The sequence below is a fragment of the Malus sylvestris genome, chromosome 5 (genome assembly GCF_916048215.2).
Source record: "Malus sylvestris chromosome 5, drMalSylv7.2, whole genome shotgun sequence".
Taxonomy (NCBI): Eukaryota; Viridiplantae; Streptophyta; class Magnoliopsida; order Rosales; family Rosaceae; genus Malus; species Malus sylvestris.
The window spans coordinates 25,112,248-25,184,146 of NC_062264.1; the positions used below are offsets into that span (position 1 = coordinate 25,112,248).

Below are 71,899 nucleotides of genomic sequence, written 5' to 3' on the forward strand. Positions count from 1 at the left end.
ATAACTAATGGAGTTATTAATATTGTTTATGTTAAATCAAGTAATAACTTGGCGGATCCGTTAACGAAAGCACTTTCAAGAGCTTTGGTAGTTAGTACATCTAGTGGAATGGGGCTAAAACCTTTTACTGAAAATTAGCCACCAATAATGGTAACCCGACTTTGTCTAGAACATCACTAGTTTAAAAGTTTAATGGGTAAAACAAGTTATTGTTAAGTGGTTGTGAAAGCACTGAAAATTATTATATAGCTCATTCCAGGATGATCAGTGCAAGACTGCTACGTTTAGGAGGATGAGTTTTATCTCTTAATGAGGTTATTTGTAGTTATGTCTATAGTAGCAGGGACATGGGAAGGAACCTCACCTATATAAACATAAGAAGTGGTGCCGCTTCTACCAAGAGTTGGGTTTTCTCTTGTAAATGTTTATGAAACCAGGATGAAGCACAAGGCCATAATAGTGCTTAATTAGTTCAGAAATTTCTTTAAGGAAATAAGACATAATCATGTGTGTAGTGATTCCGGTTTTAACATAAGAATAGGTGGTTTAAACTTAGGTCACCATCGCATTCGTTATAACTTTGAATTACTTACACTAATTAAAGGTTTAATTCGAAAGACACCTTTATTGTATGCATGATTATATCGGTATGCTTGTGATTAATTATAAAGAGAGAAATGTTATTATATTATTTATCATATTATTGAAATTGGGAAGGATTGTTAGAGATTTCAATAATAAATATATAAATTATTATGATATATATTATATTATATCTATACATACATACATATATATATATATATAATGACTTGGTGCTGCATTGTGCAGCGTGTGTGTATTATGAAAGGATGTTGCAGTGTGCAGCAAATGTAAGGGTGCTGCAGTACGCAGAATGTAATTAGTTGAATGGTTACAACTTTTAGTTAAAAGATATGATGCTTACTCAAATTGTATGAGTAAAATTAAAAGATATAATTAGTAAATATTTATTTTCTGAAAATTCTAAATAGAGGACATGTCTTTTAGATCAACACTTTTAAGAAGAGTTGTATATCTTCAATTAAAATGAAAGGACTCGATGAATGGGTGCCTTAATGCCTATAAATACCTATTGTGGCATAATGTTTCATACACAATTCAGAGATTTATTTCTACATTCATTTCTACATTCATTTCTCTCTACTCTCTTCATCACATTCATACAATTTCTTTCTAGTTATTTCTAAGGGAATATAATTCGGTTTTGCTAATCGAATATTCCATACTTTGTTGTATCCTGGAAGTGATTTGCCAAGAACCCTTTAGCAAACTCATTCGAGTGGGGGCAAATAACACTTTAAGGAAATGATTCAAGTCGTACCTCAAAGTCATTATTCGGATTATTCTCCATAATTCTACATTTATCTAACAACATTAACTACAAAGTCTTTGTTGTGCTAGGATAGCACCAAACCAATTGGAACCAACTCAAGCTAACCCATAGGAAATATATCAAATGAAATGCAAGAACAAAATATAAAAGACACCAAGATTTTAACGAGGTTCCTCAACAGTCAGTGTAACTGGAGTATGTCCTCGGAGCAGTAGGAGCTCATCCAATAATCCACTATCAACCAAATGGGAGTTTACAAAGTGTTGGCAATCTCACAACCCAAACCCTAATACACCAAAAAGCTCTCACTCACCAAAGAAACAAATAGAGAAAGAAATATAGTGAATAATTTTTTCTCTATACATAGCTCAAAGCTAATACACAAATGCAACTTTGATTGAGTGAGTACCAACAAAGAAAGAAAATCACCTTTCTTTCTTCTCTTCAAATGGAGGCAGCGGCACCCTTTTTCTTTTCTACTGTATTCCAAAACAAATGGCAACAACTGCTGCCTTAGTAAAACCCTAGCCACCTCACGTGGCTTGCACATGTGGGCTAAATAAAAAGACCCATTGAATGGGTTGCTGAGAAGCCCAATAGAATTTGGACACAAATCTAACAATCTCTACCTTGGCTAAATTCTGAAAGTGCAATGATGAGCCAAACCAACATAATCAATGATAAAAATAAAACCACTCCCAAATACTAGCAAGAGAAACAACTCATGCGAGCCAAATGCTCCAAAACTCCTACTGCTCAACGCCTTCTTTATATAGGCAGAATGTGAGCCAAGTTCAAGCAATGAACAAACTTGGCTAAACCAACAACCTTAGTCAACATATCAGCGGGGTTGTCTTTAGTTGGAATCTTTTGGAGAATGATATCCCCTTCACCAAAAACTTCTTGAACAAAGTGATAACGCACATCTATGTGCTTGGTCCTTGCATGATGAACCTGATACTTAACCAAATAAAGGGCACTCTGACTATCACAATGCAACTCCACCTGCTTCTGATCAATCCCCAAATATTTAATAAGTCCATGTATCCAAATGGCCTTCTTTATAGCTTCGGCAACAACCATATATTCAGCCTCTGTAGTGGACAAGGCAACAGAAGACTGCAAAATGGACCTCCAACAAAAATGGCCCTTTAGCCATAGTAAATACATAGCCTGTAGTAGACTTTCTTTTATCCAAATCACGTGCATAATCTAAATCAACATAACCAACTGCAAAGTGACCAATACCAGAGTCATCCCTCTCAAAGCATAAACCAACATCTCAAGTACCATGGAGATACCTTAATATCCACTTAGCTGCATGCCAATGCTCTTTATCAAGATTATGCATATATCGACTTATCATACCAACTGCATGAGCAATATCCAGTCTAGAGCATACCATTGCGTACATCAAACTACCAACCAAATTTGTATATAGTATATTTTTCATTTGCAGCTTCTCTTTATCAGCTTTGGGACATTGTAGAACTCAATTTAAAATGAGGAGCCAAAGGGGTACTAATCGGTTTGGTTGAATCATGAACTCCCAACTTTCGAATCAACTTCTCAAAATATTGTCTTTTATTCAAGCATACCAAATCCTTCTCTCTATCTCTAATAATCTCCATGCTAAGGATCTTCTTCGCTTCACCAAGATCCTTCATCTTGAACTCGTTCTTCATTTGTTTCTTCAATTTCTCAATCTCTTTGGCATTTTTTTAGGCAATTTGTTAATCATCAACATATATCAACAAATAAATGAAAGACCCATCTTGCAACTTCTTAGAGTACACACAATGATCATATTGACTTCTAAAATAATTTTGGCCTCTCGTAAATTTATCAAACCTCAAATACCATTGTCTTGGAGATTGCTTCAAGCCATAAAGTGATTTCTTCAACTTGCAAAACAAATTCTCTTTCCCTTTCACTTTATACACATCCGGTTGACACATATAGATCTCTTCATTCAAATCATCATGTAGGAAAGCCGTCTTCACATCAAGTTGCACAAGCTCAAGATCATATTGTGCAACAAGAGCTAACATAATATGAATTGAGGAGTGCTTCACAACCGGAGAAAAGATTTCATTGTAGTCAATGCCCTCCTTTTGTGCATACCCTTTAGCAACTAATCTTGCTGTGAATCTCACATTGCTTTTCTCATCAACACCTTCCTTCTTGACATACACCCATTTGCAACCAATAGCTTTCTTACCCTTAGGCAATTTAGCAAACTCCCAAGTCTTGTTCTTCAAGAGAGAATTTATCTCGTCATCCATGGCATTGCACCACTTCTCCTTTTCTTCACTCTCAATAGCTTCCTCAAAATTGGATGGAATCTCATTAGTGATAATAGGAAGAGCAAAAGAAACATAATCACTATACCGAGTTGGCTTGGTAATATCTCTTTTTCCTCTAATCTTGGTAATAGACTCGTGAAGTGAAACTTGCTCTTCATCTAGAATAGAATCTTTAAGTTCAACTTCTTCAACATCCTCTTGGTCTCCCACTTCTTCACTTGTAGTGGTTTCGACATTAGTAGAAATAGGATTTGAAGTACTAAAGGCAATTTTCTTAAGCTCTACCTATTGGACATTTTTCACAATCTTCTTAGAGTCTTTAAACATACTTTCTTCATCAAATGTCACATCTCTACTGATTACAAGTTTCTTCATCTCTGGGCACCACAACCTGTAACCTTTGACACCACTACTAAACCAAGAAAGATAGCCTTTTTGACTCTAGGATCAAGTTTATTTTCAGTCACATGAAAATAAGCAGGCGAACCAAAAATACAAATATAATCATAATCAGTAGAAGGTTTTCCAGTCCATACCTCCATTGGTGTTTTACCCTGAACAGCAACTAAGGGTAACCGGTTAATGATGTGACATGCAAAAGTAACACATAGACCCATGGATCCATACATCTCGATCGGAAAAGAATCAATAGAAAAGAAAGAATCGGAATTGATCGATATATTTCTCGAAACAAACGAAAAGGAAACGAAAGACGAAACATAAATCGTGGATCAACTAAGCCCTCTCGGGGACTTGTTTAAGAATAAGAAAGAGGAATCTCATGTAAATACCATGGAATAGGGTTTGATCCTATTCATGGGGATTCCGTAAAAATTCCATTCCAAAAAGAGAAAGTTCGAAAGAATTGGGATTTTTTGGAGATTGGATGCAGTTACTAATTCATGATCTGGCATGTACAGAATGAAAACTTCATTCTCGATTCTACGAGAATTTTTATGAAAGCCTTTCATTTGCTTCTCTTCGATGGAAGTTTTATTTTCCTAGAATGTATCCTAATTTTTGGCCTAATTCTTCTTCTGATGATCGATTCAACCTCTGATAAAAAAGATATACCTTGGTTATATTTCATCTCTTCAACAAGTTTAGTAATGAGCATAACGGCCCTATTGTTCCGATGGAGAGAAGAACCTACGATTAGCTTTTCGGGAAATTTCCAAACGAACAATTTCAACGAAATCTTTCAATTTCTTATTTTACTATGTTCAACTCTATGTATTGACTCATATTCCCCAAAAAGTGGATCCCGCTCTAATAGCTCCGAATAAATTAAATACATGCATTAAGATACGAAGGCTTCTTATTCCACAACAACGAAAGCACTTTTTCACTCTTTCATATACTAGGGGATTTCACTTGGAAAAGAAAATGTTCCATACTAATGGATTCGGGTCCATAACCATGGGTTCCAATGTACGAGATCTTGTAGCACTTACCAATGAGGCCCTATCGATTAGTATTACACAGAAGAAATCAATTATAGACACTAATATAATTAGATATGCTCTTCATAGACAAACTTGGGATTTGCGATCCCAAGTAAGATCGGTTCAGGATCATGGGATCCTTTTCTATCAGATAGGAAGGGCTGTTGCACAAAATGTACTTCTAAGTAATTGCTCCATAGATCCTATACCTATCTATATGAAGAAGAAATCATGTAACGAAGGGGATTCTTATTTGTACAAATGGTACTTCGAACTTGGAACGAGCATGAAGAAATTAACGATACTTCTTTATCTTTTGAGTTGTTCTGCCGGATCGGTCGCTCAAGACCTTTGGTCTCTACCCCGACCCGATGAAAAAAATGGGATCACTGCCAAAAATGACTTGCTCAAACCCGACTGAGACAACATACATCTAACATTCTCAAGCAAGGTTCCATTTAATCTTTCTGCAACTCCATTTTGTTGTGGAGTTCCCTGAACACTAAAATGCCAAACAATCCCTTCCTCTTTGCAAACTTTAAAGAAATGGTCGGATGTGTATTCACCACCATTATCCGATCTCAAAATCTTAATCTTTCTCCTAGTTTGGTTCTCAACCATTTTCTTCCAACTCAAGAAAATGCTCAACACCTCATTATTGTGCTTTATATTGTAGACCCAAGATCTTCTAGAATAATCATCAACAAATGTCACGAACCAATATCTACCACTCAAAGAGGGAATCTTTGTAAGACCCCAAACATCTGAATGCACATAATCAAGAATGCTCTTCGTCTGATGTACTGCAGTACCAAACTTCACTTTAGTTTGCTTCCCTAAGACACAATGCTTGCAAAAATCAAGCTTACAAGTCGTGGCACCTTTTAGAAGAACTTGTTTCACAAGCCCTTTTAGAGCTCTCTCACCGACATGGCCTAATCTCATATGCCATAGTCTAGTAGTATCTGAATCAAATGTGCCTATATTTTCTGAGACTACAGACGCTTCACCTGTCACGATGCTTCCTTGCAATAAATACAAATAACCACATCGAGGAGCTTTCATCACAACAAGTGCACCATAAGTAACTTTCAATGTCTACCCATTTGAATGAAACCTGAAGCCCTTGGATTCTAAAGTGCCCAAAGAAATAAGATTTTTCTTCAAATTCGTTACATACTAAACACATGTCAACTCTTTAACCATGCCATCATGCAACTTCAAACGAACTGTACCGATCTCTTTTGTTGTGCAAGGATTGTCATTTCCCATGAAAACAACACCACCATCAAACTCTTTCAAGCTTGAAAATCAATCCTCATGAGGAGTCATATGATGAGTACAACCTGTATCCAATACCCACTTAGTAGCACAATCAAATGATGAGGAAACGGTTAAAGACAAATCAGAAAAATCATTTTCAAGCTCAGCAACATTAGCTTCAGAACTCACTTTGCCTTTAGTCTTCAACCTAGGACAATCTTTCTTCCAATGGCCTTTATTATGACAAAAAGCACATTCATCCCTTTCCAAACTTTTTCTACCTTTAGAAGTTCCTCTAGGTCAAGAAAGTGATTTTTTTCTTACTAGAGAAAGATCTCCTCTCTGATGATCTACCTCTAACAAATAAAGCTTCAGATGCACTATCATGATTCTTATCTCTATGCCTCATTTCATAATTCATCAAGGCATTTGACACATCTTCAAATTTCACATTTTCTTTACCATGCATAATAGTAGTAACAAATTGCTCATAAGAGTCCGGCAAGGAATTCAACAATATTAAGGCCTTATCTTCATCCTTAATATCCTCATCTAAATTCATCAAATCGGCAATCAACTTATTAAAAGCATCAAGGTGTCTAATCATTTTTGTACCTTCTTTATATTGGAAGTTGTAGAGCTTTTTCTTCAAGAATAGCCGATTTTCTGAACTCTTCATCATGTACTTGTCTTCTAATTTTTGCCACAACACATTTGCCAATGTCTCCCGCATCACAAAATATTTCCGAGTTTTTGCAAGGCGCAACCGAATTGTGGAGCAAGCCCACAAATTTAATTTCTCTCATTCCGACTTCGACATAGCTTTCAGCTTATCTCCCAAAGCGGCAAGTAGATCTTGTTAAGCCATCATATCTTTGACCCACATTGCCACATCCTGAAGTTGTTTGTGCCATCAAATTTTTCCACTTCAAACTTTGCATTTTGCACTGTAGTTCTTGCAAACCCGGAGCTGCTTCCAAAAGGATTCTCATCTTGCCCGTCTGGCATCTTTAGCAACTAGACGGTACCCAAGAGCAACCAATGCTCTGATACCAATTGTTGTGCTAGGATAACACCAAACCAATTGGAACCAACTCAAGCTAACCCATAGGAAATATATCAAATGAAATGCAAAAACAAAATATAAAAGACACCAAGATTTTAACGAGGTTCCTCAACAGTCAGTGTAACTGGAGTACGTCCTCGGAGCAGTAGGAGTTCATCCAATAATCCACTATCAACCAAATGGGAGTTTACAAAGTATTGGCAATCTCACAACCCAAACCCTAATACACCCAAAAGCTCTCACTCACCCAAGAAACAAATAGAGAAAGACAGATAGTGAATAATTTCTTCTCTATACAAAACTTAAAGCTAATACACAAATACAACTTTGATTAAGTGAGTACCAACAAAGAAAGAAAATCACCTTTCTTTCTTCTCTTCAAATGGGGGCAGCGGCACCCTTTTTCTTTTCTGATGTGTTCCAAAACAAATGGTAGCAGCTGCTGCCTTAGTCAAACCCTAGCCACCTCACGTGGCTTGCACGTGTGGGCTAAATAAAAGGACCCATTGAATGGGCTGCTGAGATCAATTAAAGCCCAATAGAATTTGGACACAAATCTAACAATCTTCTCTTATATTTTCTCTCAAATCACAAAGAAGCAATGGCTTTCTACACTCGCTCTAACAGCTTCCCCTCAAGGCCACACCCTATCGTTCAAGAAGTTGACGAACACTTGTCTTGATTGAGGTTTTCCGAAGCCACCTCGACATCTTCCTTATCGATCAACCACAACCTAAGTAGCCTTGGAGACTTGTATGGTTGTGTTGATATGTTGCTTGAGTTGCCCCTCACACACAACAATCTGTGGCCTAGGAGCAAAATGAGAAATGGACTAAAGAGCTATTAGATGGCTCTCTCAGACTCTTGGACTTTTGTAGCACTGCTAAGGATGTCGTCTTGCAAACAAAGGCATACGTACATGATCTTCAATCGATCAAAAGATGAATGTGAGGAGGTGAATCTGGAGCTCTCACAAGAGAGGTTAACAAATACTTGTGTTTGGATCAAAACTTGAACTTTGGGCTCAAGAAAGGAGTTGGCCCAAAAGGAGGCCCGAAGGGAAAAACAGCCGAAGCCCAGTCAAAGCCCAGAAGGCAAAAAGGGCATTTTCTGACTTGGTGCAGCTCATGAAGACCACTTGCTTACCTACCCAAAGGCCAAGTGGTATAGACTGACCAGCTACATAGCCCATAAAGTACTTTATGATGGCAGTACATGTAAAAAAGCTGATGAGTCATCACCCTTCAGACCGCACTCGGGCAAGGTTGCTGCTACAGGAGACCAAGCCGAGTTGTCTATATAAGAAGAAAGAGAAACCAGGAATAAAGACACTCAATCAAACAAACAAATGCAAGCACAAACTCTGCCCAAAGCCAGATTTGCCTTCAAAACGAAGTTGTAGTCAGCCCAAGCATTCATCCCTCTCGGGATAAGCCTTCATCCCTCGCGGGATAAACCTTCACTCAAACCCTTGTAATAGCTCTGCTACCTTGTTCAACCTTGTTATAGTATCGATTCATTTTTTTTAAATCTCTCTCCCTCCCTGAAGCTTTCATACCCTTGATAAACCATAAAGATAGGAACCTGCAAGACGACCAAGCTTGCCCGACAAGGTTAAACCTTGCCCGACCTTCTTTGTTTTTTGTCTTTTCATTCATTAGCCTAGCAATATGTTGTATACTTCCAGTTATATTCAAGTAGTTATTTCTAGCAAAATGACTATTAAAAGGCTTTCTCACTACTTGGATCCGATTTGAATATATCTTCAGTGTTCAAACCAGATCCAAGTCCTAAGCCCTCAGGCATGTAAACCTGATTAGTTAAAAGTCCTTGGCCTCAAGGCATAAAAAAGAACCTTATGTGGACTTAACCCATCCATGACAATCCTTGATAAACGAGAAGTCCGAAGTTACTTGGGGATCAAGTAATCGACCTACCTCTTAGTCTTATTGCTATTACATTATGATTATCATAGAACGCTTAAGCATGGGAAGGATTCTGATAGGAATCCTCAAGGCCTACACCTAAGGCCCCACGAAGGCACCTATTTGGATTCATTCCGTTCTGCGGTCTAGAACGTTTGAGTATAAGAACGAACTCTAATGGGAAGCCTCAAGGCCTACACTTAAGGCCCTACAAAGGCACCTATTTGGGTTCATTCTACCTCTCAGACTCGGGTAATCAGAAGTGTAATAGTTATAAAGACTCATGCATTCACGAGAACAAATATGATGTGTTCGAGCACTGGTTTAGTTATTGATAGGAAGCCTCAAGGCCTACACCTAAGGCCCCACAAAGGCACCTGTTATAACTAACACGGTCTCTCGGGTATATACATATGCAACCAAAACTCGACATCCATTTTACATCTGCCATACTAAAGATGGCAGTGGCACGCCTGAGCACTTAAAAGTTAACCTTGATTGTGAGCCTCAAGGCCTACACCTAAGGCCCCACAAAGGCACCTCTCAAAGTTAACTTTATCCTTCTCTTTCAGCCTTGCCCGACGAGCCTTGCCCGAAGAGTCTTGCCCGACGAGACTTGCCCGACAAGACTTGCCCGACAAAGCCCAACAGTGAAGCAGAAGCCCGACAACAGCCCTCAATCGGCGCCAACCTCCCGGGGAGCTGTGTGCTCGTCGGCCAGGAAACATCCCCGACGGAAATTCCTGACGCGAACAACTTGAGCTCAAGAAAAATGGTTAGAGAGGCAATTCAAAAGGCTATAAAGAATCTTAAGGGAATCGAAAGCAAATCCATATTCTCTTCTATTAGCAACCGAGAGTGCTACCATTATTAGCAGGTTGAGAGAGGTTGAAGCAATCACTCTCGCAGTGTTTGAATCACTTATGTCCTTTATCTCTGGGCTAAAGTCCAAGCCAGGCAGTTGGTCATTGGTTTCCAAGATGATTCCCACCAAAAAGGTCGCATGTGAGGAAGAAACGGAGGCAAACGAATTTGCATAAGTCGATGCTGCACTACATAAGACAAGCAAATCTGAGAACGCACAGAACTAGCTTGAAAAGCTAGAGTCTCCCTCCTCGCCTCATCTCCCAATCTCCCAACTTATTTTCGATTTACACTTAAATCTCATATGAATCTCCTTGGTCTGACTTCTAATATGAACCCAGAAAAGCTTTAGCCTTCCGACGACTCTGGCTGCCATAATCAATCTTGGTCGTTGGCCGAAAACCGGACTGCAACATCGTCTTAACTTTCTCCAGCATCAGCAGATTCCAGCTTTAAACCCTCTCCGACCCTTTTTGCCAAAATCATTCTCACTTATTTGTCATCAGGTAAGATCCTGGAGTTTTTATTTGGCATCCCAGACCTCATCTCTCTTGCCACTGTTCCTCAAAACTTTCATATCGGTACATCAACTCAACTGTCATTTATTTCAACAGCTCAACTCTCTTTCTATTTCAAACCTAAAGATTGATTATTTTCCTTTTTTCTCTGTTTTTATTTTCCATGAAAAAACACCATCTTTGCCGAAAAAGTTTGAATTTTTCTCTGGAATTCTAGCCCATCCCTTAGATTTTCTTTGTGGGTTTTGGTTCTCAGGTTGTGAATTTTTCTCGGTGGTGATGATCGGTGTTCGTTGTTGTGTGGATGATCCCAGTGGAGCTTTGGTTTTTCAGCTTTGGTGATTTCTGCGTGAATTTTTAGGGATTTGGTTTGGGTTTTCTGGGTAAGCAACTGTCACTCTATTCAACTTAAATTTAGTTCAACTCTTTTTTTCCCTCAAATTTGTTTGATGGTATGATTGTTTGATCCTTTACTAAATAGTCATCAAGAAATGTTGGAATTTTTGGTAGTTTTGATTTCTTTTCAATTTTTATTTTATTTTCAAGCCCTGAGTTTTGTAAGAACCGGCTATCCTGTGCATACACTAGATACTCCTAACATTTCAAATAAACTACCATTGAGTTCTATAACTTTACTAATATTTATTTGCAATGCAAGTTAAATTGTTGGTTTTCTGTTTGTCAATGCGTTAGCTTTTCTACTCTCTAGCGTTAACTTTCTACTCTCTACCTTGCATTAGAGGTTGCCATGTCAGGTGAGTTCGAGTTCTACTTAGTACACAAGGGTTGTTTTTAGCTAAGTCTCTAATTTGTGTGCTCTTCATCATGTCTTTTATTTTGGTGGCAGTTAGGTGTCATTAATATGAAGTGTGAGCTGGTTCATCCAGAAGGTCTACTAAAGCAGCTAAGGGTATTGAAATCAGTTAATGTAGATGGCGTTTATGATTGATTGCTAGTGGGGAATATTAGAGGGACATGCTTAACATAATTATAATTGGAATGGATACAATAGGCTCTTTCAGATGGTGTGTGAGCTTAGACTAAAGTGACATGTCTGTTTTATATAAATACGTTTTTTCAATTGCAAAAGCTTTTTCCTCTCATTGGGCATATAAACATGTGTGTTTAATTGTTTTGCCATCTTTGTGGTCATTTTTATTCTTTCTATGCATGTTTTTGGTAGCAATTTAATAACTGATTGTACAAACTTTTGTCTTTGTATGTTGATGCTTCTTAATAGTGGTGGTGCCGTGCATGTTCTTGGTTAAATTAATCGAGTGCATCCGTAATTTGGAATAGTTATTTTCTAAATTGGCAGGAATTTTTTCAGTCGAGGAGATTGTTGGATACTTCTGCTAATTGGTTCAATGGAAGCGATAGCCAGTGATTGGGGGTATCTTTTGGCAGGATTACAAGGACTTTGTTGTGGATGGGATTCAAACAGAACCTTTGAATGAGAGGAGAGGGAAGAAGGTTATTTTGATGCAGATGGATGGTTTATTAAATATGCCATTAAAAATGAAGTCAAGGTAAACATGTTTATCATTTTTGGCAATAAGCATGTTTATCATTCTTGGGTAGTTAATGCTAAAGTGCTTATCGTACAATTAGGTTCTTGGAGTTTACTGATGATTTGCTATGCATGTAGGTCATAAAATATTTTTTTATACTGAAGCTTTCATCTCTCTGATTAAATTCAGTCGATTACTTAATTCAGTAAAAGAGACAACCAAAAAACAACGTGGAGGTGGAGTCAAATGCAAAATCATAGAATCAGAAATTAAGGTAATCTTTATACATTTCATTTGATTTGTTTGAATAGGATGATTTATAACTATTTTAGTATTATGTTTCTTTGTATGCAGATTACCTTATGTATTTGAGAACACATCTGATGTAAGTTCTCTCTTTATGCCTCTATCTCTTTGTGCATCGATTGGTTTTCTATCAATTTTATTCTTCTATATGCATTATGTTTATCCTAAACCAAAGGTTCCTAATCTTTTATTTATGAGTGTGTGTTGCTCGGTCTCCAATAATTATTTATATTTCCGAGGGTATAATGGGAGGAAAAATCCATTCAACCTCCACCAAATTGTAGGGAACCAAATAAGATACTTAAGTGATTTTTTTCAGCATGATACATGTTTAAGGTTAAGCTTTGAAAATTGAATATTTATAAACTATGAGTAGAGTTTCCGGGCAATATAGTCATTTCTTAATGGGCAATGAATAATTAAGGTTTGAAATCGAAAAGTAGAGTGCAAATGTCGTTCGTGATGAAAAACCTACAGGAACATTAGTTCTTAGCATATGTGCAACATGTGTGAATTTTAATCACAAAGTGCAGTTGTACTCGAGACTGAGAGAGTGGCGTTTAATTTTGTTCTCCTATGGGATGTGATTGATCTTACCCTTTATATGTTTAATTTTATATATACTTAGTTGAGTTATTTTTTTCCTTTTGGGATTCAGGCCAGACACTATTGATCCCTTAATTTTTTGGCCATGAAGCAAAAGGTGGTGACTCACGCAGACAGCTGACTCCTTTTCAATAGAAAGGAATAGCCAAACTAACCCAGCTGGGAAATAACATTCAGCAATCACTGTCTTAGCACATTTACTTACATGAATACATTGTTGTTCATTCTGGCCGTCTTTCCAAGATCAAGCCCCTTGCTCAGTTGGATAAAGTTTGCATCCTCAATTGTGTCGTATCGATGGGTTTGAATTTTTGGGTGCCCCTCTCATGTAGCAAAACAAAAAATTTGATGCAAAACAGTTTGTCTCAAATTGCAGATTCCTCCGTTTCTCAAATCTTAACGATCAAGCTGTAGTGTCCCTCAAGAGGTTTCTCTCAAACTCTTACAATTTGCATTTTTGCTTCTCTCCCTACACTCTCATCAGCAATATCAATGCTCTCTCATATGAGCACTACAAGTTTAAGCCTAACGCTGGTATGTGATTTCCACTCCATCTCGTCTATTTTTTTTTTTAAGTAATTTTCAACCCTTTTGTACAATCAGGTAATTCTCCATATAATTGAATAATACTGATTTTTTTTCTCTCTTTTTTAGCTCCATCAGTTCATTGGCTTTAATGTCTGACTTAAGTAAATGGGAAATCATTAATTGGTATGAATCAAGATATATTTCTTTTGTGTTTTTGGATAATTTAAAGGGATATGCAAATAGATGGGAACAGTATAATTCATTTTGATTAAAAAAGAAGAGAAAATAACCTTGCTGGATTATACTTCTTGGTTGATTGATGAAGTTTGCACTAAGTTAAATAGAATGACAAATTTAGTTTTTTATATTGAATTCATACTAATTCTAATTTGTAATATATAGCAAGAGAAAAATCATGGGCAAATAAAAAAAGAATATGCACCAATTCAACAACATGGTGACCAAGAAAAAACATGGTCATTCCCAAACAAGCAAGACCAGAGATTGAACAGGAAAAAGCATAAACATAGAGCAAATGGTTGTGAATCCTTTGATTAGGAAGAACTTGTGTGGTGTTCATGTGCATTCTTCATTGTTTGCGCTTTCAATTGAGAGTGGAGAAGACATCATAAAGCCAGCTATATTTAGTAAAGTCATCCACTATTATTATGTAAAACTTGTATCCAATACATGAGGATGTGGGAGAAGGACCCCATACATCAGTGTGAAGTAATTGAAGTGGCCTAGTGGATGTACAAGGTAAAGCTGTAAATGGCAGTCTAGAAGCTTTGCCTAATTGGCAAGATGTGCACACAAACAATTTATTAATAGAACCAATTACAGCCAGATGATTTTTATTCACCACATAACTTAAAATGCCACTAAAAGGATGTCCAAGGCATTGATGCCAAATCTGGAAATCAACCTTAGTAATCATCAGAGTAGTTGGTGAGATTGCAATCCCAGAGACACCATTTGAAGCATTCCAGTAGAAGGGGTACAAGCCTCCTTCATTGGGGCCCTGGAAAAGTATATTCCCAGTTCTTAGATCCTTGACATAGAATCCAAAAGAATCAAATGTTAGGGAACACCAATTGTCATATACAAACTTGTAAACAGAGAGCAAATTATGAGATGCCTGAGAAACTAAAAGCACATCATTCAATCTAAAGGTAGAATTATTTGTGCAAATGAAAGCAGATCCAGTATGAGAAATGCATAGACCTTTTCCATCACCAACAAACAGTTGATCATTGCCAGAGTATGGAATTGTATAATTAAGTGCAGAAGGGTCAGGTGTGACATAATGAGATGCACCACTATCAGTAAGTGAATAGCTAGGAGGGGCAGAGGTATTCCTAGCAGACATTGTAGTAGGAGCTTGTGCGTTCGAGTTCAAGGAAAATTGAGAGAGAAGATTGCATGTAGGAGCCCAGTGAGCATATTGAAGATATAGTTGACATTGAACAAAGCGCCTATAGGAATTGGATTGACTGAATATCTGACGAGAAGGGCCAGTACCAAGAATACCACCAGAGTTGTTGTGATTCCAGTTGTTAGGTTTGTTTCCCCCAAAATTACGATTCTGATTGTATCGATGTTGATTTTTGAAACGACCACAAGAATTACCTCTGTTAGACTAAGCACCAGAGGTGTTAGATTGTGCCGCATAAGCATGAAATGGTGCAGCGAAGGAGGGGGAAGCTCTAGTTTTGCATTTTTAGAGCGAGATCTCTTTACTCAGTAGAAGGCCATGAAGTCCATCAGCCATCACAGACTCATTGCGAGTCTTAATAGAGTCAATAAATGACTCATAATCATTAGGAAGACCAGATAAAATGTATGCAACGAGATCTGATTCAGAAATTGGTTCACCAGCAGCAGCAAGTTTTTCAGAGATATCTTTGATCAAATTAAGATAATCAGTCATGGAAGAGTCACCTTTCTGAATTGTTTGAATCTTCGATCGAAGGCTGTGAACATGTGTGCATGAAGCACCAAAGAACCGCCGCTCAAGAGACTGCCAAAGGGAGCGAGAGTCTTCCATTCCAATAGTCAAATGAAAAAGATCTTCAGAAAGCATTGAGTTGATCCAACTCATCAGAATTTGATCACGTTCACACCAGGTCTCATAGAGAGGATTAAGAACATGAAATCCAGAGGAATTGAGAACAAATTTAGGAGGGCAAAGATCCTCACCATTGACGAGGCCAAAAAGCTTGAAACACTTCAGTACAGGAATGAAGAGACTACGCCAAGTGATGTAGTTCTGAGGATTGAGCTTCATCAGAATCATTCCGGCAACATTTGCAATGGAAATCGATCCAATCGACATGATTGAAGGATTAGAGATCTCGCTAGGAGGGAGATTCACTAGGGAATTAAGCGAAGAAGGAGAATTGGAGGAGTTCACAGCAGTCGCCATAACCTAATTTGGTGAATTTAGGACAAAAAGAAAAAAATCTAAGATGCAGTGACCTATTTAGGAGATAGAAAAATTCAAGAAAGGCAAGAAAGTTTCAAGAAAGAGAGGGAAGCGGAGGATCGAAGTCAGTTAGACAATGGTGATGATACCATGTAGAAACTGAGAATCTAGAGAGAGATTTCATTTATAGAGAGAGAGATAATTGTAGAGAGAGAGAGAGAGAAAGAGTAAAATAAGATTGTGATTTCATTAATATCAACCGATCATTACACAAGGTATTTATACATAAATATCCTATCCCAACCATATGTGCCAGCTAAGCATAATGTACAACTAATCACTAACCATACTAAGCTTAATCGCTAAGTAAACATCTAATCTAGTACATTGTCGCTGTGAGAGGTTGTACTCTCAACACTTTCTGCGTTTGCTTTTCCTCAATTTTCTCAAGAACCAAACAGAAAATAAAACGCACTAGAAAAAAGAAAAGGAAAATCACAAGATTAAGAACCTGGGACTGCGACAATCGAGCTTATGTGGCGAAATGTCAATTGGGTTCTGTTTGATCTTTGGATCCTCTTTGTGAGGTTCCGAAATCGCCCTCAATCCCAAAGTTTAGTAATTTATGCAATTTTTGTCGAAATTTATGTTTTTTTTTTTTTGGCTGAAAATTGTTAAAAAAAAATGAGGATAGGAGTAGTAAAAAGAATGTACTGAAAATATTTGTTGTGGAAGACTATGTCTTGATTCGATGAGCTTTGTTTTCCTTTTTTTGATCATATTGATTTTTTTTTTCTTTTCCCCATTTGGGCTAAATAGTTCTCAAACTTCCGAGTGATTATCTATAATCGTTGTTTTTGTGAATAAATTTAGTCAATGACTTAGTAAAACACCAATTCTCCATACCCAGAGCACTATTAGATGACGCTGGATCTGCGAAAAAAAAGAAATTGGGATAAACATGGCTCACAAGGAAATTTGAGCTTTCGTAAGATAAAATATCTTTTTTTTTAATTTATGTTAATTTACAGTAATTTATTTTATTTAATTTGGTTTTTAATTCTTTTGTTGTCGTTTTATGATTATGGGGTTTTGTTTTCAGACTCAAACGCCGTTGTCTTCAGAAGTCCTCTGTAATCAAGGTAAGCAATTTGAAAATTTTGGCGGATTAAAATCAAAGTTTCAATTTACACATTTGTTTTGATTTTATTGAAGCAAATTTATGCATATTTTCCATCAGTTTTTTCTTCTGTTACTTTGGATAGGTCCTATTGTCCATATTTTGAGCATCTTCTTTTGGGAGTGATTAATAGCTGCTATGACAGGTTAGTTTTATAATTTAATTTCTCAATTTTAATTCGCTAGATGTGGATGATTTTTATTAATTATTTTTTCTTACTTTTCACTTCAGCAGAAACCCCCGATTCATTTTATAGTTCTTTCAATTAATTTGGAAGTTCAAGTTCTCTCTTTGTGGTTTTTTTTTTTTTTTTTTTTTTTTTTTTTGGTGATAGGTTGAGAATGTGAAAGCTCTGGAGGTGGAGGTGAGAAATTTAATTTAATTCATGATTTATTGTTGTTGTTGTTTTTTTTTTTTTATAGGTTAACCGTCTGTTGGCTAAAACCAATTTGTGACCTCTTGATCAACCTGCACGGATTGCTATCTGGGCACCAAGCATTATGTTTGAATCAAGAGGCATAGGTGGGAGAGAAAACAGAGAAAACCCAGAAATGCTATTTTTTTTTTTTTTTGGTAAGTGTTGCGTATTATCATTGGGAGTGCTCAATCTCCTTCACTACATAAACTGCTTTTCATATCAAATGACGTGAGTGAGTTTGTTCTTTTTTTAATGTTAAGCTAATTTGTGCACCCTAATTTGTTCAAGAGCATCTCATCATCACGGGAAAAAAAAAAAAAAAAAAAAAAAAAAAAAGAATAAATAAGAAAATTAAAGAGGGGGACTTGATCATGACTTTATTTGATAATTAATTCAAAATACTTTAATTTACATAAACAGCTTTTACATTTCCTGTTAAATATTGTTGGTGTTGGACTTCATATTACATGTAACGTGTGATATTCTTTTTGTTTCGTGTTGAGGACTAACTAGGTTCGCTAGATGCAAGAGTTTTATTTTTACGTTAGAAATTTAACCTCTGTTGCATACCTGAGGTGAGAATTTTGCTTTTATAATTTTTATTTACTACATCTTGATCTTATTTACGAATTTCAGGAAAAAGTTGTCAAGTTAAGCAAACAATTCAGCCATTTAAAAAGTTTTGTGAGCATCTTATGTCTTGGTTTGTGTTCAAGCTTGGGTTTCTTAGTTAAGCTTCAGTCAGTATATTGACATTCATTTATTTAAGATGTGGTGGTATTGTTGATGACATGGCTATAAATCACAGGATTTTTCAATTTCTGGTAGAAAAAGAAATTTAAGTTGAACCTATTTTTGGTTTTTTCTTTTGTTGTGTGTGGATGTGGTGTATTGTTATAGCTTAAGAAGAAATTAAGAAAGTATGGTCATTTGCTTCTCGACTTAAATTGGATTGGTTTTTTTTTTAATTTTTATTACATGGTGTTTTTAGTGTTGGAATTTGGTGAGAATTCGAAAGTCTAACCTATACTGCTAGGCGTCAAGAAACCGATGACAAATTCGGCTAAACATCGCTGAGTTTGAATCGAAACTTATGCCAAACCGTGGTGTTTTTTAGTTCAGGTAACCTTCTGAGCTTAATAATGTTGATTTCAAAGGAAATTTGAGGGAAGTGACCCATGTCCCTACTCTGTGTTTATGCCCAGAAAATTCGATGACCTTTCTCAGTCATTTCTCTGCGGGTCTGAGAAAGGATTCGAGTACTTGTGTTCGTGGCAGGAATTTCCGCTGGGGATGTTTCTTGGCCGACGAGCACACAGCTCCCCTGGAGGTTGGAACCGGTTGAGGGCTGCTGTCGGGCTTCTGCTTCGTTTCTGGGCGTTGTCGGGCAAGTCTCGTCGGGCAAGACTCTTCGGGCAAGGCTCTTCGGGCAAGGCTGAAAGAGAAGGACAGAGTTAACTTTGAAAGGTGCCTTTGTGGGGCCTTAGGTATAGGCCTTGAGGCTCACAATCAAGGTTAACATTTAGGTGCTCAGGCGTGCCACTGCCATCTTTAGCATGGCAGATGTAAAATGGTTGTTGTTCTTTCATTGTCTATATATATATATATGTATCCAAGAAACCATGTTTAGTTATAACAGGTGCCTTTGTGGGGCCTTAAATGTAGGCCTTGAGGCTTGCCATACATAACTAAACCAGCACTCGAACGCATCATATGTATTCTTGTGATTGTCGGAGTCTTCTAACTATTATATTTCTGATTACCCGAATCCAAGGAATAGAACGAACCCAGATGGGTGCCTTTGTGGGGCCTTAAGTGTAGGCCTTGAGGCTTCCCATCAAAGTTCATTCTTATGCTTAGACTCTTAAGATCGCTGAATAGGATGAATCCAAATGGATGCCTTTGTGGGGCCTTAAGTGTAGGCCTTGAGGCTTTCCATTAGAGTCCATCCCATGCTTAAGCGTTCTATGATAATCATGATATAATAGAAAGCAAACTAGAGGGTAGGTTGATTACTTGCGCCCCAAGTAACTTCGAACTTCTCGTTTATCAAGGATTGTTGTGGATGGGTTAAGTCCACAGAAAGTTCTTTTTTATGCCTTGCGGCCAAGGACTTTTAAACTAATCAGATTTACATGCCTGCGGGCTTAGGACTTGGATCTAACTTAAGCATTGAAGATATATTTAAATCAGATCCAAGTGTTGAGAAAGCTTTGTCATCGTGATTTTGCTAGAAACAACTTGCATATAAAAAACATACAACATATCGCTAGACTTTTAAAGAAAGAAAAGACAAAGACAGAACAAAGCAGGTCGGGCAAGATTAAACCTTATCAATTAAGGCTGATCGTCTTGCAGGTCCCTATCTTTATGGTTCTGTCAAAGGTCTGAGAGCTTAGGTGGAGAGGGGAAAGGAGAATACAAAAGGGTGAATCGATACTACAACAAGTTTGAACAAGGTAGCAGAGCTATTACAAAGTTTAGGAGAAAAGATTATCCCGAGGGGGATGAAAGCTTGGGCTGACTACAGCTTCGTTTGAAGGCAAATCTGGCTTTTTGAGCAGAGTTTGTGCTTTTGTTTGTTTGATTGAGTGTCCTCATTCCTGTCTTCTCTTCCTCCTTTTATAGACTACTCGGTTCGGCTCCTGTAGCAACAGCTTTGCCCGAATGTGGTCTGGGGGTGATGACTCATCAGCTTTATTACATGTAATGCCATCATAAAGTACTTTATGGGCTGTGCAGTCTGATCAGTCTACACCACTTGGTCCTTGGGTAGGTAGGCAAGTGGCCTTTGTGAATTGTATCAAGTCAGAAAAGGCCTTTTCCTACCTTCCCAAGTCTCGGCTGGGCTTTGATCTTCTCTTCCTCCAGGCCTCCTTTTGGGCCGACTCCAACTTTGGGCCTAAAGTTAAGTTTTAATCCAAACAACTTGGCTTTCAAATTTATGTCTGGGTAAAATTCTTCGACTTTTTTATGTGAATTTGGTTTAGATAAGAATCAAACTGATTCAAGCCCGGGACAAATTCTAAAGAATCTGCAGAAAACGATGGAACTCGGCGTATGTCAACGGCATCGTCGTTAACAGCGACAACGGCGGTGTTCGTCAAACTTGATGGAATCTCCGATACCATCAGGTATATTCTTTTAACCTTTAATTGGAATCTGACGACCAGCTCGTGGCCACCAGCGACTGCGGCTACACTCGCCGGCGACGGCAGCAATGACCTCATCGTGTCTCGACGCGCATGACGCCATCACTGCGGCGCCTCGTGCGGCCACTCATGGGGATCGGAGACCTACTTTAGGTTTTTTTCGACATCGCGAATCGCGTGGCATTTCCGTTTAGGACAATTCAAAGCCGTTATTACGTTTAGGTGTTAGATTTTGTGAAATGCTAGACTTTCATTAGTAAAGTTAATTGATATTTTATAGGTGCAATTATAAAATATACAAACAAGGACAAGACACCTATTAAGGATTACACTCGCATCTCTTCCAAAACACTATTTTCGATTAAATGTTTTTTGATAAATAACTTGTTGAGCTGGTCTTTGATGAGACTTTAGTAGAAATGTTTAGATTTGATATTAGTGATACTTAAATCTGTGTCAATTGGTTGGCATCACTGAACTCTCTTTCTTTGGAAAATAGATACATACATATATACAATCACGTATGTACAAGCCCACAAACATAATTTCACATTAATTTCTCCCCACAGTCACATCATTTATCACATTGTTTATTTGCTGGCGAATCGTCTTCAACAAAGTGGCACAACATGGATCTACCAAAAGGCGAGATTCTAGTTTTGAATTTTCAAGCAAAGAACTATGCCTTACCCAAGTTCATGAAGAAAATGTTCAAGTTGAAGGTTCTAATAGTCATAAATGATGGCTTCTCACCTGTTGAGCTAAGCGACTTTGAACTGCTGTGTTCTTTGTCAAATCTAAAGAGACTAAGATTAGAGCGTATTTTGATTCCCTCGATAAGAAAGAACATCATTCCATTGAAGAGTCTAAAGAAGATATCTTTATTCATGTGTAACGTTAGTCAAGCATTCAGAAGCTCTTCCATTTAAATTTTTGAGACAGACATTCCCATACCTAGAGGAGTTCAACATCAACTATTGTAATGATTTGGAGAAATTGCCTGGCAAACCAACTATCATAAGCTATTTGTCTTGCCTGAAGACATCGGAAAGCTAGAGAATTTAGAAGTGTTGAGGCTAAGGTCCTGCACAGACTTGGAAAAGCTTCCAGACTCGATTGAGAAACTCAGTAAGTTGTGTTTTCTTGACATATATAATTGTTCTGGCATTAAAGCTTTCAGGCTCGATTGAGAAACTCAATCACCGAAGAGCAGTTCAAATTAGGGAGGATGGGATCGCCACTAACAAACACACCTAAACACAAATAGAGACCATTTAATAAAACTCTACTAAAACAATCGAATTTGGGAAAGCAGACGGTGACTTCGGATTCGGCACGTCAAAAAACCTAAGGAGGGACCTTGGGTTCCCCTCACTAGCAGAGTTGAGTTGCCAGAAAGTTGACCAGAAAAGTCGCTGGCACTGCTATGAACAACGGCGGAGCACAATGCCTCTAGCAGAGGCGCATGTACTCCACACGCTAGCCATGACAACCCCACATGCAATCTCACACGCTACGAGTACATGTGTACTCGCCACCCCACTATTTCTGGAATTCTTCCAGATTTCTCCAACTTCAAGAGCTCATTTCGAGCTCAATACAAGTACAAATCAAATGATTCAAAAGCCAAAATTAGTCAGGAATGTGGAGAAGAGATTCAAACCCTTTGGAGGTCTAATGGAGATCAAAGCTGGCCGCAAAAATGGCTGGAAACTGACCAAATGACCACGATTTGGAAATTTCCAGAATTTGCAGAGTGTTTTCCGAGTTCCTACACCACCAAAACCATCCAAAAACTTACTAATCGTGAACCTAGACACGATCTACAATGATAGGGACCAATTTTGAGGCTTACCTTTGGCAAAAATGGTGAGAATTCGCCGGAGAAAAGGGTTGCACAGTGAAGGGGTTGTTGTGCACAGTAAGGAAGAAAGAATCCAATGGTGGTCTCGACTCCGTTTAGGCTTCATGGTGATGGTTCACGTCGGAGAAATAAGGTGGTTGTCGTGGTGATTTGTGGCTACATGAAGAGGAGAGGGTGGAGGGAGTAAGGCATAGGAAAAAGGGAGATAAGTGACAGGAATGGAGTAAGAGATAAAGAAGAAGGGAAAAAAAATTAAGAGAGGGAGAGAGTCTCGGGACAGAAAGGAACACCCCAGAAAATGGGGGTAATCCTGCAACGTGTCACCCCATAAATGGCCCATGATGGAGAAATATCTCCAATTCTGAAATTACCTAAATGCCCTTAACATTCAAAAATTCGTAGAAACTTCGTTTTAGCTCTGAAATTCCAATTCATTCATGCTTACTAGTTCGTATCGACGAGTGCAAAGTGAATAAATTAAAGAATAATTATTACATGTCACGACACAAGAGTCAACGAAAGTCAACGTTTTCACCGCTAGGGGTATTTTTGTAAATTTAACTAATTAAAACGTAAAATCCAAGACGGGTTGTTATAGAGAAGAAAGGGAGGAAAGGGATTTCTGAATATATTGATTTCTTAACATGTAAGTAATACAACAATTTGAATAGACCTGGCAATTTCTTACATGACCCATTAACACAACACGAAATAATGGGTTTTAGATCGACACAATAACTAAATGGATCGTTATAGGGTCACACGATAAGAACTCGTTAATGACGGGTCCTTAACAGGTTTACATGAGAGTGACGCGTGGGTAACCCGTTTTGACACGTTAAGAAAAAAGTTATTTTGTTGATTTTAATTGTTAAACTACTTAAAAAAAAATTAAATTAAAAAAATAAAAAATAAAATAGTGTATATGTATATATTGTATATTAAAATATGTATTAATGTATTATTATTCTATATAAATTTAAAATTTTCAAGTTTTATTTATTTTTATAGTATACTATAGGCAATAAGTGAGATTAAAAAATTATAAAACATATTAAAAATAAAAATATCAAGTTATTTAAAAATACCAAACACATTAAAAAGAATATAATACTTAATTTACAAGTGCGAAAATTATGAAAAATATGCAAATGCTTGTGATCGCATCATGTACGCTTTGAGGATGGGTACATCGTCGTTTGATTTTTTAAAATCATACAAACCCTCATGAATAGTATTTTTAAGGGGGGAACTTTAACGAAAAGCTCCCGGTACTGTTCACTTTAACGAAAAACCACATTTTTACACTAAAAAGTCAATCCTGGTACTATTCACTTTACCCTTTATTTTGTCCTTATCATTAAAACTCAAAGTTTTCAAGCCATTTTCATTAGTTTTCCTTTTTAAGGGAGTTCAAACTAAACCAATATCATTTATGTTGGTGATTGATGAAAATTGAAGGGTTTTACTGTAAAAAAAAAAGAGCAAGGTTTCTGCAACCTTGAAACACAACTCCTTTCATTTTGCATATCCTTGAACATTTGGTATTTTGTAAAGGGGTTTTTTTGTTTTTGATTGCTCTGGGTTTTCCAGGTCTAGTCATTTTCTTCATCTTTCTGTATTTTTTCAAATCGGTCTTGTTTGATTGTCCCTAGTTTTCTGGTTTTAGTCTTGACTTCATATTTATTGTGGGTTTTTGTCTTTCACAAATGGGTTCTGATTGGAAGCTGTAAATCTTGAAACTATGGATTTTTCACAATGAGTTTTCTGGTTTTTGAATCAGGGTTTTGATGACAGCAATGGGATCGATAATTTGGTATCGATTCAACTAGTAGAATTATCAATTCCGGTGAGTACTTTGGCTCTGTTATCTTCATCATAAGCTCTGACCGGTGAGAGCTTATGATGAAGATGACAGAGCCAAAGTACTCACCGGAATTCAAGGACGGGTCGGGTTGGACTGCTCTTTGCCACTGCAAATTTCTTAAACGGCATGCCTGGTATTGAAGAGAAGAGAACTCTAGTTTTGTACCTGATTTGGTTCTGGTTGTACAGTTCTAATTAGCCTGCCATGTTAGACCGTATTTGAGAATTAGCCCCCAACCCAGCCACATTCGGCTGGCATTGTTGTAAATAAAGCAAAATCAAAACAAACGTGAATAGTGCATGCCCTCCCCCCTACTTTAGAATAGATACAATTCAATAAGTCCAAAGCTATGAGCATTCCTCTCACTCCTGTTTGTGGTGAGCTTAACACACACTGATGAATCAGTAACATCTTCCTTCAGCACCTATATCTGCCTTCACTGCCAAACCTATTCAATTTGATCTATTCTATGACAAACATCCTCTATAAATTGCATGATTGGATCATAAGAGCAGAAGCTATTACTCATTCACATTTACATGTTAACCCGTCTTAACCACTAAGATTACATATATTCAAACATATAATTGCATATCCAACACAAATTTAGGAATACAATCAAAGAACGTGAACACCAAACTTTGTACATGGTTTGACTACTTGCCTGCACCTATGTCAACACTCAAAGTTCACTCTAAAGCACAATACTAAATCAGACTAAAGTTTTACCGTGCTAAAGCTGCAAACAGGGAACCTTGGAAATTAATATTGTTGTGGCATGTGAATTCCCAAGTGGTATTAAACCATCAACCATCATAAGATAGCTAATGATGAAAAAGAAACTGAATAACAAAAAACAATGATGCATTTGAACACAGAGAAGAACCTTGTTTCAAAATTATACTACCTAGCAACAGAAGAGCAAAACAATAAATGAAACAGCCTTCTAACACTCTTATCATAAATAGAGAAGCAACAAAACATGGAGAAACAACCCAGCAACAGAGGGATATTCAAATGATGAAAAGCAGAAAAGGAACCTGAATTCAACTTGTTGAGAAGGAAACAGCAGCAAAGCACGAAGAAAATAGAAATGAGCATAGTGCAACACCTAAGTTTAAAAGACACAAACCTGACTCTAACAGTGTACAAAACAGTGCACTAAACAGACCTATCCTCCTAACACCCAACTAAACAGGCTATAAACATCCATTACAATTTTATTGAAACAAAAAAATGTCAATCACAGTTTTAACAAAGCAAATGAGAAACAAACAATGAACAATAATTTATGAACAGTGTTTTACCTGTTGAATCAGAGGACAAAACCGAAAACCCTCTCCTCTCCCATACCTCCCTCAGACATCCTCTGCTCACCAACCCCGTGGGGTAACCCGTTAACCCCAAAAAACACACAGCATGCTCTCTGCCCTATCTCTCTCCCTGTCCATCCGTCCCTCAAAAAGTGGGAAAAAAATCTCTAAACCTCACTCCCACTCATGAAATCGAGGATCTGCAGCAATGGTGCTGAGATACCCACTCCTTCCTCTCCCTCTCTCTTTCGCTCCGTCTGTCTCTATCCATCTCTCAGAGAAAGCATGGCCTGCCATCCCCGAAACCTGCACTGAATGACAGCAAACCCAAACCCACCCCAATCCGTCTCAAATGCACAGGACAAAATTACCCTCCTAACTTTTAATAACTACCTTCCAACCCAGCCCCAAATCCCACGGTTTTGTTGTAAATAAAGCAAAATCGATGGGGGAGGAATTGACCTCAAAAGACAAAATCACCCTCTGAATTTTTGAGAATTACCCCCCAACCCAGCCACATTCGGCTGGCATTGTTGTAAATAAAGCAAAATCAAAACAAACGTGAATAGTGCCTACCCTCCCCCTACTTTAGAATAGATAATTTTCATTCATTCATTTGTTTGTTTGTTCGTTCATTCGCATAGCAGATCGAAATTCATTCATTCCCTTCCCCTTGCTAATTAGATGCACTAATTACGTAATAAGACCAACTTTATTAATTTGAGTAGCAACTAGCAAATGCCGAGCGGAGATATATAGTATAAATAATATATACACGATGAGTCCAGTTTTGGTAGAATCAGGTTTCTGGAGGACTGTTTTGTTGACTTCAAAATTTCTTCAACACATCATCCGAACCAACATAATCTGAAATTATTTCTCCCTCCGGAAATTTTAGCACCTTTTCTCAACTGCCCAATTCCTTCTCTGCTCCAAGGTTGCTCTTCCTTCTTCTCATAGCTGCCTAACTGAACGGTCCCATTAGTCAAGCTACTAGACCATAAAGGAGTTCCTTTCTCTTAATGATTGGATTTTAACTTAACCGTTGATAAACGTGCTCGTTTTCTATTTGTGACACATCATTTGATTTGCAAATTTTGCCTACAAATTTAATCTCCTTAGCATTACTCATAAAGAAGAGATCGATCCCAGACCGGAAATCCTAGATTCCAAGATGGCAAGAATCAGCCTGTTGGCGCTTTGGGATACGGAACCCTTTTGTTGTTGAGTTTTCAAACTTTGCTCTCTCCGAGCTTGAGGTTTCTCCAATTTGAAGGTTAAAGAGTCTTGGTGTATGGTTTCCAAGGAACTCATTGTAGAGATAGAGAGAGCCTTCGCCAATTGGGGGTTTTGGCTATTTATCAGAGTTCTCTATGGCGGGAAAAGATGCCCTTTCTTCCCACGATATAGATCATTATCATTTGAGCATAAAAAAAAAAACTCCCCAAAAATAGGAAAGATTAGCAATTGAGCCTGCACGATATCGCATGTTTTAAAACTTTGTTAAACGTGTGAAATATATTAAAATATATTTACATCCACACCAAAATCTATTTACATCCTTTTGTTTAATAAGTAACAAAATATAAATGTTTGTAGAAGTGTAAAATTCAGATCCATTGGGACAAATGTACAAGACCTTGTCAGTTGTTGCTTGTAAGGTAACATGATCTCCCATTCTCAAGATCTGCATCATGTGGAAAACTAAAAGTGAATGCAAACCTACTGTACCAAAAAATAGATGAAACTAAGGGCTGGTTTGGTATTGCTGTGCTTTGAAAAAAAAGCTGCTGTGAGAATAAGCGACTGTGCTGTGAGAATAAGCGACTGTGAAATAAATCAGCAGGGTGTTTGGTAAACTTTTTTGTAAAAGTGTTTTTGGAAAAAAAAAAACAGTCTGATAATGGATCTTTTCATTAAAGGAGCACTGTAGCTCCGTGTGCTTTGAAAAAAAAAACCAGTTTTCCAAAACTGCAAATAGCAGCTTCACCTTTTTCCTTTGATTTCAGCTTATTCTCACAGCAGCTTCCAAAATAAGCCTTTTTTTTCAGTTTACCAAACACCTAAAACCCTCACAGCTTTTTTTCATGGGTGCTTTTTTTTTAAGCACCTCACTCCCAAACCATCCCTAAGCCAGAATGATCATGTATGCAGGACAAAAGCTTGTTGACCAAATAACCAAACTAATGACCATAAACAATTTGACATTGACACAACAAAACAAAACATAATCAACCACATATTATTGCGTCGGACTGAATTGTATGCAACTGAATTAATTTTTGAAATATGGATATACCGCCTCAATTTTGTCCCCCACACTTTGTAGCTTGAGAAAGTTACCAGCCTCAACATCAATCTTGTATACTCTAAAATCATTTGTACTTAAGTCGTCATTATCATCATTCATCATCATCCCATTCCTCATCATCAACAATTGCTTCTTGCATGTTTTGGGCTTCCTCCTCACCTTAATGATCATAAGTCTCGTTAACCTCTCCTTCATCATGATCACTTGCTTCTTGCATGTTCTGGGCTTCCTCGTCATCATTGTCGTCATTGTTGTAATCATCAACGTAGCCCTTACTACCTTCGCTTTCATCCTCATGATCACTTGCTTGCATGTTCTGGGCTTCTTCTCATCGCCATCAACAAGATTTCCTTCCACTTCTTGATCATTCTCATCATCCGCGCTTCTTCTAATTCGAAAATAAAAAAAATAAAAAAACATCATTTAGTTGATGGATTACCAAGACTTCGTTGTTGGTCGATTCCAACAAGCCCTTTGGCCTAACCCTCCAATTCTATGGATTGTTGAACCGTACCAAGTTCGATTTCACTAATTTGGACGTTTCTAATAGAAACCACTTTATGTGGAATACAAAACGTGAATCTCCACTTGACTATCAAGAAGCTGAGAAATCATTGAAGCCAATAATGGCATAAAAGAGCTGAATAAGCCTCCACCATAATCTTCGTTCGAAGACTTATGCCCGAAGCATTACACATGGAAGTACCTCCCGAATGAGGATTCCATGGCTCTTTGGCTCGCTTCTACGGACCGTTTAATCATGAAATATATTGCTTGAAGCATACCATGATTACGTCCATGAATGAGTACGATTCTGAAGTTTATAAATTCGATCGAATTTTGACTGAAGAATACTTTTCTCTTCCTTCCATGTTTCAAACTCGCTCCTAAAGCAACAATGTAGAAAGTGGAAGTTTACCAAATTCTCAAATCTGATTACTACCACAAACATGAGAGAAAGGTATAGACTCAACTTATGTTGGAGTCTACCGAACGGTATGGACTCAGTTTTGGTGGTATAGACTCAACTTATGTTGGAGTCTACCGAACGGTATGGACTCAGTTTGGTTGGAGTCTACCAAACGGTATAGACCCAGTTCGAATGGAGTCTACTGAATGGCTTAACCCAATTTGGTCAGAGTCTACCGAATGGTGGTGCCTTGTTTCGGCAGGGATGCACCGAAGGGCATGCTCTGCTTCAGCAGAGGTGCACTAAATGGTATTGCTTTGCTTCAACAAAGGCTTACCGAACAAACCCCTCCAGCTTTAGCTAGAGCTTACTGAACCCAATTCTGGATCTCTCTCTCACAATCTAATTTCGAGTTTGTGTTTTAAGACGTATGGTAGAATCAGGGCCTGCCAAAGTGTGGCATCATGCCCGAAGCATGATCCTTGGTACCTAAGACCTAAAACTTCAAGAATAAGGGATAATATTTCCAAACCTTAACCCTACAGAATCTACTTCCTTCTTGATGGAATAGATCGTTGGTTATGCACTTGTTCATGCCCCTACCAATGTCATTGAGGAGTACCATTCTCATAGTCAATATGTGAGACTAATTTTGCTCCACTAAACACCGTTGGAATAGCAGAATTTTGACATGTGTGGCCTTGTTGGCCGAATCCCCTCAGTAAACCATTTACTTTGTGAACATTTTTCCATGTTCTTGGATTCAAGTTTGGTGTTTGTTTTTCGTTATGGATAATCTTATTGATATTGTCCTCAAATACGAGTTAATTGAATCATGTTTCTTGTATACATGTGACCAAATTCAATTAAACACGTGATTTGGCACGAATGTGGGACGGTTAGTTGTCTGGATGAATGCGATACTACGCACAATAACTTTACCCCTAAATCACTTCTCTAACAACAACTTCAGGTCTATCCAACCTGATTAAGAGCATTGGCACGCTCCTCATTGTATGAATGGTACTATATTACCATTTAAGAGACCTTATATTCTCACTGTTCTAGGTTTTTAATGATATTCGAGATGACAATGATCATAAATGAAACCACTGAAGGAAATAAAGTGAAATATCTTTGCACCACCTCCAAAAAGTATCCTGAAGCTTTGATTTGGGGCCAATAGGTTATCTACCAATTGGGGACACGCCACATATGGCCGGCCTGGAGCCGGGTGATTCGAGCAGTTTACTTGCTTTGGCATAACCATTTGAGACACTTAGGTCAAACAATGATGCTACGACGTAGCTCCTTACCCGAAGTAAAGATTTTGTGCCTACAAGCATATTTTCCCAAACCTGCTCGTTGTGGGAAATTGATTTTCTAAATCATTCCTAACAAAATACGAAATGACCCTCTTTTCACAGTGGATTCAAGGGAATATATGTGGACTAATCCAACCAAAAGGCGGACCATATAAATACTTATAGTTTTGGTTGATGAATCGACAAACTGGTCACATGTTTATCCACACACATTGCTACTAAACCTCATGGCTGATTAAGGGTTCACCACCCTACTTATCCTTTAAAGTATGAGAGACTGGATAATGCCGAAGAGTTTATATCGATGTTTTTTTGATAAAGTATTGTATGTCTTTTAGGTTTATAATTGAACATTGAATTCTCATGTTCACCTCAACTAGCCTCGCATAATGATCATAAGCGCAATTTAAATTATCGCCCGGACCTTGGTGAACGTACCAAGTTTTTGGTTTCTGCCTAGGGCTATGTAATCTTGTACGTGGTTATGTTGGTCCACCTTAAGGCTCATTACCACCCAACCTATTCGACGTTACAGTTGGTTACTGGGTACGAACTTGACGCTTCATATTTACGCATTTGGGTGTACATTCCATGTGCCAAGTTGCATCGCCGCAACGTACCAACATGGGTCCTTAAAGAAGGATGTGAATCTTTGTCGATTATGATTCTCCTTCACCTTAGCTCTCTTAGAGCCCTTGCTATCAATCTCTTTACTGCTCATTTGCAGATTGTCACTTCAATAAGACAGTCTTCCTGTCGTCAAGAAGAGATATGAACGTCAACATTCCTGTAAAACGGTGCAAATTTACGTGGACATTGCCCACTATGTCTCATCTCGATCCCCATAATGTACAAGTGTGATAAGCAAGTGTGGTGAATTTTAGCTTTCAGAATGTTGCTCCAGACGCATTTCTCTAATCTAGCTAAAGTGACGATATCATATACCAACTGCAAACATGCCTACAAGGATAGACGTACCTAATGGACGTCGAGTCAACATTCTTGAAGGGTGTGTCGCCCCTGTTGGACGATCTGGTATACCAACAAATAGCCAATCAATATGTTCGGGCCTGGAACACGACATATCACTCGGTTCATAGGATTCACTTCCCTAGAAGAGGAAGATCACAGCACAACAATGAATCCATACTTGATCGCTGTCTCAAATCAATTTCATCTCATGAGATTAATCCGGATTATTCTCTAGACTTTAAGTTCTTGGTCCAATATACTAGTTTGGATGAGAAAATGGAATTGAAATGAGATTACCATTGACGATGTTTTCACTTATATGGTAGCTATCAACATAAATGAGAAACGATGATATCGAACCGTGTTCCGTTGATTAAGTGACAATGTAGAACTGATTGGACAACCTAAATTACAATCCAGGTTAAATTCCTTACCAAAATGTGTTTTGGACCTATCGTTCCTACAATGCCCAAGGTAACCCCATTGTATTACAAGTGGGAAAGGAATCATAATGAGATGAATGAAATAGTGTGATATGATGCACGCCTTATGACACAAGGTTTCTCTCAAACGTCCTGTGATTGATAGCAGCATTATGAAATGTGGTTAGTGTTTTCTCCATGGGGATATAGATACGGAGATTTACATGTAAGTTCTTGAAGAATTACATGGACTGGTTCAAATAGTTCCAAAATGTGGAACACCCTCTCAACTTGTTTAAGGCGTTCACATATGGATTAAAGCAATCCGACAGATGTAGTATACCCATCTAAGAGATCATTTGATCAGTTAAGGATATGAAGTATGCCCTTGTGTGTTAAACTATGAAGTTTTATTTTGAATTGCTAGAGTTACAGTTTATGTTAATGACATGCATCTCACTAAGACTCTAGAAGAGCTTACGGAAACTGTCTCGCACCTGAAGACGGAATTCGAGATGAATGATCTTGGGAAAACTCATTTATGCCTTGACCTGAAGTTCAAGTGTTGTTTTGACGATACTTTGGTCTACCAGTCAAACTACACCCCGAAGGTGTTACCTTAGAGTATACCTATGATTTTTCATACGCTATATACAAATGAGACCCTTGAAGAGGTTATGGAATCTAAAATTCCATATATAAGTTCAACTTTGTGCTTCGTTGTACTTAATTCATTGTATTAGACAAGACATCTCATTCGTTATTGATCTATTGGTAAAGATACAGCACCGCACCTACACGCAACCACTGAATTGGTATTAAAGATGTACCTTGAAGGTATTACAAATTTGGGCAAATCCCAACGCATCTCAAGTGGATCTAACCCCCCCCTAATCCTCGAAATGATGCTTGCCTTGTTTGTTATGCTAACAGTGGTTACTTATCAAACTCGCACAAGGCAAAATCCCAACGCATCTTAAGGGATATCGCAATATCATGGAGGTCCATAATATAACCTTAGTTGCGAGACATGGTTAGGACTTCTTGTTGAGCATATTCGAAGTACTTGTTATTTTCATCCATCGTTGAGTCCCAATGACGATCCATGAAGACTATGCTGCATGTATCCACCCGACCAAGACATGATACATCAACGAAGTCAACGCCAAGACATATTATGTCTACATCACATCAGCAAAGTATCAGGAGATTAAAGTCATGCAAGCCGATCCCAAACAACCTTGTTGACCTTTACATGAAGTCACTGCCAAAGTCAACCTTCCAGAAGCGTGTCCGAGGAACTGGTATGCCTAACTATTCGTATGAAATGCTTGAAGTTCTCATTTGGAAGTTCTGTCAAACTCAGGGGGAGTATCGAGAAGTATACTCACTTGATCTTAATGTACTTTTTTTCCCTACAATTAGGAGCATTTTTCCCAATAGGTTTTTGCTTCCTAACTAGGTTTTAATGAGGCACCCATCCTGGGCTAGTCATACCCTTGTGAGCTCTACTATTTGCGTCCAAAAGACTTATAGTTTTGACTTAATGCAACTTCTCACTTTTCTCCTTAGTCTATGGGTTTTTCTCCCACCTTAGGTTTTACCATAGCAGGGTTTTATGAGTTTTACCTTTTATGCATTCTTCCGTTAATTTGGAATAGGAATGTGATTGTATAAATCCTAACATATCTAGGATATCCTTATGGGATTCTACCTTATCTCTTAGACTAGATATTATCCTATTAGAGTTGTAATTCTAAAAGGGTAAGGAATTAACCTTCCCTACTACTATAAATAAAGGCACAATGGGGTGGAATAGAACACACCTCACAATTACACATGACAGCTAGGGTGTGAATCCAAATCTTGATCGAAATGGGAATGGGAGCACCAATTTTAGTTTTAAATTATCTTCCTTTTAAAATTTTATGTTTAATTTCCTTATAGATTTTATGTTTTTCAGTTTTATTTTATTTTTAATATTAGTTAAAATCCACATAAGCATCCATGTCATTTAATGAATAAATTAGGATCCTAGGATGTCATGTAATCTAAAGGTTAAAAAGAGTGTAAAAATGTTTGTCCCTTTATACTATCCCATCTCTTCTCTCTCTATGCTGCACCCTCTGTCTCTTTCTAGCCTTCATAATTGTTCAGTAAATTATGCCTACAACACTAAGCCATTATATCTGAGACATAAAATTATTGAGATTCCTTATCGAGGTGGTTTAATTATTGAGGTAATTTAATTTAAGTAACCATATTAATTCAATTAAAATAATAAATTATGTTTAGCACTATAGCTCTTTGGCCCCCTCGGTTGGAAATGGTTTTTTGTCACAGGGCTATGTTTGGCATGTGGCCCTCTAGCCCCTTGGTTGGAGAGGGTATGAAATATGGCATGTCACTGTTCATTAAAATATTAATTTGTTGGAGAGCTATGAGATCAAAGAGAGCCCTCTGACCCTCCTTCAATTGGAAATGACCTTATATCCCCGAATCTCACCAATACCTAGCAAACTTGACCCTAAATTACCAGGACTTATTAGACCATCACCGACTCTTTTTTATAACTGTCGTTTTAAGTACATATAATTACTCAATGTTTAGAGTTGATTTTAGATTGGCCCAAAACCTATTAAAATAGTCTAAATAAATACCTAATGTTTTGAAAGTAGGAATATCCATTAGGATACTGGGTAATGCAGACACCAAATTTGGTAGACTAAATTTTGTAAACTAAATGACATGGAAGTTGATGATTGGATTATTACTTAAATGTTGATTAACGTACTTATTTCTTAATGGTCACATATTATTTAGTTTGCAAATTTAGTCTACAAATTTAGTTTACGTAGCATTACTCTAAGAATACTAGTATTAAGTGACAGCATTAAGTAATGGCATTAACAAATATACTCAAGGGCATGTTCGTGTTTTAACTGTCACTGGCACGTCATTTGTGAAGCTTTAGAGGAAGAAAAAAACACAAATAGTTTGTGAATTTTTAGAATTTTTAGATTTCATTCCTCGAGCAACAAATAACTCGCCTGGGAAAGATTTTTCCATGAGTACTTGTAGAAGACCAGAGAGCGAGAGAGAGAGAGAGAGAGGCAGACATTCACTGATTCAATAGTGCAACAAAAGGCGTTTCTGTGTAAATACATTCTCAACGGTAAAGACAATTTGGATTCCCAGCTCAGATTTTATACAAATTACGTGTAGCCTCAACAACAATTGTCAACTGGCAATGGTAAATTATGGACTATCACTCATTAGTTATTAAAGAGTTGATCCTCATGATCCCCGGCCTCCTCGCTGCTTCTTTTCTTCTAGCGCAGTCGCTTCGTTCAACATGTCAGCGGCATCCTTGTGCATGTCCAGCTTGGCTAGAGCAACTGACTGCATGTAGAAGGCTGTGGGCCACTCAGGATAGACACATTGCGCTTGCATTGCATCTCGAAGGGCAGCATCTGGTTGCTCATTTAACAGGTAGCATAAACTGCGTCGGGCAAAAACAGTTGGCGAAACCATAGTTCCAACATCTATGAACTGCGCCCAAAAAGAACAAAAGGAATGACTTCAGTGAGCATCACTTCTCAAGGCCTTAGTTCAAGATTATAACTCGATGAGCCCATAACTAACACAGAAATGAAACAAAATGTCTCAAAGAGCTATGCCAATCAACGAAAGGTTCCTAGTCAAAAGTTCAGTCAATTTATTGGCCGAATTCCAGCCCACAAGATCAAAAATATAAAAATAAAACATATACACATGCGCAAACAACAAAGTTATACCTGGGAGTAACACTCAATGGCTGCTTTAAAATCTTTGTCCCGAAATGCATAATCCCCTCGTTTCCTTGCCTCCAACATGTCTCTCATCTGTTGAGTCCACTCTTGGAAAGATAACTGAATCCATACAAATTCAAAAAAGATATCTTAGTATAAATTGAATGAGCAAGGATATGCAAGACACTCTAGTACCACCAAACGTACCTCATTGGTTCCTTCATCATCTCTGTAGTGCGTCATAACCAAGATCTGATGGATTGCTGTGAGGTCCATCCGAGAGCAGGCGTCACCCATAGCAGAAAGGGGACGTTGTGGGGTTGAAGGCGCTTCTTCATGCTTTGGAATTCCAAGCATGACATAAGATGGAACCTACAATCCAGAACCTTGGTAATTAGATTTTTATTGTGAAGTAGCCCTCCTTTATCAACTTACGAGCACAGCCGAGTGTAGAACACATATGATCCAATATTAGGTCATCAGATAAACGTAGTTTTGGCCATATAAGAATATATGGATGCACCACAGAGGAATGCCCTAAAAGAGGTTAAAGGCATCAGCTATGGCGAGGATGCCAACCACAATCCATATAGGCACTGTGCATGCATCATTTTCCAGTCCATGATACTCCACTATTTCAAATATAGTGTGAAGTGATTCCTTTTGCACCCAGCCATATTAAGCCATCATAAAACAGCTTATGCCAGGGACATACGAAGTCACTAGTACAAAGCCAAGAATAAGGCACTGAGAAAAGAATAACAGCTTCGTCCATAAACCAGACAATTTAATAATCCTATAAGGGAAAGTCTCTTACATCAGGTTTGGTCTGCAGTGGAGCGAGTGTTGCAACAAGGTCCTTTGTATTAGGCCGCTCTCTAGGTTCATATTGGAGACATTGAGAGGCAAGATTAACAACTACTGTTGCTTCCTCTGTAGAAAATTTCCCCTCCAAATGTGAATCCATTAACAGAATGATATTTTTCCCTCGTATCATGTCAAGTGCCTGTTTACATGATATTTTTTCAACAATGTAAACATTGTGAAGTATGATCATCTTACATGAGGGTTAACTCTAGATAATAACAGAAACTGGTAAACAACTCAAAGAGCATGATGGACACACCCAGCATAATGAAGTATTGTTGAAATTCATAATCTGGATACCATGAAGATGATGATGAAAAAAAATCTAATGTGATGAAACGGAAAAAAAATAAAAAATTTATAATCATGCAAATTAATAAAAACTATGATACCAGTTTTGCAATTAGATAAAAGGAGTGTTCATCAAGTATCAAGAGATGGGTGAATGATATGGAGAGGGAATCAAGTTATATAAAACAGGGATTTTGTTAGCTGATTATTTGTTTCCTATAACATCCAGTGGTTTGAAAACAACTGATGCTCAAATCCAACATTCAGGAGAGATTGAATACTCAAAGATTTTTCTGCATATCTTACTCCAACAATCAAGTTTAGTATAAACAGATCCGCTACAGATTATTTGTAATCACTTTGAGCGAACAATTATAAGTTCACACACTCCAACATGAATATAGTATAGCACTAAAGACTCTAGTTAGAATAAGTAAGCAAAGGAGTAGGACACACTAGCTGTAAAATGTGCATGCCACACATTTATAGCAGTCCACTTACATGACTTGGAGGGATGTGCTTCCCACTAAGCAGATCTAGAAGGACGGTGCCAAAGCTATAAACAACACTTTCTGGAGTGACCCTTCCTACAAAGTAAATAAACAACCAGGTAAAGTCGGCATATCTCAAGCAGGAGAAGTTGTTTAGATAGGAAAACTAGAATAGTGACAAGAAAAATGATCAAACGGATAGGTAATATCTAGGCTAGAGAAGTTATTACCATTTCTTAAATATTCAGGTGGCGTGTAAGCAAGATTTGTGCTGTAACTCTTCCCATCCCTACTATTTCTCATCAAGCCAAAACATGAAAGACGAGGATCACCATCCTACAAGTCCATTCGAATACTACATTATCACCCTAAAAAGTAATGAACACTAAAGTGGCTGAAAACACATTTTAAACTAAGATGATTGAATTTGAGAATCGAATACCTCGTCAAAGAGAACCCTATAAGCATTCAAATCGTGGTATAACGGGCGGCCCTCGGTACTGCAATAATCTAAAGCTTCAGCAATATAAAGAGCCACTCTTAAACGCATGGCCCACTCAATGGTTTGATTCTCCCCTGTATGAACATGCGGAGCCCAAAAATTAATTTTTGACAAACACAGCAACTAATTCTAAATTTGGAGGAACAAAACTCAAAACATTGAATTGATTGCTTATGCAAAACTTAATAAATTAGCAGTACAAAGACAAGCACGGTACTGGCACACTAGATAACAAAGTATACTAAAAAGTAAAAACCACCTCCCCACGACTTCTCCAAATGAAAAGAATGTTTAACATCATCTGGGATTAACAAAACTACCAGGTAAGATTAGTGGGCAACTAAGATCAATGACCGACCCATTAACAAAAAAAAAAAAAAAAAAAACAGATTAATGGAACGTTTCGTGTTGTAGAAAACTAATGTCAATACCATCTTGCATTTCAATGTTTGCTTGTTAAAAAGCTATATATTTAGAGGTACTTCACAAAGCGGCCACTGAGAAATCTTAGAAGCTGAGCTAAAAATAGCATTCTTAATAAACCAGGAGAAGTCGAAAGACGAATAGTAAATAAAGATAGTTTTTGTTTGGCATACAGTGGAACAAATGCTTAGCCAAAGTATCAGTAGGCATGTACTCAGCAACAAGCAGCCTCTCATCCCCATCACAGCAATACCCAATCAAATTCGCAAGCCGCCGATGCCGCAGCTTCCCCACACCCCAAGCTTCCTCCTGCAAAACCAAAACCCACAAATCATTCATAGACCCAATTCACAAAACGATTGAAAACCCACTAAAAAATACCAAAAACTCAAAAACCCAAATGAAGCAAAAGCACAAAAGCCAAGCTCACCGCAAACTGCTTGGGATCAGGCCACGCCATCTTGGTGAACTTCTTGACGGCGATCCAACGGCGGTTCTGCAACCGGCCCTTGTAAACAAGATTAGGGGCCTTCTCGCCGCTCTCCGAAACTATGTAGTCAGAGCTGAAGTTGTTGGTGGCGGCTTTGAGGTCGGCGAAGGAGAATTCGGAGAAGGGTGGGGCTCCGCCGGTTTCCGGGTCGGATCCGGAGGTGGGATTCGTGTGGTGGGTCGGGGTCCGGCTATTGTGAGCTAGATGCTGGGTTTGGATTTTCTCTGGTTGTTGGTTCTCTGAAACTTTGGATTCACAGCAACCCATGACTTGGTTTTCTGTGGGGGTTTGAAAATTCAGTGAGTATTTGAGCTTCTTCGAATCGGAAAGATGGAAGCTTTTTAGAAGACAACCATGAGCTGGTCCCTTTCTGACTCTGCTTTGAGTGCCTAGTGGGTTAGAAGAAGAAGAGAGAGAGAGAGAGAGAGAGAGAGAGAGAGGACAGAGAGAGGTTCCTGGCAGTTTAATGTTAGAGGTTATGGTACTTAAAGCATTTTCCAGTTGCTACAGTTTAATTAGTTACTACCCATCTATTATTTCCACTAATCACTTTGGTAATTTGATTTTTTTTTCTTTAATTTTCCCTAAAAAGATAAAGCTTTTGTTATATTTCCTTGTGCAAAAAAAAAATATGGACGCAGGACAAGAACCTTTTGATTCAATGTTCAACATTCTAATTATATTAATTAATCATGTTTTACGAAATTTTGATGAGATATTATGCAAATTTTTAGTAATAGTTTTACGTTTTTGATCCGTAATCAGTGTCGATGCAAATTTCCGCCGTCTTCAATCTTGACAAAAATGCACCTGCGAAACAGTCAACACCTTTGATCAAATACCTAAGCCTTACGCGCCCACGAAGTGGGGAGGGGTTAGGCCAATGGATCTCCGATGCCTAAATAAGTTTCTTTGAGAGAGTAAAGTGTTTAGGGCTTTTTCAAGGGTAGCAAAAGCTCTAAAAATTTGGTAGAATATGGTGTATTTATAGGGATAGGGCCGGCCACAATATTAGGGTTTTACCATACACGTGGCGGCATCCTATTGGCCAAGGTGTTTATGGAGAAATATTCTCAAAATATTCTCAAGATATTAAATAGGAAATAATATCTTGAGATAATGGTGTAATTATCCCTAATTTATTTAAATTGGTATTACTTACTTGATTGGAGTCAATCCTTAATTGAGAATGTATTAAAGATAGGATTTGGGTAATTAATCCTTATCTTTAATTTCTTGCCAAGGGCAGGTGAGCTGTGGGCAGTCGTATTCAGCTGCTGGGATCTTCAGGGGTGTGAGTTGCGTGTGGGAGTATCTAAGAAGCCTGCCCATTTATTGAGGGCAATCTTGTCTTTCTTGAATAAAAGTATACGTGTCGCCTCTAGAATTTTTGAGACTATTTTAGGCTCCACAAATGCCCACACACCTACTGTGCTGCACGCAAGAAAGGATAGTAAATGTAGAAATCCCAAATTGCTTGGGCTTGTAGAGTTATTTCCCAATTTGAACTTGATCTCCTTTCTTGTTTTGGAGATAGACTTCTTCTAGGAAAAGGAAACTAATTGCCCCCAATACCTAGCTAATTCTGCCTTAAGCAGGGAATTAAATAAATTTGGAGAGCAATCATTATTCCAACGAGGAAGAAAAGCCAAAGGAAATTTTTCTTCCCCATCCCCTAGCTTTCTTCTTATCTTTCCCTTGCAAAGAGTCGTCTCTCGTTGTTGTTCTTCTTATCTGTGCCGCACCGAGGTAAGTAAAAATTGAATTTTCTTCTTCTTGAATTTTTTGGAAGTCTTGGGACTGGAAAAATTGGCTCCGCGGGGCCGTGAATGTGGGTGACACACGGCAAGGGAACCTAGGGGCTTCTTGGTGGCGCGGCACCGGTCGATTTGGCTCGGGCAAAGTCTCTTGTGGGGATCTGCTATGGTCGAGCCTCTTGTTGGTGTCTGATATGGCATGCGTTGGGTGTGGAATAATGAGGGGAATGAGGCACAGGCCTCCTCCAATGTTGAGCTAGGGCGGCATGGGTCGTGGAGTGCTGGGCACGAGAGAGATTGAGTGTTAGGCCGAGCCCTTGCTGATAGAGAGAAAGTATGAGGGCCATGGGGCATGGAGCTGGGCTCGCGGTCTTTCTTTTTCTTTTTTCTTTTTTATTCTCTTCTCGTGAGCTGCCTTATGAATATTTTTTATCGTACTTTTTGCAGAGATTTTGAGATGTCTTATTCCGATCGCAAGAGTGACGAATATCCTCCACCTTTGTACCATCAAGGTAGGCTATTTCAAAGCTGGATGTCAAGATCAGTTTCGAAGAGCTGTTTTAAGATTTTCTTGAGGCGTACAAGCATGCGATTTCGTCAGGGGTTGGCATGAAGCAGGTGAAAGATGACAGTTACCATGAACCATGTGGCTAGGGCACCACTGCTAGGAAGAGGGCTATCAAATTCCATCCGTATTACTTTGTGTTAGGATTTACTATTCATATGCCTTGTCTTTTCCAGAAGGTAATCTGCTTCATGAAATGCGCACTTGCTCAGTGCTCCCCAAATGCAGTTCATGCGATGGTGGGATTCTTGAACTTGAGCAGGTTCTTTGATCTTGGCTTGACCATAAATGAGTTCTGGTACTTCTTCAATATTGGCCACAAAGAAAGTGTGGAGCAACTGAGGTCTCGTCATAGGCTACTCGATGCTTCTTGCAAATGTGATCATGAGTGGGCGAAAGACACCTTGGAGGTGAGAGGGGAATGGGAGTCTGACTCTTATCCTGAGATGCGTGTCCCAACTACATTTATCAGTGGTAAGTGAATTACTTCATTCTTGTCCTGCTTGAATTTTTGTTGAGCTGCTCCATGACTTTAATTTATTGATCGTCATTCTTACTTTGCGTAGATTCGGAGTTTGGCTCAACTCTAAGGACTTTAGCAAATATGAAGAAAGTTCACATCACCTTGGGCATTTCTGTTGAGTACCATGAATGGCACTGGCTGCTCAGCCCTTTTCACCGGAAGAAATGTGGTATGCCTCCAAAGAAAGAGATAAAAGCGATGGCTCGTCCGATCATTGATGTAGAGCCTGCTACCAATAAAGGTGGAAAGAAGAGATATTCCTCACCTGTTTGTGAGTTTTCAGCCAAGAAGAAGCCAATGACTTCTTCTGCTGCTCGTGGGAGCTCGTCTGTTGCCAAAAAACTTGTCATTAATCTAACTTCTCCCAATGGGGCGAAGAATACCGTTAAGCCTAAGCCTATAAAACCTACTGCTCTGAAGGTGACCACATTCATTACTGAAAGGTTTGCTTAATGGAAGGGTTCGGTGGTACCCTCGGTGTCCGGGTTTGTATCAAAGTGCCCGTTGAGAGCTAAGTCTGGTTCAACTTTTGAAAAGCTCGCCACTATGAAGAGCGGGAAGGTGGATTCTACTGCTAAGGTGGCGTCTGGGCTTGTTCCTTCTTCTTCCATGACTGACTCATCTGCTGAGAAGGGGAAATTTGCTCACATAGGCAATTGTGAGAGATCCACCGAGTCTAGCGCTAGTGAGTTTCCCAAGATTTACATGCTGCTAAAGGCTAACCTGCTTAAGCACATCAACGCATGAGCCAAGTTTGTTGATAATGCTGGGAAACCTGTTGTCCGCTTAGACTCTTTTGCGAAACGTCATGCCAGCTGAAGAAAGTCTTCTCTAATTACTACAATGCATAAGACTTTGATCCTGGCAGCTGATTCTATGCGCGTTGATCAGAATGATGTCGAGTGTGCTAAGAAGGTCGAAGTGGCTTTGATGGCTCAGCTTCCCTCAGCTGCTGAAAATATCAAGAAGCTCGATTATGTACTCACCTTTTTAAAGAGGTCTAATGTATTTGCCCCCATTTCTGTGCAACTGGAGATTGCTCATCAAGAGGTCGTCGACTCGAAAACTAGGCTTAGTGCGACTCAAGCGATGTTGGAGGCTGCAGAGAAGGAAGTCAATCGTGTTTCTCCAGTGGTCGAGGACCTTGAACGTGTTAATTCGGAGTTACGATCTGCTTGTTTTGCCAAGGATGAGGAGCTTATCTTTCATGCATGCAGAAGTGTCTCGTCTTAAGGAGGTTGCCAGTAAGCTTGAGTCCAAGGAAGTGGATCTGCAATGTGCGTTGTCTGCTAGCGAGAACCTGAAAAATGAACTAAATGAGTTGCAAGGTGTTCATACTGGGCTTGTTGAGGACAATGTGCAGCTGAAGATTGAGAAAGCTGGTCACAAAATGTCACTTGCTTCTTGTCAGGATGATTTCTACAAGCTTGGCTATGTAGACCATCTTTAGGGCGAGTTGTCGGATTATGAGTTTTCCGAGAAGAACTTCGAGACTTTCTTCATTTCTCCAATTGATCTACTTAATTTGTCGTTTAAGGCTACCTTTGGTGGAACAGCTGAGGGTCAGGCAGTCCAGGCAAGGGCGGCTAAGGATGGGCTGATGGAAGCTTTGGCTACTAGGAGCGGTGCGACTGCTGAATGCTTGGCAGTCGAGGAACCAATGGTTCCGTAGGCTACCAAAGAATAGTCTTTTTGCTTAAACTTAGGAATTTTCTTCTTTTCCTTTTTGTTATGCTTTATTTGAACTTTGTTGGCCTTTGAGCAGATTTATCAATTTGCTAGCAATTTAATAAACAGTTTTCCTTGTTTTGCTTCATCATTATATTTTGCCGTGTTTTTTGCAAAACTTTATTCTAGGACGGTTAACTAGGTCAACTGCCTCAAGGAAGCAACCGATCCCACATCGCCACTTAGGTTTTAGTTTTGTCTTCGAGGCTTTTAGAGCTTTACATGCAAGAGGAAAAATGCAAGATTTTTAACTCATAGAGCTGTTGTCCGAACTCATGTTTCTCGTAGAAAGTAGAGGAGGTCGCGTAGCTGTTATAGTCGTGACACTCGACTTTAATGGCTTCTTGAGCTTTGGCCCTCTCGAGGCATGTTGCGAGATTTTTAACTTATAGAGTTGTCGGCTGGACTTATGGTTCTCGTGTGAAGCAGAAGAGGTCTGCGTAGCTGTTATAGTCGTGACACTCAACTTTAATGGTTTCTTAAGCCTTAGCCCTCCCAAGGTATGTTGCTAGATTTTTAACTTATAGAGCCATCAGCTGGATTCATGATTCTCTTATGGGTCGTCGGCCGGACGTCTTACTTACAAAAACAGACAACCCGCATGACCACATCAGTCGTCGTCCCTGGCTCTCGAAGGCGTTTTAGGCGTGAGGTGTATGCGGAATCCTGCCTTAGAGGCCACATCCTTCTTAGTTGCAATTTGATTCCACAGGTCACCTAACTAATATTGCAACACTTTAAAACCAATCTATGTTCATGAAGACTTGCACGTCGAGGATGAAACATCTTGTCACACGAACTCTTTCATAGGCAGGTGTCCTGCACTTAGCGTCTCTTCCAGTTAAAGGCCTGAGATCCCACGGAATTGAATCCTTCAGTCAACTAAGTCTATTTCAAAGGAAAGACTATCTTAGTTAATTCTGGGAAATGTCCGGCTCAGGTAGTCGCTGTATTCAGGGGAAACTAAGCAGTCATACCACTCATCCACGTCTGGATACCACTCATCCATGTCTGGATATTCTGGATTAGTTTACCCTCTTCTTATTAGAAAGCACACGTCATTTCTGCAGGGCTGAATGCGTCTTCTGCTTATCACATGAGTGATTGAGGAATTAGTTTACCCTCTCACGCTAGAGAGCTTACCTAGATGGTTGTCGGGGAATTAGTTTACCCTCTCGCGCTGGAAAGCTAACCCAGATGGGTGTCAGGGAATTAGTTTACCATTCACATTGGAGAACTAACCGATATGGATGTTGGGGAATTAGTTTACCCTCTCATGCTGGAGAGCTAACCTAGATGATGTTTTGAGTAGTTGTTGCAGGCAGCAGTTAAGCCATGTTTATGAATGACTTCTTAGATCTTCATTAAGAATAAAGAAACGCATCAACTATGCTGAAATATAGAAATTGCATAACGACTGGGATAATCTTCGGCATGTGAAGTCTTGTTTGCCAAACTTCTTGAGACTTTGAACTTATTTGGATAGGCCTAAACAGAGTTCAGGAGGTGATGGGAGATTTTCTCAGGCATTCCTTCACATTGCTATATGTGGACCGAGAGTGCTCTGACCTGGCAAAGATGCCATTAATCCACATCGTCTTCAATGGGGGTTTATTGTCAACTTTCGCTACTTGCATAAGCCGTACAGCTGACTTATCGAGGTATTCGTCACACTAGCCTTCCTTTGTCAACTTCTCGAGGTATTGTTTCCATTTCAGGTAATCGTTGGTAGTGTGACCCAGCCCTTGGTGGAATGTGCAATACTTTGTATGATTTAGCTTGGTAAGGTCACCCTTCGTGGGTGGTGGCAGTTCAAACCATGGTTCATTCTTGAGCTTACGAAGAATTTGGCTAATCGAAACTGTGAACTTGGTAAACGTCTTAGGTACTGTGTCATCTATGTTTGGGGAACGGTCCATGCGCTTATTTTTTTGCTCATTCCCACATGACTGCTTAGCCTCATCCCACAGTGCGTGCTTCTCTGCCAAAGTGTATGAAGCTGCCAAGGTCAGCTACTCACCCATGATCAATTTTTCGAAAAGTAGATGATCTGCTGGGAGCTTCTTTCGGAAGGCTGAGCATGCAATGTTGTCATCATATCCAACGATCTTCACCTTCTCCGCTTTGAACTTCTTGACGTATATGCAGAGCGTCTCATTCGGCCTTTCTTCATGCTGAAAAGACGGTCGGACTTCTTTTTGATCGAGCGGTAGGATGAATATTCCTTAGTGAAAACCAAGGAAAATTCGCTGAAGTTCCAGATTGAACGTGGCGATAGGGAAGGTCATGGCACTTCGGTAGTGCATTAAGTGTCTGTCCAGATCTTCATCTCATTTGAACAAAGTAAAATGTGGCAAGCTATTCTTCCGCGGGGGCTCCGTCTGCTCGATCTCGTCTGTGAACGGTGACCTGCTCAAGTTGGCCACGTCTCTACGAAGAGCATCGTCGATGGTATTAATGCGCTAGAATCCACGAAGCTGCTCGGCTACGAACCTTTGTACTTCTTTCTGGATTTGCGCTTGGTGGGGCAGCAGAGCCTCTGGTTGTCCTCAGTGCGGACCTGCTGGTCCAAGTTGCTCTTCAGCATGTCCTGGTCCATTATGTGATGCTCGTCGTCGCTCTTGAGAGAGGTCGTCAGTGGAACTTGAGCTCGATTGCTCTCCTCTGGGTATCATACAGCTGCCTACTTCGTTGCCTTATATGAGGATCTCCTTGTGGGCCTAGCCTCGTGTGGACGCTTCACTTGGGGCTGGTTTGGTATTGCTGTGCTTTAAAAAAAAAACGGCTGTGAAAAAAAACGGTTGTGCTGTGAGAATAAGCGGCTGTGAAATAAAGCAGCAGAGTGTTTGGTAAACTTTTTTGTAAAAGTGCTTTTGAAAAAAAAGCAGTATGATAGTGTTTGGTAAACTTTTATGTAAAACAGCTGTGGCTGTGTGAAATGACCAAAAGGGTATAATACTAGATGTGCTATTAATTTAATTTTCTTAACAAATAAAGATGAATTATTAAATATACTTTATTTTTAAAAGAAAAATATTTATAAACTTTATCTTAAATATTAATTAGTATGACAAACTATTTCAATTGAAATATTTTAGACTGAATAGCTAGAATTCATTAGTACAATATTGTTAATGTACTTGAAAGTAGTCTAATTAGATGCATTCATCAAACTTGCCGCTATTATATTTCTTAATGCCTCTATCTCATTTGAACCTTCAACTTCATAATTTCGATATTCTTCATCATCATCATCACTACTATCGCTCTCTTCACAATAGTCTCTGGGGTCATCAAAATGACGATCACGTTCAGAATACCTCCGTATGTAGTTATGAAGAGCCATTGTAGCAATGACAATCTTCACTTGCTTATTGAACGAGTAATTAGGCATATCCCTTAAAATTGAACATTTTTTCTTCCATACCCCAAAAGTTCGTTCAATGATGCTCCTAAGAGAAGAATGTGTGTGGTTGAATACCTCTTTATGACCCGTTGGTTCGGCACCCCTACGAAAGTCTGGGAGATGATATCTTTCACCTTTATATGGTCCCAAATAACCTCTCATTTGTGGGTATCCCGCATCTACCAAGTAATATTTTCCTGACAATTGAAAATTTTGTTTTGTATTGTATTAATTATACAAAGCAAGTATGTAAAATGTTATAATATAAGTATGAAGATTACCATTTGGAGGCTTAGGAAAGTTTAAATTTGGATTTCGTAGCACGGATAGAAAAACCCTTGTATCATGTGTAGTGCCTTCCCATCCAGCACAAGCAAATGTGAATTGCATGTCAAAATTACATGCAGCCATAACATTTTGAGTCGGTATTCCTTTCCTACCAATGTATGGAACTTGATCCGGATGTGGTATTGAAGCCTCAACATGTACTCCATCTATGGCACCAATACAATCCTAAAAATAATAACATTGAAAAAAACCATCAACCTACACTTATAGTTTGCAAATAAGTTAGAAGACGAGTCAAAATTTACCTTAAAATAAGGCATGTATCTTGTATCTCTCCTTATTTCTTGGGGAATGCCACGAAACTCCGAATCCATCGGTTTGATAATATCTATTGCCATCTTACATACGATATCCAACATAGCACCAAAATATCTACTAATAGTCTCACCAGAATGTTGAAATCTCTCTTGCGCTAATCTATTTTTCACACCATGTCCCAACATATGCAAGAACATTGCTAATATTTCAGTAGCACTCATTCTCCGTGAACCTTTCAATCCATAATTAGTTTGCAAGTCATTGGATAATCTATAAAAGACATCTTTGTTCATCCTAAACATTCTATAGCATCGCACATGATTTCCTTGTAGTACTTCCATCAACCACATATTACCTGTTTGGGAAGAATTCATACACGGAGTTTTGTGGATATATTTTGAGTAATATGTTTCGACAGTTGTCGCTATAGTGCATATAATTAGACAATCCTCCAACTCCTCAACATCTTCATTATAAGTGTTCATATTGAATATACACCTGTAACCTAACACATAATTGAACATTCCATAAGTCATAATCCAACAATCACTAAGAAGTCATAATCCGACATTCAAGAATAATCCAACGTTTAATAAGAAATCATAATCCAACATTCAACATATAATCCAACATTCAATCAACACAAAATACAAGCAACATTCAACACATAATCCTAATGCAAAGTACAAACCACAAATAGTCCTAATTCATAGTTTTAGCTCTCTATTGTTGTTTGTTGAACATATATTTCAACCAAGTCAGCTGCACTTCAGGATCAGTCATAATGGCAAACACCTATCGCTTCTCTGCACTACAAAATAAACATGTAGCAAACAACCAAAACTCGCTAGGTGGCTCACAACCAGGCAATTGTGCAACAGATGCTATCGCTTCCGCAATACTACAGCCTATATGCGGCGGCCTCATCAATGAGTTTGCAGAACTCTTACTTTCATAAACTTCAACAAGACGGTCAATTTGACCAGAAAGTTTTGCAGCACCTCCAATTTTTTTCCCCTTCTTATCAACCTTCTTCTTTTGAAAATCTCCTTGGTTGGTCGCTCATTTTTTCCCCTTCCTAGTAGCTTGCCTTAGATCCTGCATGGTCTCACTTTCTTCCTCATCATCCAAATCAATTTGCCCTATAGATTCATCTCTTGACTCTGGTGGTAGTACTCCAGATGAAGGTGCCCAAGCATGTTCACCAGTAGCAACTGTGTTCGAGAACATCCTATCTAACTTATCCTCCATCTCAGGACTAATGCCTTTTTTCCGCAATTTTCCATATTCTTTGTTTATCTACAAGTAAACAAAGAATATGGTTAATACATATTCCATGATATCATAATACATATTCGAAGATAAATACACAAACCTGAATTTTATTATTCCACCACTCCTCAGAGGCATCAACGGTGCCCTTGCTCGAATTCCACCTTAGGCCAGTTTCTTTACCAATTAGCTCTTTCCACAACTTCCACTCAATTTTAAGTGCATCCCACTTATTTTTCAGTTGCTTTCTATCATAATCATGCCCTGTCTCTGCCTTGAAGTTAGCTCTAATATTTGCATATCCATCTTTGTCAAAGTGAGTGCCCGGACGATGTCCGGCCTCAACCTCCTTGATGCAAACATCACAAAATATAGATATATTGTGGGCATTCCATGTAGCCACAGGATTTGATGAAGATGCCCCCTTCTTTGCCATCGATACCAACTACTGAATTGTATATATACATATATATATTTATATATTAAAATAAGAACAAATGAAAAATTTCTGAAAAATATTTCTTGCTTATGGTTTCATACTTATATATAAAAGCCTATGAGAAACATAAACCTCTTTTTATTGTTTTATGCCATATTTCTGTGGGGAAATTGAAAGTAATTAATCAGCTAGTATTATGCCAATAAATCGAAGATCTAAACTTCAGTTTCTATGAAGCAATGATTCACCTTTTCCACACTCACTAGAGGTTTCTCAGTAAAACCCAAATTCAACAAATCACTAGAAGAACAAAAGGAAAGACTCCACATTCAAACAATGCACACCAACATATTAGGTAGATCAGTTCAAATCAGAATAATACATCACAACATATCAGAGATACACACACACACACATACATACAATAACACTTAATACAACAGATAATGAAGTAAAGCAGTAAACTTTCAGAAGCCCAAAGAAGTGTAATTGAACACACAAAATCCTGAAAAAAATAGTGGCACTGACCTCTCAGAGCAGAGGAACTTAGAGAGAAAATGGAGGTTGGGAATGCAATTAAAGAGTGAAATGTGATGAGGGTATATAAAGTGAGAGATGGGGGGTTTTGTTGGTGAGATAAAAACAAAAGAAAAAGCAAATAAGCCGCATGTATTAATTGAAATCTATTTAGCTAGGTATCCAGAATATTCCGCATGTATTATGGAAATGATAAGAAACTGGGCAACTTTAATAATAAAATGCACAATCAGGGCACAGCTACAGAGTTGCAGATTTGATAAATCATTTCCATGGGACATTAATTTGCACGTAAAAATGTGAGAACTTAGAAATACAATCTGCTTCTCACTGCTGAAGTTTGGTATTTTCAATTATGTTGGTTTTCAAGTATCAAAAGATGATGATGCTAGACAGCTACCAACCCAAAAACAAGCAGCATCCTATAATAATCATCAGCCCATAACACCTTAAAAACAAATCCGTAAATTCGAAGTAAGAAACCAAACAAACAATTAAAAAAATAAACCAAGAAGCAAAAGCAAATAAACCACATACAAAAGCATTGATTTCAATTAATACTAGTAATCACAACAAAATCAAAAATTTATTTGCAAGTTTCCAAAATTAACAATCGAAGTATTTTCAATTATTCTTTCTCTTTCCAGGAAACAATTAAATATTAACGAAAACCATAAATACAATACAATAGGAACGAACAATACCTAGAGCAAGACGGAGAAGATGAAACCGTGGCGGTGGAGATTAATAGACGGGAGGAAGCACAGTCTGAAAATGCAACATGAGATGAAGGATTAAAAGCAGTGTACTGGCAAGCATCAACAGATAGAGAGGATTAAAAATGGATATGCAAAAATGCAGATCCAACAACAACACACAAATCTTCTCAACCGAACATCAATAGATAGAAAAGGCAGGGGAGAGTGCTTCATGGATCTCATGATAATAAACCTTAATTCAAACCCCAAAACTGAAATTTAGAGAATTAATTCAAACCCCAAAACTGAAAATTAGAACATTAGAACATTAACAAATGTAACCACCGCCCTATCAATTGAACCCAAAAACCCCAAAACAAATGTTAACTAGGTAATCTCCTCTCTTTCATGATTTCCTTAAATAACTAAATCAATTTTGCACAAGACATAGACAAAGTACGAGGAACCAATCAGAAAAACAGAACCAAACGAATCACACGAACTGATGATATATAAGAAAGAATTTTAACATTAAAAATGCTGTTTTTTTTTATACTAATTGGATACATGGGAAGAACAAAGATGCAAAATTTATAGCAATTTTACCTGGTCTTGGGAAAATTGAGAAGGTGGTCGACGCCGCAACCTTTTCTTCACTAAGAGAGGGCAGTGAGGAGGAAGAGGTGCAGCGGCTGCATACGAGAGAGAGCTGAGGCGAGAAAATTTTAGGGTTTACGAGAGAGACCTGTCTTGGGGTAATTTTAGGTTATTCAAAAATTTCATTAACTTTTTTACTGTTCACCCGTGTTTTTTCTCTTCAAAGCTACATTGGGCTTCTGGAAGTTGCTATTTGCAGCTTCCCCATTTTGGCTTATTTTGATCTCAAACTTTGAAAAAAAGCTGATTTTCAAAGTTTACCAAACACCTAATCCCTTTGGGCTTTTTTTCATAGGTGCTTTTTTTTAAAGCACCTCACTCCCAAACGGGGGCTTGGAATGTCCTGAGTGCTCGTCAGAATGTGGACCCAATCTCGAATGCACACTGACTTGTGAGCCGAATTAGGAATGAACGCTTCTCTGCGCATCTATGCGGGAGAAGACGTTTCCCCGACGGCCCAAATAAGAGTGCACACTACCCAAACGCATAGTTCGTGGTGAACTGAGCAGCTCTTTGCAGGGATGTTGCTGGAATAAGTCACGTTCTTCAACCCTTGTCCTAATTTGGGACACCTCGTCTGGGGCGCGCTGCATTTTGATGAGCTTGAGAAGCTGGTTCACCAAAGTGGTCCGCAGCGCGAGGGCGCTCGTCAAATTGGCAACTTGCTAGAGCAGGTGGTGCTCACCATTTAGATTGGAAGAGCATGGATAATGGGCGTCTCCACGTATGATGGAAGACTACATGTACAAAACTTAAGCCCAAAGTGAGCATTCTTGCAGGCAAGTGGGGTGAAAATAACCTTGAGTCAATTGCAGGACCGGTGGTCAGAATCTGGATTGCCGAAGGTGGCCTTGGATTGGATTAGACCACGGGCCAGGTCGTCGGACCAGGCCGCGAAGCATGTTGGACCAGCGCCTACTCGCCTTGAGCTTGTATGGTCGTGGGCCCTCCTGGCCGTTGGGCTGCCACATCGTGGCGTGCTGGCTAAGTGGCTTGGGCTTGGGCCCGTTGAGCTGCCTAGTTGGCAGCAGCCACCGTATTCTAGACTCGGGTTTGGGCCTGCTGTTGCAGTAGGCTATACCTCCTACCCCGAGCCTGCTGTGCCAACTGCCAAGTTTTAGGCCTCATGCCCATAGGTTTAGAAGTGGACCTGGGCCTCTTGCCCTGGGTTTGGTTGGATGCGACGCTGCAAGTGCAGTGGTGGTAGAATTAGTGTCGTGGCCTAGTGGCCTGTCGTTGTGGGGCTATGTCCTCGCCTCCACTCTCTGGTCCAAATTCTTGTACGTACGAGGTTCCGTTCATCGTGGTTTCTGAATTTCCTACCATTATATCATTTCTCCAGGGATTGATCAATAATACGACGTGTGGGAAATTCAACGTAATAAAAATTTCAAGAAAACAATGCAAGAGGCTTCTTCAATTATTTGAATCAACTTTCAATGAAAGCACCAATTTGTCAATGCAAATTTTCACCGTCTTCAGTCTTGACGAAAATGCACTTGCAAAACAATCAACACCTGTGATCAAAGACGTAAGTCTCACACGCCCACGAGGTGGAGGGGGTTAGGCCAATGGATCTCTATTGCCTAAGTCAGTTTCTTTGAGAGAGTAAAGCGTTTAGGGCTTTTTTAAGGGTAGCAAAAGCTCTGAAAATTTGGTAGAATATGGGGTATTTATAAGGATAGGACCAACCACAATATTAGGGTTTTACCATACACGTGGCGACATCCTATTGGCCAAGGTGTTTATGGAGAAATATTCTTAAAATATTCTCAAGATATTAAATAGGAAATAATATCTTGAGATAATGGTGTGATTATCCCTAATTTATTTAAATTGGGATTACTTATTTGATTGGAGTCAATTTTCAATTGGGAATGTTTTAAAGATAGGATTTGGGTAATTAATCTTTATCTTTAATTTCTTGCCAATGACAGGTGAGCTATGGGTAGTTGTATTCAGTTGTTAGGACCTTCAGAAGTGTAAGTTGCGCGTGGGAGTATCTAAAAAGCCTGCCTATTTATTGAGGGCAATCTTGTCTTTCTTGAATAAAAGTTCACATGTCCCCTTTAGAATTTTTGAGATTATTTTAGGCTACACAATCAGCATTAATCTCCTCTAATAATTTTTTTTTTTCAAATTTTCAGAAAAAATAAATAAATAAAAAAAAAAGAAGCTTTTTTAGATTTCCCCTTTTGAAGCAAGCACATTTCTACCTCAACCTACGCCAACTAAGACTTAATAACGAATTTTTTATGAGATCTGTTGCAAATTTTTACTTATCATTTTTACCGATTTGTTTTTTTCAAATTGCCAAAAAAAAAAAGTGCTTCACTATATTTTTCGTGCGAAAAATCGTAGGAATGCAACATGAGTGTATTCATACGTGAACCTTCACCATTTTAATGCTAATTTTGTATAAACATGGCTCAATTATGAAGTTTTATTAAAATCTACTGAAATTTTCTTATAATCGTACTTATCATTTTTACCACATCCATGATCAATATGATTCAAAATGAGAAATTGTATTAGGATCGCAAGATTGTACATAGTTTGTATCTACTTTCATCTTTTTTTATTTACTTATTTATAATTTTCCTTAAAACCCCACAAGATTTTCCCTTTTTAAATTGGGAACTTTAACGAAAGTTTCCGGTACTGTTCACTTTAACGAAAAACCACATTTTTACACTAAAAAGTCAATTCTGGTACTATTCATTTTACCCTTTATTTTGTCCTTATCATTAAAACTCAAAGTTTTCAAGTCATTTTCATTAATTTTCCTTTTTAAATTAAATTTATAATTTTATGCTGTCATTTAAACTATCTTGAACTGGCGTAGTTTATTATCATATTATTATAAAGGAAAAACTGGAGAAAACATGTTTAAACAAATACCAATTTTCCTGGAATAGTTGACCACAAAATAACTAAATAAATAAAAACAGACGCACTAAAAGGCAAATTGCAGAATCAAGCATAATCCCCTCTTATTTCGTTTTCGGCATTTTTAGCCAAAATTGCCAAAGTGGATAACTCATAACTTTAGTCTTTTTGTTCATCATCAATCATTTTGATCATTCTATGAAAAAATCTTTATTAAATAAGCATAGAATGACAAAAATACCTTCAATTTTTGTTATATTATTTTGGCACGATGTTTGTCACATCCTGGCCCGGGAAAGACCACTTCCCGGGCCCAATCTACAACTGTAGCACGATATTATCCGCTTTGGGCCCCGACTATGCCCTCACGGTTTTGTTTCTGGGAACTCACACGATAACTTCTTAGTGGGTCACCCATCATGGGATTGCTCTCGCACACTACTCGCTTAACTTCGGAGTTCCGATGGAACCCGAAGCCAGTGAGCTCTCAAAAGGCCTCGTACTAGGTAGGGATGGGAATATACATTTAAGGATCACTCCCCTAGGCGATATGGAATGTCACAATCCACCCCTCGACATCCTCGTCGGCACACCACAGCTAGGGTTAGGCTCTGATACCAAATTGTCACATCTCGGCCCGGGGTGGACCACTTCCCAGGCCCAATCCACCACCGTAGCACGATATTGTCCGCTTTGGGCCCCGACTCCGCCCTCACGGTTTTGTTTCTGGGAACTCACACGAGAACTTCCCAGTGGGTCACCCATCATGGGATTGCTCTCGCGCGCTACTCACTTAACTTCGGAGTTCCGATGGAACCCGAAGCCAATGAGCTCCCAAAAAGCCTCGTGCTAGGTAGGGATGTGAATATACATTTAAGGATCACTCCCTAGGCGATGTGGGATGTCACAATGTTTATTAAATTGAGAGTATTTTTGTTATTTAGATTCTTATTTCACATAATTTTTTTATGGAGTAACCAAAATAATGATAATGGACAAACTCAAAGAACACTTTTATTGATTTCAAATCTCATGTTTTAAAAAAAAAAAATAATAATAAATAAATAAATAAATAAAGGATCAGCTGGTGGCTTGCCATGGCAATCCACCCTTTCGGAGCCGGGAAGACTCACAGAGGCATTTCCGTCTCTCCTGACCACATCGTGCAATTCATCAGTATCAATAATCAAACTCAAGACATGCCGTATAAAATACAGGCCTAATTCGTCCCTAAACACTGAACCATTCTGTGATAATTAATCTCAATGGCTATGACTGAAAAACCTTCATTTTCTCAAATCTGATAATAAGTATTTGGAAGAAACAGAGAATCTCTTGACCTGTTTTTTGTGCATCATAATTGACCTACAGATTGATTTATATATATATATATAAAAATAAAAAAAGGAAGTGTTATTAGCACTCCAAAAATTTTATTCTACATTCCTCACAAGTGTATTTTTATTTTTAAATATAGAAAGTTTGTAGTGTAAAATAAGAAATTTGGAGTGCCAATAACAATTTTCTAAAAAAAATTCAACTATTTTATTTTGCAGTACTTTAAGTTGTCCTCTATTGCTTTTTCTTGTTTGGCTTTTCCTCATAGTACTGCTTCACCATTGATGGATATGTACCAGAACTTGTTCGCTTGTTGGATTTGATTTTTCATCATTACTCTGTGTGTGTGTGTGTGTGTATGTATGTATATGTCTATATATATGTATATGTATATATATGTATATATCTTAATGTGTATTAAGTGCAATAATATCCAATTGAAAGCATATATATATTCTTTCACATAAAGCTCGAATGTTTCTTTGTGGAGACAAATCATGATATGCCACTTAATGTGTTGAACAGTTTGATTCAATCTAGGGCATCATTCATTCCTTGTAGATTTGGGTTAACTCTGTTGGACAAAACAATAAAGTCGTTTTTTTCATTCATGGTTGATTCTCTCTTTCTAAATTAGAGTATTTTGAGATGCAAAAGTTATGTTTACATCTCATTTTACATTCTCTAAATTAGAGCATTCATGGTTGATTCTTTCTTTCATCTCTTCAATTTCTTTTCAACTTAATATTCTCTAAATGTTGAATGTTGACGCATGCTGGAGATTTATAATCAAATTCATTGCACATGTTGCATAGTCTTATTAGGTGTTGGGTCTCATATATGTTTGAGGAGTCGACCTATAAGTTTCAGGGAGAAGAGAGAGTCCATGACATGCCCTGATCCTGATATCCCTAAATACCAGGATAGGCATGTACTAGCTGACACCAGAGGGTGACGAAGCTATTTTAACATGCATGCAACAAAATATGTAAATATAATGAAATACGCAAATGTGGAAACGTATTCAGAGCATACAATTAATCAAGAATAATGTAAAAGGATTATTATAAAAAGGTACGAACAAAGGAATGAGTCTTGCCTTGAGAAGACTCAAAGATCCCTACGCAGAAATGCCCTGACGTCGGGATTGTGTGCCTCAAATCTAGATCCTTAAGAGGGCGCAAAACCAAAAAAGTGAGTGGACCAAGGTTTATTATAATAGTACTAATAATTAGGAAATCATTTTCTTTATGAACATACTAACCCCCTGTTTTGAAAACACATATAATACTACATAATAAGTTTTCTGAAAACTCTAGCATGCCATGAAAAATGTTCGTAAAACATGTACGTGTAAAACAATGCTCGATAATGGTGCTATTTCCGCCCAAAGGAAAATCCATAAATCTCATCAATGTTGTACCTACTAGAGGTATGATAGTGGCCCAAAGGCATAACCATCACCAAAGGTGAAGCTGTACTACACTGGGTTACGCTAGTGAAGAAATCATGGTCCATCACCTGAAGGTGAAGCTGTACAACTCCGGGTTACGTCAAAGAAGAGAGAAAGAGATATATATATATATATATAATATGTATATGCAATGGGTCCATCACCCAAAGGTGAAGTTGTACGACTCTGGATTATACCAAAGAAGAAACATAGGGTCCATCACTCGAAGGTGCAGCTGTACGACTTTGGGTTACACTAGAGAAGAAACATATACATATATCACACACTGACACTAGCCGTGACTAATGAAGCTGTCAGACACTAGTTTCGCTAGTGAAGCTAGTATTGCATAAATATCCTCAACTGTGTCCTATGGCCATATACATCTACATACCCGTGTTGTGTGGATGTGTTGTATGATAACCCACTAAATAAGCACTGAAAACATAACTCAAAATCTCATATTTTTAACGACCCGTCCCCAATATTTTGGTTTTTTATAATTTTTATAGTGCGATATTACGAAAATGCCCTTCGAGGAAAAAAGTTGACTTTTATGGACCACATTGTCGTGTCACATAAGATCAGTTCTCTTAATGTATTCTTGTAGTACTCGTCACTACAAACACGGGGTGTAAGCGGAATTGAATTTGGAGCTAAAATGAAGATTTTACGGGACTCAGAACGATAAGGGTATTTTGGTAATTTTACAATTGGAGATATTTCTCCATCATGGCCTATTGGGGTGGTGACATGTGGCACTGGCGACTCCTCTAGAGGTACTGTGCTTTGCCATGGACGTCGGCGAAACACAATACCTTCGGCAAAGGCGCGTGTGCTCCACGCATCGGCCATAACGCACACCCACATGCAGGCCCAGAAAGCTGGGTTTGGGTCCGAGTCAAATTTGCTAGGTTGGGCTGGTTTATGGGTTAGGGTTAATGGGTTATGGATTTGGACCGGTTTTGGGTTATGCGTCGGGTTAACCCGGATAGGTTCATGGGTTGCCAGACCCCACGAAGAATAACACCGGTTTCTAGGGGTTTTGGCTAGGAAACTTCCCCAACTCCATTTTGGGGTCAAAAATCAACCAAAACTGTTGATTCAAAAGCCATATTGAAGCTAGAAACATGGAGAATAAGTCCATACCGAAGTGGGGCCGAGTTATTGCTGACGTTGGTCAGAAAATGGCTCACAAGCCTCCAGGTTTCTCGCTGGAAACTGGAAAACAATTCCCTGAGGCATTTATGTATCAATTTGTCATCAAATCACACATATAACTTGTAAGTTAACTCAAGACATAAAAAAGAGAAGGGATCAAAGGTATCCCAAGTCTTACCTAGGTCAAAGTTGTCGAGAACCTCTACTATTTTTGGATAGTGATCACAAACCCGAGAGAGAGAAATAAGGAGAGAATATGGTGGTGGTCTGGAGGGTTTAGGTGGTCTGAGGGCTCACCAAAGAGGCAAGGGGGTGGGTGGTGGTGTGCTCAGAAGGAATGAGAGAATGGTGAGAGGGAAAGAGTTTCCCGGGCAAAGAATAGAGAGAAGAGAGGGAACAAGAAAGAGATGGAGAGTTCTAGAGAGAGACAGAGAGATCATAGGAGGGGAAAAAACCACCACATGTCACCACCCTAATGGTCTATGATGGAGAAATATCTCCAATTGTAAATTTACCAAAATATCCTTACGTTCTGAATCCCGTAAAATCTTCACTTTATCTCCAAATTCAATTCCTCTTGCACCCACGCATTTGTAGCGACAAGTAAAACAAGGATACGCCAAGGAAACGGATCTTACATGACATGACAAGACGATCAACAAAAGTCAACGTTTTTCCTCAAAGGGCATTTTTTGTAAATTCGCTTTTAAAATTACAAAATCGTAATTTTTTGGGATGGGTCGTTACAGTCCACAAGTCAAAGTGAAACGAATTTTGAGTTTTAGGGAGTAAAGTAGTGACTTTTAAGTTACAAGGTAAAGTGAGATTAACATAGAGTTATAAAGGGCATAACTAAAAATAAAGATACAAAATAGATCACAAGTCGTTCATATTACCACAAACACAAAAAAAATTGAAATATTTTATGTACACCATTACGATTTCATACTCTTTTATTATTTGTTTTGCATTCCTTCAATTTAGTATTTGCAGAAATGCTAAGCAGACTCTCAAAAGTAAGATTCCCTATGGACTAACTGTTATCTTATGTTTTTGGCTCAACATTTTTATAATGTTAGTATGGAAATTAACGTTAAAATGTGTGGTAATAGAGAGTCTAAGAGAGTCTCTTAGCATTATTATTATGTTTGATTTAAAGTTTAGAACATTTCTATATGCTTATGTTACCCCCAGAAATATTGGATCCAGGGTTATCATAAATACGGTATAATTATAATGCACATAATTTGAAATGATTGGGTGAAAACTCAAGACAGCCAGCAAGGTTCTGTACCCAGAATCATATCTATTTGCAGATTCTGCACGGTTGCCAAAGGAGAAAACAACAATAGATCTAGTAAAAAAAGATTTCAACACACAGTGGTGAAATTGAGAAAAAGGATTGCTTGGGTGTGGCATAGTTTTGTTGGTTCCTCCAGTGCTTTTAAATTTAATTCCACTCACAAAAAGAGAATAAGTGTAGGCAATCGAAGAGCTATTAATAATTGCTAATTACCATGTTAATCACAAGCTTTTATTCTCATTTTCCCAGTTGTACAAACTAGAGACCGTTGAGAAAACCCATTTTATTTATATGCTATTCCGGATTGCTGAGTTCTTGTGTGCGGATGCTCGTATAGGTCATTAATGACACGTTTATTAATCCGTAATCAGATTAAGATGAATTGAATTGAGGGGGAATTGAAATGAGGTGGAATCAGAATCAGATTCCTCAAGAAGTTGTTTACTAAAACTGTATGCTTCTGATTTTCAAATATTAGCTTAATTCAATCTCTCTGGGCTCTGGATATTTTTTTCTGGGTCTAAAATTTTGCTTTGTTGGTTTAAATAAATGGCCACCAATGCATCTGGGTTCTTCACTCCTCCTACAGTTCCGACCTCGAGGAGGAAGATTCAATTGTCAATACGCATTAACGCATGCCCTCCCCCTCCTCTCCTCGCCCTCCAAAAATCCCCATCTCCTTCTGATTCTTCTTCTTCTTCTTCTTCTTCTGATTCTTTTTTCTTTCCTCTTCTTCTGATTCTTCTTCTTCCAAATAACTAATTAATTCCAAATATTTATTTATTTATTTATTATATTGGTCCTTTATCTCTGTCTCCCTCTTATGTCTGCTTCTTCACTGAGTTTTGATTTGAAACTTGACGGCGTTGGCTGGGTGTTGTGCTACAGGGAAGGAGATAAGGGTATATTGGGTAGAAAAACATGATTCTGGGTTTAGGTTTTCTTCAAGAATCCAAATACCACCTATTGGTTGGTAATCTAATTCCAAGCAAATCAAGGATCTGATTCCCTATTTTTGGTGTGTCCCACATACAATTTCATTCCCCCCATGTTAGTCAACACTTGAATCATTTGGAGTGAATGTGATTCCCATTCCTTTCACTCCATTCCCCTTACGTAAACACGCCCTAAATTTAACCGTGTGTGACCAACGACGAAGTATGAGGAGACCAACTCCGTTGTTGGGATTGTCAGACGACTGGCATGTCCAAATGGATGAAAGAATTCTTCTCACAAAACAAATTCAAAAAACCAAGTCAAAGTCAATGATGCGTGTGTAGACTGATGCTATTATTTGACACAACTTAATCAATTAGGGGTGTGATATCCACACACCCTATTTTACTTCTCACACACCTTTCTAATTTTCAGCCGTTGGATCGGATGAATTGAAGAAGATCAACATACATAAATTAACAAGGGGTGTGTGAAAAGTAATTTGGGTGTGTGTGGATAGCACACCCCATCAATTATAGCACATGTAAAATTGTTCTCACATTAATACATGTCGTAAAAAATAATCTATACACATCACGCATACGAGCGTTCCATATGCATCAACGGCCAAAATTAATCCCTTGTTGTCCTCCTAACCAAAAAATGTCAAAAGGTAAACCTAAGATGGCTGCCTATGTTAGGCCACCTCCAACCGAAGGGTCCAGAAGGCCGAAAATAACCCAAAAACCATCTCCAATCGAGGGCTAGGCTAGAGGGTTGTGGAATCTAAGAGGGCCCCACAAAATCTGAAAGAGCCAAAGGGCTAGAGGGCTGGCCACTTCCAGCCAGCCAGCCAACCCCGAGCTGGCCAGAATTTTTTTAAGGCCATCTCCAACCTAAGGGTCTAAAGGGCCGAAAATAGCCCGAAACTGTCTCCAACCGAGGGTTAGGCCAGAGGGTTGTGGAATCTGAGAGGGCCTCACGGAATCGGAAAGGGCCAAAGGGCAAGAGGGCTGGCCACTTCCAGCCAGCCAGCCAGCCCCGGGCTGGCCAGAATTTTTTTTTAAATGTGTCGAATTTCCTGTCGGTTATAACTGACAGGATTTCTTTAGAAAAAATTCAAATGCAAAGGCTAGCTGACTAGCCGTTGCATTTGAATTTTTTTTAATAGTTTTATTATTATTTTTTATTTACAAAATTTTTCATATAACTTCTATTTTTTCCTATAACTTTTATTTTTCAAAATTTGTTTCATATTTTTTTAAAATTCCATTTTTTCCTATAACTTCTATTTCACAAAATTTGTTTCATTTTATTTTAAATTCTTTTTTTTTCCTATAACTTTTATTTCACAAAATTTGTTTCATTTTATTTTAAATTCTTTTTTTTTCCTATAACTTTTATTTCACAAAATTTGTTTCATATATTTTTTTTTAAATTATATTCTTTTTCCTATAACTTCCTACCAACGGCTAGCTGACGTCACTTAGCCGTTGGATTTGAATTTAAGTTGTAAATTTTAAATAATAAATTATGTTTGGCCTTATGGCCCTCTGGTCCTCGGTTGGAGATGATTTTTTGTGACAGGGCTAAAACGAGCCCTCTGGCCCTCTGGCCTTCGGTTGGAGACGGAGACAAATATAGCCATGTACTGTTCATTAAAATATTAATATCTTGAAAGATCTTGAAGGGTCAGAGGGCTAAAACGAGCCATCCGGCCTCAATTGGAGTTGGCCTTATGTGGATCGTAGAATAGTCCGTACGACTTTAGGCAGAAAGTCAAGCTGTGTTGGATGAAGACGGATGGGTCATAAGCTTTATTAATGTAGTCCCATTCAAAGATTAGCATGAACCTGTCTAATTAAAGTGTGCTTTTACATTGCATCTTTGGACTTCCCATCGCTCTTAATCTTTAATCCTTAATTAATTTAATCACTTTCCAAGCCACTTAGTACTACAGTCTAGTAGTATTCATTCTCATTTGTAAGTGGGATGTCTTAGGTTCAATTATTGCCAAAAAAGAATTTGAACCATATTATTGCTAGCCTATTGTGAGACTAAGTCTACCTCCTTCTCCTTTAGTGTAATAATATCGTTTGTTCAAAAAAAAAAAAATCACTTTCCAAATAATCTCTTCTTTTTTTCTTTCTAAATTACGCAACTGTGGCTGCTGGGAAGCATACGTCAACAACAAAAAATGCCCTAATCACATCCAAAAATGTCCAAAACCAAAACCATTTTTTGCTCCACAAAATCACATTTCTCACTTCATAATCACTGATTTACACATTGTATCGACACCCGATGGCTCAACGAACACCGGTCGTGATGCGAAAAAAATTAATTCGGTTCATTTTCTTAAAAAATGTTGCTGTCACTTTGCTGAATTTTGCCAAAGGTTGTGTGTACAATTTTATATAAATGAAATGCTGAAAAAGAAGAGAACGACAGAGGAAAGAATATTAAATTTATTTATACAAATTCATCTAATATTATGTTCTGGGCACATACGGGACTTGCGTCACTCAAAGCAGGCCCATGCAGAGACTCCTACTGCACTGAAACTCATCGCCATCACAAAACCGAAAAGGACATCCGCTTACTTGAATTATTTTGGCCCCAGTTGTGCAAACTTTTGCGCTTTTGATTGGCGAATGCAGCTCCGACCCTTGTTTCCATGTCGCTCGTACGCTGCAAATTGCAACTTTTATGTCAAGGAATAAGCCCCCACCTCCACAGAAAGTAGACTTGGCTGATTCATAGAGCAGAAGGAGTCGCTACTGCGATTGATTGCACAAGCGACCATCGCTTCAGCAGGCGCTTTGGCCAGAACCGGCTTTGGAATCATTTCTGCTGTCCGTCGGTGGACCAAGCGGATATATAATCCGTAATAACTTATCTTGCGCTTGCCCTTCGTCTTTGCTTGTGTAAATTGTGAATCAACGGTGCTGGTCGTCTCATTAAACTAAAACTGTAGAGTCAACCCAGATAAACATCTTGCACCATCGATGTAAAGACGCAAGCAATGGCTTCTTGCTGAGCTATTACAGATGATCCTGATCATAACCAAGTCTTATGCCAGCAACATTCACTAGCCAGAGCAGTCCATCAAATGGCGAAGAGTGGAGAAGAAGCTCTCACCAAGGAATACAATTTTCTCAAAGATCTTGAGCTTCCAAATCCTTCACCTAGATGGCTGAAAAGGGATGGTCATAACTCCATCTAACGAAGAGCCCTATGAAACCCTCTCGGCCGCTCTAACAAGCCTTTCTTCTTCATTACGTTGCAAAAGCTCCTCATAAACTTTTGTAGAGCTATCGGTGAACCTTTCCATGGCCTCAAAAATGCGTTGCAGACTACCCTGTAAAGTACTATTTCTAGTGTCACTCTGATATACAATCTGCCCAGCAACCGAGAGTCCGTCACCATCCCCTGATGCTAGCAAAACTTTCTTGTCTAATGCCTGAATTTCTTTCTGTATTTTTTGGTCCTTTCTATCCAAGTTCTTAACTTGTTTCTCTAGATCCTTGTTTGCCACCATCCTCTGGCGCATTTCAATCTTATCTTGTTCCCAAGTCTGAAGCACACTTGTGGTGAAAATACGCATCGATTCAACCACCTCTCTTTCAGATATATTCTCCAAAGCCTGTGACCATTGGTTACATATTACAAAAATTGGGGGTGCACCTATTCTACCAGGTGAAAAGGGAACTATTCCATCCGGTGTTTCTTCCGGTTCATACAGAAGACATTTTAAAAGCCACTTGTTCAAAGCTCGCACATATCCCTTCTGCGCACTAATCCAAGTAGAGAATCTGAAAGTCCAGTTAATAAGCTCATGTTCAAGCTGCAATGTGGTCTCAAGATGACCATCATTAAGCTTTTTTCCAGATCCGATAGGACCTAAACCTCTGGCTTCTCTAATTGCTAGGCACTGGCTACTATGACATTCGAGCATACATTTCCACATCCTGGTTAACCTGAAGTGTAAGAAAATAAAAGAATTAGGCATGTGACATGAATATTGCATTCACAAAGCATATAATTTCCCACAAACCAATCTTTGCGTAAATAAAATCATACGGTTACACACGTGAGCGGAAACAACCACCAGTATGATTGTCAAAGTCATAGATACCAACATGTTTGCAAATCAACGCGCATAAGCCTCTCCGCTATCACCATCACCTGGCCAATCTTTCGTATTGCCAAAATGAGATTCATTGATTACTAGAGGCACCTAAATTCTTATTACCACCCTTATATTATAGGTAGGTGTTGTTCAAGACACCCGGATATTACGAAAAAGCTTCCAGTATGAGACTTCAGGACCCTATTTCATATTTTCGGTCACAAGAGTTTTTGGAAGCCATTCATGTGGTTCTCGATGTGGATAAAACCATCAAATTACAAATCATAAAGAAACTTTGATCAAGATTTTCTCCCCTTCTAATTTTTAGCTTTTCAGTAACACCTTCCAATTTCTGCCTCTGCATCTTTTTCTATCTTAATTACTTATATTCTCTAACCAAGCCTAATTCCCATTAATTTCATTCTTTGTCTTGAAGAACTCTTAGCACAACAAATAAAACAAGAGTACCAATGGACCTACCAACTCCTTTAAGCTTAATTTTTGGAACATTGGGAAGAGGTTGAACCCATGATCTACTACAGTTCTAACCCTTTTCCCCACTCCCTCACCACTTGTGCTAAATGGAGCTAATTATTCAATCAATAAATTAATTTTTCAAATATCAAGGACTAGCAATTGAAGGTCCAGGAAATATATTGAGATATAACCTTACCTATAACATCATTATACGGGTAAGATTGGCTATGACTTTTCAATTTTGAAAATTTTAATCAAGAGTTATAACTAAGCTTAGTCCAAGATACGTGGTCAATGAGGTGACGACAAATAATCATATGAACAAAAAAACGTATCCATAAATGCCACAGAAATTGGAAGATGGACATACCCCTGAATTAATTCGTTCAGTTGCGGCCATAATTCTTCATCCCTGATCTTACTTATAGTCACAGATATCTTGTCTACCACTTGAATTGCAATTTTAATTTTTGTGGACAGACTCCTTATTAAAGTTCGAGTTTTATGAACTTTATGAGCTTCTGCGCCCCTTTCATCTAAATGCTTTAGCTTACTGAACTTCCTGTCATGGATCACCCGCATCTTTTCCTCGGCCTGAAAAATTATAAGAAGAAAACTTGTCTGTAGGGTGACAACTGACAAAGACAAAATTAGAAAGGGCAGAAATATGAATACACTTGGTGGTTTAAATTATAATGAAGAGAAGAGTGCATCAGCAAAAGCCCTAGACACACTCATTTATGGATTAATGCTTGAATCAAACAAGAGCTTTGCCATAATTTATTCAGATAGGCCCATGTTAGACAAAGAGTAGCCTAGTTTTAGTGGGTGAATAATGATGTATGATGGTGAGAACACCAAAATATCAATTAAAGAGGCCCTTGAGCCCTTCAGAGAGCAAATATGCGCTGGTCGGACCTAAAAGAAATACATTCCTTGTACAGAGACGTATCAATAAAGAAAGCTTATATTTGAAATTCACATTTAAGCAAACAAAAGACAATACTTTATTATGAATAAGAAAAATAAAAGAAATTCTAATTCGGCGCTACTTTGGAACAACAAAGGATCATGAACCATTTGTCTGGCGAAGCATAATTAGAAAAGTTTGAATTGTTCAAAGAAACCCAGATGGCTCAGACTCATAAAGTTCAAAGGTATAAAGATGACCATGTAACCAGTAATGGGAACGGAGGAAACATACCTTTACTTCATTGTAGAGTTTCTTCTCCCAAAGATATAGCTTGTGTAAGGTGGAAGAGAGATTTTTGGACCTCAACATCAATTCTTCATCGAACCCCAATTGAGCAGGAGCAGCCACTTCAGCAGAGGTCGATGGCTCGGCACTAGTAGAAGGTTGCGAAGAGACTAAAGTCTTGGAAAAAACTGATCACAAACACAACACAAAAGTCAAATTTCTGCTTAATAGAGTTCAAATTCAACAAAAATTATACATAAAAACCCAGATCTGTAAACTTTCCACTTGAGGAAACTAACTCCTACCCATCAAACGCATAAAAGTTAAAACTTCCCAGATAGATCAAAATTCAAGCTAGCAAATTTTTAGTAATCAATCTCTTAAAAAGGTGTATAATCCCATACCCACCATGTTTTCCACTATGGGGAAGCTTTCCCACCTCGAGCATCTTGGAAATTTCGTTCCCCGACTCCGAAGCTCTCTGAAACTGAACCTCAATCTCTCGAGCAACTTCGAAAGCATCTCGAGACCCCGGTCGAGCTTTAGCTGCAGCTCCGCCATTGCCACGGTCCTCGCGCGTCTCCTCCTCATCCACAATTTTCTTCTCCATCACATGGACTTCATACTCCACCCCACCACCATCAGTCTCAACGCTCGGCCGAGCTTGATAGAGCGAGGAGGGCTGCGTTTCAGCTGCCTCATCGTCCACAACAGCCTTAGAATGCTTCCCGCCATCCACCACATGCTTGTGGTCCCTCTGCACCTCCTTCACCACCTCCTGTTGGTACTCGTCTTCCAATTCGGGAATTCCCTCTTCGTCTCTCACCTCCTTCAAGTCCCGACTCGGAGTGTAGGCAGAGTAGTACTTCTCGTGAACCTCGAATGGGTTTAAAAAATCCCAAGCTGAAGCTCTTGGCGGCGAAGGCGGCGGAGGAGGTGGCTTAGACGAGGTCGAAGCTGAAGCCTGTGGCGACGGTGCTCCATATCGGACCAGCGGAGAAGAATTCCCGTAATTGTTATACCCACCACTCCCTCCGCCGTAATTATACGCACCACCGTAATTGTTAAACCCACCGCCGAAATCGGAATAAGGATTAGAGACAGCGTCTGGATAAATATTTGAATTTTGATATCCATAATACGAATTCGAAGAAGAAGATTCCCCCAATTGAAACACGTTTTCGGGGCTCACGGGTTTCTGCCGATGCACCACAGATGGCGTCGCTTTGTTCTTCATGTAATTCATGCGCATAAACCCATCTGGGTAAGAATTGAAACCCTCTTGCCCGCCCTCCTCCATGTAATCAATATGACCGCCGTAGTGAGTATCGTGCAGTGGCGACGAGTGGCCGGAGTCGTGGAGCGAGCCGGAATCGTTGTCGGAATCGGAGCGAAAGTGGAGATGGGACCCGGAATTTGAATTTGAGTGAGAGTGGCGCGGCGGCGAGGATTTGATCTCGCCTTTTCTGGCCGGCGGGAGGTTGAGGTGGGGAGAGGGCGGTGACCCGGATGAATTGCCCACCTCCTGCTCGATGAATTGATGCAGAGAGCGGCCGATTCCTCTGAGGGAGTTAATATAAGCGATGTGGGCCTCGGCGAGGGCGTAGCGCTGGTGAATCGCCTCGTCGAGGAAGCCGCAGCGCTCCCGGCATAAGGCAACGGCCGGAAGTTCGTCGAGCTTGGAGCTCGTGCAACCCATCAAGCGGGAAAAGAAGGCAACTTTATCAGTCTACGATGAAAAATAGGTAGTGGGTTAAGGTGAGATCAGCTGAAACATGGCGGGGGGATTGGGATTAGGATTCTGGTAGCTGTTGGGTGTTACTGTCTGTTTGTTTCTCGGGAAAATTTCGAACTTAGGGTTTGTGGGGAGGAAGATAAAAGAAAAGTAAACGGGAACGAAGGACAAAGGAGAGGAAGGAGAAGGGAATCTTTGCCAGCGCGGAGTTTGTCGTCGGCTTGCAGCAGAGAGACACAGAAAGCAGAGAGAAAGAGCGAAAGAGAGAAGAGAGAGAGAGTGCACAGTGTGTTTGTGTTTATGTGAGAGAGAGTGAGGAGTGAGAGCGAGAGAGACTGTATTGTATTGCTGGCATTGTGCGTGAAATACCTAGTAACAAAACTTCCCGTTGAGAGGACTGAAGACCAAATTAATTCTGTTAAAAAAATAATTAAAATAAAACACCTTTTTTTTAACAAATATAAAACACCTCACCTATTAACAAAACTTGTCAAGCAAAAGATGATAAAAATGCTAAATTAATTTTGTTCAAAAATAATTAAAATAAATGTTATAGACAAAATAGTATATTATATACAAAATAATTGTAATTTTTTTTTAAAGCCTCATAGGCAGGAAATCATATCAATTGTCCATTTTTTTTCAAATTAAATAAAATTTTAGCGATAACATAAATATTTAAAATAATCACAAAACATATAAACATCATTTTCATTGACGAAAATTATTTAAAGGTCATCACCAAAAATGCAACACCGTAGCGACTCTTTTATATTTATTTTTACATTATATATTTCAGATTTTTATTGGGTGTACTTTTTAGGGCAATATCTTTTTATTTTAAACATATTTTAAGTTTGGGTAACAACCAGATCAGTGGGGAGATTTTTGAGAAATTGAGATGGTTTATAGTTAGAGACCCACAAAATTGGAAATTCAAATTATAAAATTTCTGTTTTGAAATTTGACCAAGAAAAAATAAATTAATTGAATTATTTGGGTTTAGGAAAGGTCTTAAAAATAGGACAAAACGAGATTGTGTTTTACTTTGACGGAATGTTTGACGCTTGTGGCCGCCACCATATTTTCTCGCGGGTTCCATTCCGGAAGTACCCTTGTAATTTTCTTGGGGATTTTCTAGGTGGTTTGAGTTTCCCTTTCTTTTCAATTTAGGTAATGATGGATGAAGGTTTTCACTTTTCACTGTGGACTAATTTGTGTTTGTTTTTACAGTATTAGACAACATTACGAGAAATTTTATGAAAATTTTTTCAAAGTGGGATTCTTTATAGATTATTTGTTACCTTATAGTTTAACATTAATTCTTGTGTCAACATTATACAATATTGTGCAAAATACATGAGGTGGCAGAAGGTCCATGAAGAGTCTTGCTTTTGAAAGAGCCTCTTTAGAATTTCTCCGACGTTTTTGGTGCATGTGGGATTAATGATTTATTAAGAGGACAATTATTATCATAATCTTAATGGTTTTATTTTGAGGAGTGTTAAACCCACCCCCTTTTCTTATTTCCCCACCCCACTTAAATGTGAAAATTCCATTGACAACTATGTCCTTTTAGAGAATGACTGTAAGGACCTAAACAATAACCAATTGTATTTTGTCACGTAAGAATTAAATTTTTTCATTAAAAAACTAAAATAGTAGAAAAAAGAAAAAAAAATAGAAAACTCTCACCCCGTTCTCACTATTATAACCACGACAAGTGCACAACCACATACCTCCCTCACGAGGGCGTTGATGATGGCTACCTTCTTTTCAACTCCTTCCTTTTCCCTTTATCCCAGATAGTGTACAATCTCGATCCAATTCTGGTAGTGAAAGAGATTGTTTATAGCGAAGGAAGATGGGTAAACCCATGGAGGTGGGCAGTTTTGAGGCTATGTTGGTGCTGCGAAGGTTGGATGGGGTGGAGTTTGGGTGTTGGTGCCACTGTCATATTGGGGATCGTGGTGCAGATGGGGTTTGGAGGTCTATTGCTTCAGTGGTTTTGGAATTGGGATAGTTAACCAATTTTTATCATTTTTTTTGTTAGAGAGAGAGAGAGAGAGAGAGAGAGAGATATATATATATATATATATATATATATATATATTCTAATAAATAAAATTTAAAAGATTTTAGAGATATATAAAAGGTTATATTAGGAATAAGGGTGGGTGGGAAAAGAGAGTTTTTCATTTTTAACTTTTTATTATGGGTGAAATTATAAGGTGGGTGGGAAAATAGGACAACGGGATGGGACTAGTAACACTTTTTATTTTAACATAGTTTCAGGTTGGTTGGACTCAAATTTCAGTTATGAATATAAGGTTTAACTAGTTGCAGATCAAGAATTAACCGGCCAATTTTACCAATTATTAGATTGTGTAATTATGTGATTCTAAAATGTAATTAAATTACCATTGTTTTGCCTAATCATAAAAGAATCGTGACAAATTGGCCATCCTCATTGAACATGGTAAATTGGGTTGTTAGTTTTTCTTCCAATAAGATCTGCACGAGAAGTGGATGACTGCGTTTGAGCTAAAGTTGTTAACACCCATTCTATGAAACGGGTATCTCACATATAAGTTCAAGTGTCAATCACGTGATATAAGAATTTGTGAGCAGAAGTTTGTGGATTTTGAGGGTCTAGGCTGATTCACACATTCTGCAACGAAAAAAGTTCATACTTGAACATATTCGCACAATACGCAGTATGATCGTTTCATATTAATTAGAGGATTGAATGAGTGTGCCAAATACCTCAACTACAATCCAATCTGCAACTCAAAATCAATGAGCATTGCCTCAAAAGAGGTAAAGAGATAGAGAGGAAAGAAAAAGTGAAAAAACAAGACAAACATATGAGATGGGTTGGCATTTGGCATTTCAAAGATAGCATATTAGCATCATAGGTACACATTAGGGCTATGAAAGGTTGCTAAAGATGAAAAGAAGGTTGGGACCATATAACAAGAATTCCAATTCCTTTCAGGGGTCTTGAACTCCAAAAGAGCGTCCATTTTGCAATTTGCAATTTGCAATGCCAGTGTCCAGCAGCAACCAGAAATGTTTTCCTCTTATTTCTTAATCATCTTTATCCACATTCAATAATAGTACTTGGTAACTATGTCTATAACTAAACTAGAAGACTAATTTTGTTTAATTTTTAGGTTACAATAAGATGAAGAAAAGGATTTGCTATTTCTCGATTTATGCGTTAATCTTGTTCATATTGTTGCAATTTTAGTAGATATCCCCAAAGGAACATGCCTAATTACCTCTATATATAAACAGCCTAATCTTTTTTCCATTGTAGGGGAAGTCACAAGAACTAGTAATTTACTAAGATTTCATATATGTCAAGGGAGCATATGTGATGCTTCCATATTCTGAAAGTTATGCCCCTCTCAAAGATATTGAGCACTTGGGATTTAATTACCAAAAGAAGTTTGGTGATTGAAACTTCAAGAGGGTGGTTTGCGTTGCTAATCACTAGTATTTTTTTTTTTTTTAAAAAGAAGTCTAAAGCTTAAATTTTCTTTTTATCTCATTTATTCCTTTTAATTTTTTGCTGCAAAACCATCCTTAAAAATCTGTTTTTGCACCTAGATAATCTTTAAGTACTTTGAAGAATCTTCTTTTTTCTGTTTTTAATTCAAAAACCCTGACAAAAGTTTCCATCAGAATGCTATAATTCTTTACTATATGTGCTTGCATATGCATGCTAGGTATGCAATAACAAGGAAAACCCTTTCCAAGAATTAGAAGAGAATAAACTTTTGTAAATTTTGGTTGTACCTAATTGGAACTGGGCGGTGAAAAGTTAAGGTGATCTAGTTGAGAATATTTTAAAAATAATTCCATAATTAATCATCTTGATCCTACATCAAAAGGAAACCGTATCATACAGACTACCATAAAAGGTAGGACTGTGGGAGCCAAAACCCTAATATTTTATGACAAATAATAAAAAAGATAAGATTGAGATATTCGTATGTAACTTCTTATTTTTTTTAAGTTTATGTTTCATTGTCAACACACAAAAAAAAAGGGTAAGATGGGCATTTTGGCCAAATCAGTGAGTCTAATTTGAAGACTTTAAAGTAAGCAAAAGGGTTTTGGTCTCTCATAATTCTATAGTTTTAAGGATTATTTAGAAAAATATTTGCCAAAAACTTCAATAGTCACAATCAAGCATTGACTACCTTCCTTATTCAATCAAATAAAATAGTGTTCAACCAGACGTGTTAAATTAGGACAATACTTGACGTCCGTCTTGGCTTCTCTCTCTAAAGCCAGAAGCAACCTCATTTTCTCCAAATGGCTTCACTCGAAACTTCTTTTCCATCATTTTCC

General features: G+C 38.4%; 4 protein-coding genes, 1 long non-coding RNA gene and 1 pseudogene across 5 annotated transcripts; 2 read left to right on the forward strand and 4 right to left on the reverse strand.

The window, feature by feature from the left end:
- Positions 1-8,056: 8,056 nt before the first annotated feature.
- On the forward strand, positions 8,057-12,149 carry LOC126622689 (uncharacterized; annotated as a pseudogene).
- A 62-nt stretch (positions 12,150-12,211) lies between these two features.
- LOC126620875 (uncharacterized) lies at positions 12,212-13,459 on the forward strand. The gene is made up of 3 exons (XR_007622705.1): positions 12,212-12,291; positions 12,411-12,547; positions 13,277-13,459. It is a non-coding gene; the product is annotated as an uncharacterized LOC126620875 (long non-coding RNA).
- Positions 13,460-35,000: 21,541 nt separating this feature from the next.
- LOC126620870 (serine/threonine-protein kinase BSK1-like) lies at positions 35,001-39,193 on the reverse strand. The gene is made up of 9 exons (XM_050289185.1): positions 38,668-39,193; positions 38,411-38,546; positions 37,755-37,888; positions 37,543-37,648; positions 37,323-37,408; positions 36,481-36,669; positions 35,871-36,035; positions 35,670-35,783; positions 35,001-35,424 (listed from the first exon to the last, which is right to left on the reverse strand). The coding sequence occupies exons 1-9, from the start codon at positions 38,992-38,994 to the stop codon at positions 35,170-35,172; spliced, it is 1,512 nt and encodes a 503-aa protein (XP_050145142.1). The 5' UTR covers positions 38,995-39,193; the 3' UTR covers positions 35,001-35,169.
- A 7,178-nt stretch (positions 39,194-46,371) lies between these two features.
- LOC126620872 (uncharacterized) lies at positions 46,372-47,724 on the reverse strand. Its single transcript, XM_050289187.1, has 3 exons — positions 47,300-47,724; positions 46,988-47,219; positions 46,372-46,903 (listed from the first exon to the last, which is right to left on the reverse strand). Exons 1-3 carry the CDS (start codon positions 47,684-47,686, stop codon positions 46,452-46,454), a joined length of 1,071 nt encoding a protein of 356 aa, XP_050145144.1. The 5' UTR covers positions 47,687-47,724; the 3' UTR covers positions 46,372-46,451.
- Positions 47,725-47,817: 93 nt separating this feature from the next.
- Positions 47,818-50,897, reverse strand: LOC126620874 (L10-interacting MYB domain-containing protein-like). The gene is made up of 4 exons (XM_050289189.1): positions 50,865-50,897; positions 50,265-50,328; positions 48,688-49,032; positions 47,818-48,611 (listed from the first exon to the last, which is right to left on the reverse strand). Exons 3-4 carry the CDS (start codon positions 49,018-49,020, stop codon positions 48,375-48,377), a joined length of 570 nt encoding a protein of 189 aa, XP_050145146.1. The 5' UTR covers positions 49,021-49,032; positions 50,265-50,328; positions 50,865-50,897; the 3' UTR covers positions 47,818-48,374.
- An 11,451-nt stretch (positions 50,898-62,348) lies between these two features.
- LOC126620869 (protein ALTERED PHOSPHATE STARVATION RESPONSE 1-like) lies at positions 62,349-67,882 on the reverse strand. The gene is made up of 4 exons (XM_050289184.1): positions 66,211-67,882; positions 65,809-65,990; positions 64,975-65,198; positions 62,349-63,975 (listed from the first exon to the last, which is right to left on the reverse strand). The coding sequence occupies exons 1-4, from the start codon at positions 67,499-67,501 to the stop codon at positions 63,231-63,233; spliced, it is 2,442 nt and encodes an 813-aa protein (XP_050145141.1). The 5' UTR covers positions 67,502-67,882; the 3' UTR covers positions 62,349-63,230.
- Positions 67,883-71,899: the final 4,017 nt, after the last annotated feature.

Bases quoted from the DNA above. Each gene is read 5' to 3' on its own strand.
- LOC126620870 (XM_050289185.1), bottom strand. From the start codon at position 38,994: ATGGGTTGCTGTGAATCCAAAGTTTCAGAGAACCAACAACCAGAGAAA. The intron at 37,889-38,410 runs GTATGCCAAACA...ATGTTCATACAG, and splicing joins GGCTAAGCATTTGTTCCACT to GGGAGAATCAAACCATTGAG. The intron at 36,036-36,480 runs GTAAGAGACTTT...TCTGGATTGTAG, and splicing joins CACTGCAGACCAAACCTGAT to GTTCCATCTTATGTCATGCT.
- LOC126620872 (XM_050289187.1), bottom strand. From the start codon at position 47,686: ATGAATTCTTCCCAAACAGGTAATATGTGGTTGATGGAAGTACTACAA. The intron at 47,220-47,299 runs GTAAATTTTGAC...TATTATTTTTAG, and splicing joins GATACATGCCTTATTTTAAG to GATTGTATTGGTGCCATAGA. The intron at 46,904-46,987 runs GTAATCTTCATA...TTCAATTGTCAG, and splicing joins CTTTCCTAAGCCTCCAAATG to GAAAATATTACTTGGTAGAT.
- LOC126620874 (XM_050289189.1), bottom strand. From the start codon at position 49,020: ATGGCAAAGAAGGGGGCATCTTCATCAAATCCTGTGGCTACATGGAAT. The intron at 48,612-48,687 runs GTTTGTGTATTT...GTTTACTTGTAG, and splicing joins GGTGGAATAATAAAATTCAG to ATAAACAAAGAATATGGAAA.
- LOC126620869 (XM_050289184.1), bottom strand. From the start codon at position 67,501: ATGGGTTGCACGAGCTCCAAGCTCGACGAACTTCCGGCCGTTGCCTTA. The intron at 65,991-66,210 runs GTGGGTATGGGA...GTTTGTGATCAG, and splicing joins TCCCCATAGTGGAAAACATG to TTTTTTCCAAGACTTTAGTC. The intron at 63,976-64,974 runs GTATGTCCATCT...CTTACACTTCAG, and splicing joins CTGAACGAATTAATTCAGGG to GTTAACCAGGATGTGGAAAT.